The sequence below is a fragment of the Neodiprion fabricii genome, chromosome 1, assembly GCF_021155785.1.
Source record: "Neodiprion fabricii isolate iyNeoFabr1 chromosome 1, iyNeoFabr1.1, whole genome shotgun sequence".
Lineage (NCBI taxonomy): Eukaryota > Metazoa > Arthropoda > Insecta > Hymenoptera > Diprionidae > Neodiprion > Neodiprion fabricii.
Genome location: NC_060239.1, coordinates 16,438,025 through 16,507,715, shown reverse-complemented (window position 1 = coordinate 16,507,715; position 69,691 = coordinate 16,438,025). Strand labels below are relative to the sequence as shown.

At 32.8% G+C, this 69,691-nt stretch overlaps 1 pseudogene; it reads left to right on the top strand.

Annotated features, from left to right (window-relative positions):
* The first annotated feature begins 43,776 nt into the window (after nucleotides 1–43,776).
* On the top strand, nucleotides 43,777–54,942 carry LOC124187804 (annotated as a pseudogene).
* The last annotated feature ends 14,749 nt before the right edge of the window (nucleotides 54,943–69,691 follow it).

Genomic DNA, 69,691 nt, shown 5'->3' with positions numbered 1-69,691 from the left:
CCGGTAACTTTGGCCGAGAGGCACCCTGTGTATGCCTCTGCCAAAGAAGTCCCCGATGATAGGCAGCCTGGACCGTAAACCGAAGCGGCTACAAAATCGTACGAATTGGTGTCAACGACGAAATCGCGGGCAGCACATTACACCACATCTAGCGGTAATTTTGGAAAACGTATGACCACGCAGTAACCAATATTCGCCACAGGGGGATGGCCTATTTGCGGTGGGGGTCAACCCACCAATCAAAGAAGAAGAATCACCTTTCGACAACCGCGAGATCGGCGAGCTGAACTTCGACCTGCTATTCTACGCTTGACCTGCTGAGAGACAGCTTTGCTTTCGCATCCTGCCGATTATTCTCCCGATTTAAGCTACTGATACCTTTTCCTTCTACCGCTATCGTTCTATCGTTTATCCTACCGAAAACTTTATCCTTCTAAACTCTTTTCATTCTTTTTCCCTTCCTTCTCAGTTTTGCTAATGTAACGTATAATTTAAATTAGAGTCAGTTTATGTGCCTGAAGTCAACCGCCAAGGTAAGGCTTCTGCCTTTGAATAGTATCGTTACGAAGTTGCTCATAATCTCTATTCTTTCTTATGGTATTTATCGACTTTGTGTGAATCATGGTCGACGACTTAAAGTTGCAGTGAGCCGCCGTGTGACTGCATCATTTCAGTAATTTATTATTTTCGTATCTGAGCGATCTCGTAACTGCCAAATAATTATTTCTCTGTATTTATGATTTTTCTGCTTATTTGTGAATTTCTATTAGCCTGCTTCTGCACTTTATATCGTATTTTGAGCCCTATTGGCTTCATATTTTATTCCATACTCTTTTTGTAATGGTAGTGTGCTTTATATTGTATTTCTGTTATCGCTTATTATATTTTTATTTATTTTTGTGCCTATTGTATCGTATATCGAGTTCCTTGGAGCACAAGCGAGCGTAGAATCAACCCTAGATTTTACCGTACTTTTTCTTTATTGATATTGGCAATTTCATAATATTTTTGGGTGTTATTTATTCCTCTTTATTTTGTTAAATTAAGTTCTGTGAATCATTCTTCTGTATTGCGGTGTATTTTAGTATATTCCTCTATTTTGTAAACTCTCCGAAATTCTCACTCTCTCATAATTTTGTATTTTGGTATTCTCTCAAAAGTTATGTTTAGGAATTCACTATTCAATTCCTCAAGTATGTAATGATCATAAATTATCGAATCTACCGTTTACGAATAATTCTACCGAAGGCTACCTAGTCAATCGTTTGCCGACTTGGTAAATTGTTACTGAATGTCAATCTCTCACACTGGTTATAATTTATGGTAAATTTGTCGTATCATCTACCGAACTATCGTTACGTTGTTTTCTACCGATCGCAGTAAAGTCCTCTGGTTCTAATTGACAGAATAATAATTTTCGTAGCGTCATTTGCAACTTGGGTAAGATCACGTCGCCCAGTGACGTGTAGTTTTAAGTCAACTCTTGCATTATATCGCATTTTTCTCTGTTAACTACCGTCTCTCGTTCTAAAGCTACCGTTTACTGCTATTCTACCAAACTTTTTGTAAACAACGATTATTTATTTTATCAACTGCCGCTGTCGATACCATCTTATTTGCCTGTCTCACTCATGTAACCTTCTCGACAATATATGATCGATTGACCTGTACATTTTCCCTTTTGACTGGAGTTTATTCTTTATTTTGTTATTTTCTTTAATTCTGGAATTACTGTTAGCTGCCTTGAATTCCGCCACTCTACTGGGATGTACGCGATCGTACCTGTGCCTAGCCAGCCATACAACGGGTTCTCTATTTATCTCTTTTGTACGGTTTTGTGTTAATTTTATTGATTTGCATTATTGTTTGAAAATCGACGCTAACGCGTCTGGCGCCCAACGTAATCATTTTGTTATAGTTTGATATTGCGGATGAGTAGAGAATCGCGCCAAGTGTCAACGGTAAGTCCTCATCCGAGGGTAACAGAATTTAGCGTCACAATATATATACATATATATATATATATAATATACATTAATATAATTGAATATAAATGGAGGTAATTAGGTTGAAAAATTTAATAAGATAACAAAATAATTAATTCAAATAAATTATTTTTCCTCAATAGAAGAATAATCAATTTTTAAAAATTCAAAATATGAAATTAAATGAATAATCATTAATCTATCTGTATGTTTTCTTTAACCCTTATAATAAGTTCTAATCTATTGTATAAATGTTCCAAATTACAATTCATAAAGTGAATTAAATGGCATTTTCTTAATGAATAATATTTTTATTTTAATTAATGTGTGAGCAAATAATTGAAAAATGTATAGGATTTTTTCAATATGTATGTAATATTTATTGTTCCCCTTGGGGTTACAAGGACTTCCCTTTTCCTCTTCCTTTACAATATTTTTTTACATGTTTTCCTAACCTATTCTTAGCTTAATTCTTACTTTCTACCTTATCCTTACTTAATTTCTAATTGCCTGTGTCCTGTGCCATTGCCTTGCCATTCCCTTACTTTCCCTCTTATCCTTTTCTTACTTTTTATCCTTATCTTTACTTAACCTTATCCTATTTTACCTTATTCTATTCCCTAATTCGTCCTTATCCTAATTGACTTCCATTTCCCATTCATCTCTCACTCTTTCATTCTCTTGTACATCCCTAATCCTTTCCAATTCTCTTATCCAGACTTCTCCCCCCCCCCCCCCCTTCCTCACCAAACATCTCCCTCACCACCTCCTGCCAACTTTCCTCCCTTCTATCCCAGCCTACGCACCTTTCCCATACGTGCTCCCAAGTTTCCTCCTCCCCCCGCACACCCTACACCTTCTCTTTTCCTCTTCTTCCCAGTACCTTGCCTCCTTCATCTCGCTTCCTAATCTGAATCTTGCCACCCTTATCCACCTGCTTTCTCCCCATCCCTTGCCCAGATATCCTGGTATGCCTTCTCTTTTCACTAGCCTGTACCATCTGTTGTACCTCGATTCCCTTATTTTCTCCCACCTCTCTTTTCTCTGTTCTTCCCTCTCTCTCTCCTCTATCTCCCTAAACTCCATCTCGCTTCTCTCCCTTCTCGCGACTACCTCTCTACTCTCTGCTCCCCTTTCCGCAAAGAAACTTTCCCTTTCTCTTTTCCACCTCGATCCCTGCCTCCCAGCTTCTGCCTTGTCCCTTATCTCTTCCCAGCATCTCCTAGCTAACTCGCTACCCTCCCCTCTGTCCAGCTTCCTTTCAAAATTCCATGCCCTTCTCCCTGCCCTAATCCTTAGTTTCTCCCTCTGTAGTTCCTCCCTTACTAGATATCCCGGTGTTCTCCCATCCACTCCTAATGTCCATCTCAAAAATCTATCCTGTACCGCCTCGACCGCCCTCCACTCCCTCCACCACCATATCTCCGATGCATACTCTATTACCGTCCATACTAGCCTGTCAAATAACCAAATCCTTTTTTCCCAATCCCTCCCAAACCTTCTTTTTCCTATTCCCCATACCTGCCTCATTACTACCCCTGCCTTCCGTACTCTCTCTTTCACCTGTGCTTCCTGTCCCCCATTGCACTTTACTCTATACCCTAAATAGCTGAACTCTTTCACCTCCTCTATCCTTTTCCCTTTCCATCTCCAATCTATGTTTTTCCTTCTACCGCCTCCTTTCCTAAATCTCATAATCTTTGATTTCCCTATATTTACCGTCAGCCTTTTCCTATCCATATACCTTTCTAACTTCCTAATCATTACCTCCATTTCCTCTTCACTTTCCGCTAGTAACACTATATCATCCTCATAAGCTAACGTGCATACCCTGCCGCCGGCTAACTCCACCCCCCCAACCCTTCTCCCTCTGCCCATTTCCTCTTCTAAGTCCGCCAGCAGCAGGTTGAACACATGCGGACTGAGCGGACATCCCTGCCTTACCCCCCTCGCTGTCCAAAACGCCTCTCCTAGCTTTCCCCCGCTCTTTACTCGACTCTTTGTTTACTTGTAAATTTCCTCTATCCTTACTCTTAGCCCTTCCCTCACCCCTCTCCTTTCCATAGTCTCCCACAGCACCTTCCTGTTCACTGAATCAAAAGCAGCTTTCAGGTCCACAAAAAACGCCACCATCTTTCCCTTATCCTTTCCCACCTGCCTATTGATTAAATAAACAAGTACATATATATTGTCAATGGTGCCCATGCCTTTTCTGAAACCCGTTTGGTTTTGCGGTATCAAGCCCTTTTCTTCTACCTCTCTTTCTAACCTATCCGCTAATGCCATCGCATACACCTTATATAGAGTTGGCATCAAAGTCACCCCCCTATACTCTTCTACCCTTTTCCCCTCTCTCTTCTTAACTATCGGCGCTATCAATCCCTCCCTCCAATCCTTTGGCCAGCCCTCCCCCACCCAAACTCTGTTACATGTTTTCCATATCCTCTGCTCCATTTCTTCCCCCCCATACCTCCATACCTCGCTAACTATTCCATCCCCCCCTGGTGCCTTTCCATCCCTTAGCTTTTCTATCACCTTTTTAATCTCTTCCCTCTGCAGCTCCCCTTCCCCGTCCCCCTTCCTATTTACCGACTCCTCGCCTTCTGTTACCTTGCTTTTTACCCCGCCTAATAATCCCATGAAATACTCCCTCCACTCCTGATCTCCTATTTCTTCATTCACCCTCTTCCACTTCTTCCTTTCCCTATTAACTATCTCCCATACCTTGCTTTCTGTCCTTGCTTCCGCTGCTTCTTTTATGAATTTCTCATTTTCTTTCTTTTTTCTCTCCTCGCATAGCCTATTATATTCCCTTCTTCTCTTTCTATACGCGTCCCCTTCCCCCTTCCCTTTCTGCATTTCCTTAGACTCTGCCTAATTTCCGCTTTTTTTCGCCTACATTCCTCATCGCACCATCCCTTTTTCGCTTCCCTCCCCCTCCCTCCTACATCTAAGGCTCGTCTAAACTCCCTTATTCTTCTCTCTATCTCTTTACGTACATCCACTTCTCCTATCCCCTCCCATTTGACTTCTGTTCTAAACCTCATCCTACCCTCCTCCGTCCAGTCTCCTCTACTAGTTCCCCCTACTCTTTTTCGCTTCCTTGTCCTAGTCACTGCCCCCCTCAACCACACTATTACCGGCTGATGATCCGAGTCAACCCTATCCCCAATCTCTATCCTTTTGACCCTATACCTCACCTCGATGTCTCCTATAGCGTAGTCTATGACTGTCACCCCTGCCCCTCCTACATTCGTAAATTCCTCCTCCTCATCCCCCTCCATGTTCCCGTTCATTATTGCCCATCCTGTCTCCTCTAAAAATTGCACCAGCTGCCTACCTTCCGAGTTTATTTTCCTGTCCTTTGATTTCCTACTCCTACTCTCCTCCTCTCCTTCTCCCCAGCATCCTCCCCCCTCCTGCCCTGTCCTGGCATTAAAATCACCCCCAACTAGCACTTTTACCCCTCCCTCTATCTTTTCTGCGCGCTCCTTCAATTCCCCTATCTTCTCTTTTAGGTCCCCATTTACGTATATTCCTACTACTACCTATTTTCCCCCCCCTACACTTATTTTCCTTGCTATCATGCCCTCTTTTACCTCTTCCCTTCCTCCCTCTCCACTTACTATCTCCCTTCTTACCACTGACAACATTCCGCCTATTGCTCTTCCCTTCCTATTTTTTCGAACCGCATACTGCACTTCCCATTTATACCCTACTGGCAACTTATTTCTAATCCTTTCCCATCCCTTCTTTTCTATTCATGTCTCCATCAGAAATATTACATCCCGCTCCCCTAGCCCCCTCCAGAAATCTTCATCCTTTCTCGCGAGCCCCGCCACATTCCAAAAAGCTACTTTTCACCCCTCCCTTTCTGTCTCGCCTACTCCCCTCTCTCTCCTCCTTATCTCCCTCCCCACCTGCCTCTGCCTCCCCCCCCCCCCCCCCCACTACCCATTCCCCCGACTGCCTTTCCCTACGTACCCTTTCCTGTGCTTCTATACTTCCCTCTTGTCTTTCCTCGCTTGCTGACCTTTCCCTATCGCTTTCCCCTAATTTTCCCCTCCCCTCCCTTTGCCCCTCTTCCCTCGCTCTCCCTGTACCGTCCCTAAGCACCTCTCCTATCTCATCCCACTCTCACATTTTCCCTTCTATCCAGATCTTTTCATACCCTATTCTTACTCTGTTTCCCCTTCGCTCCTCAATTGCTGCTACCTCCCTCAACTTCCATTTCATTCTTCTCTCTGCCCAGGTGAGATCCTCATCTATTCTTTCCTCCCTCCCTTCAAGGAGGCTTTTTCTTCCCATTACCTGCCTCTTGTGCTCCCTATTTCCTAGTCTTGCTATCCATATCCCCTTTTCTCCCCCCTTCTTCGCGCCTACCTCCCACATATCCTTTACCTCGACCTCTACCCCTATCAGCTGCAAAATCTTTTTCAACTCTTCCTTTTCTCTTCCCTTCTCAAGTCTCGCTCCTCTCACTACTATATTTCCCCTTCTTTCTTCCCTTTCTTTCCTCTCTATGGCCCACTCCATCTCTTTTAATCTATCTATTGTTACCTGCGCCACTTCCGCATTCCCCTGTACCTGCCTTTCTCCCCCTCCTTCTGCACTCTTCTTTTCTAATTCTATCAGCCTCTCCTTTACCCTTTCCATCTCCCCCCCTCGCCGCTCTTCTACCTCTTCTAGTCTTTTACCTAGATCCCTTATCATTTCCTTCATCTCCCCCCTCTCTACTTCCCACTGCTCTTCCCTTCTAGTCATTTCGCCTTCAATCTTTTCCATTTCTTCCCTGATCCCCCTTCCCTGCCCTTTGACCTCCTCTAGACCTATCTTTAGCTCTTTCCTAATCAACCTTAGCATATCTTGTATACCCCCTCCCTCCGCCTTCCCTTCCTCACCTGTCTTACCCTCTGGCGACCATTGCACTTTCCTGCTTTTCCCAAATACTCTTTCTCTTTCCTGCAACTCGTCTACCTCCTCCTTCCCTTTTCCCCCTTCCTCCTCCCGCCTTCTCTTCCATAAGCGTAGCACCGTCGCCGTCGATCCCAGGCTATGCCTCCTATCCCTCCCTAACGCTGCTACTGCCCCCGGCCTACCTTTCTTTTTCTCCTCCTCTTCCCTGTTCGCCCCTTCTTTTTGGCCACCCGCGTTACTCATATTCTTTCTCTCCTTCACCGCTCCCTACCTTATCTATCCGCCGCCTACCAGTCTACTCTATCCCCTTTCTTACTCCCTAGGTGTCACTGCCTATTCCTATCTTATCTGAATCGTTGCCGTCCGCCGGCTCTTTCTGCCTAACCTCAAAAACTCTCCCCCTTCTTTCTTTTTTCACCCGCCCTTCCCTTCTATTCCTGCCTCCCTATTCCCTTCACCCGACCTCCCGTCTATATATATATTATACATTAATATGATTAAATATAAATGGAGGTAATTAAGTTGAATGATTTAATAAAGTAAGAACATAATTAATTTAAATAAATTATTTTTCTCAAATTGAAGAATAATTAATGTTTAAAAATTGAAAATATGAAATTAAATGAATAATTATTCATCTATCTGTATGTTTTCTTCAAACCTTATAATAAGTTCTAATCCATTGTATAAATGTTCCAAATTACAATTCATAAAGTAAATCAAATGGCATTTTCCTAATAAGTAATATTTTTGTTTCCATTAATATGTGATTATAAGATATATAGGATTTTTCTAATAATTATATTCATTTTCAATGAATTCAATTAACGTAAAAAAAAATTTTTTTTTCTAAATTTCTCTTTTTTTATTAAGTAAATTAAAAATTATAATATATATATGTCAGAAACACACAAATAACGTGTGTTAAAAATAAAATAGAGACAGCAAGAGTGTGCTCTCAAGACACAATAAATATCTCACTGACGGCCGCAGTGACACAGCGTACAGAATTTATTAAATGATTTGATACAAAGATTAAAAGATGCAGAATAATCGTTATAAAGAGATTTCTCGATGGTGGTGCTAGCGGAGTGTATCGCGCACAGCCTTTTCAAAGTATGTTCTTTCTGACTCGATGACTCGAGCGAGAGTGCCCGGAATGCATTCCCCAAAAGCCTAAGACCTCTTCGTCCTTCTTTATTCTTTATGACCCAGGCCTCTACGCGATACAACACACTCGTGGTACCTGCACCACGCACCCCCAATAGGCTAAGTATTTCTTAAAAATTCTGACGACATCTGGTCACTCGATGTTCGACTTATGACCCTCCATAAACGTCATAAAAAGGTCGAGTGCGTCGTCCGGACTTCGTCCTCGACGGCGATGCGACATATACCGGGACAATCTCTTGAAACTATACGTCCAATGCGCATGCGCTAAATAATTCAATCTCATTGGTCGGTGAAATCGCTCTGTGGCGATGTTTTCGTTTGCTGAGCAGAGCGCCAACGTACACAAAATGAAACTAAAGCTTTAAATCTCTCGCGCGTGAAGCCATGCATTGAGGTTATGCTGTTGTTTATTTTTACGTAACGTGAATTGTTTAAGAAGAACAGTATCGTTCAGCAATACCGCGGTCGATATCGGAAGATATCCAACCTACGCAATAAAGAATTTAACGGAAAAGCAAATATCAAATGATACAGAAATTGGGTGTTATTTATTGAAAGAAGAAATTTGAAATTCAATGTGAAATGTCATTAACAAGTGGGAGTCTGGACAAACAGAGGTAGGTAAGTAAAAACAAAGTTTATTGTGAACAGATTCTTCATTTACATAAAATTAAAAATGCGTCTCATTAACGATTTATGTTTTGTGCATTTTATTGGAAATTAGTTGTATCAAAAAACACCAAAAGATCCTGTCTGATAATAATAGCTTCTAATATTTCCAAGTACGAAATAATTCATTGTCAAAGCGGGACTAAATTTGTCAGGCATGGAAGCATGTAGGTACATTTCTAATTAAGTGATCTTTGACTATTAAAATATTTTAACATGGATTCAATGATAAAATTAGTTTTTTTTTCAGCATGCTCAAAGTTTGAACTTTGATTAACACGAGGAAAATTATGCCTTACCTGATGGTCAAAACGTTTAAGTGGCAAGGATCCTGGTTTCTCGAGCGGTGCAATCATTATGACCATCGAACCTGGTTGTTCCGCCAGACATCAGGTGCCAGAGTGAATTTCATCAGGCCATCGCCACCTTCTTAACATCAGTTGAGGCAAAATTGAAGAGCGGGATATACTACAGATGATAATAGCTGAATATCCCATCATTTTGCTTTGATCGAGCCAATAGCGATAAGTTTGTTACTTAACCGTTGCTGCCAATTCATTCTACCGAGGAATCATTCTGTGCACCATTGCAATTCAAGCATTATTATTGACAAGCATTGTTTTTCAAACTTTATACCATTTAATTTGGTATCTTATTTTGAAGCTTACTTTTACTCTCTTTGGCATTAAATTCAGATAAATAATTTTTCAAGTCCTCAATTAGATTCTAGGGTTGAATTTTTCCAAGCAAACTGAATCAATCTAAATCCAGAATTGTTAAATAACTTCGGTCAAAAATGTCTTTAAATTTAATCTTAGTTGACGGTGTCATCAGGCTAGCTAGTTGCACGATAACTTTAAACCAAATTTAATTTTACACTCTTTATAGGGTCCTACGCTAAGACTGGAAGCTTGTGAATCTCAATTTACCGCAATTATTTCTGCATTTCATGTTAGCATTGTCTGGAGCAAAAAAAATCTCATTTTAAGATTGGAAACGGAACCTGAAACGTAGAAGTTATTCAGTAGCACGAATTGAAAACCAAGAATTTTATAATGGTTTCTGCAACAAAGGGACTCTTTCCAAATATCCTTGTTAGAAGGTGATGTTCGGAGGACTATGAACAAGATATTGTATCGGATTACATTATTTGAAAAAAAATCTTCATGAACTTCGTTAAAAATTAGATATTAATTCATTCTGATGGAATAAGGGACACAATCTTGAATCTGATAAGTGAATATCCTCGTAATAATTTTCTGTCATTACTCTAAAACATGATTGTCCTTGAAGCTAATTGTGACGTCAAGGCGCATTTTGAGAAAGTCGATTTTCAACTTGTGTCATAGGATGTGATCTACGTTCCTGGTTTCTACGCTTCCGATTAGATTTTCTTTGTTGCAAACCGCACCAACATGAAATACAGAAATCATTTCAATAAATCTAATATTACTTGAATTTTCAATTTGAGTATTAGGTTCCCGTCATTAATTTGATCGAACATCATTGAAAATTTGCGAAATGAACTCTGATAATCATTAGAAAATTTTTAATAGTAGTAGCAATAATTTACTGATCGGAAAAAATACATTGACTATCGACTATTTGTAAATTTTGTTGAACTATTTTCAAGAAAAAAAAAGAGTCACCATTCTGTTACAGATAGTGAGATTTTTAAATTTCGTGATCGCTCGGCTTAATGTCTTATTTTCAAAAGTGATAAAATTCAATATTACCACCTGAAATCACAAGAGAGTGAGAAAGTTGCTTAGTTACTGGAAAGTGGCGATGATCTTTGTACGTGTGATAAATTGAATAGGCAGATAACAGTAAATATTAGAGATGTAATCATTTTGGCCGTATCACCTGTTGATAGAAAAAAACTTCATTGTTATTTCTAATGTACGAAATAATAAAAGTGATCAAATAAAATGTTCCCACCTACCTGCTGCGTTTCTTCCAAGCACCCAACATTTGAACAGATTTCTCATTTCAGTCGAATAAAGCCAATTTTCAAAAAGCATTAGCCTCAACTTTCCGAGTCACTACCTCGACTGTTTGAGATTCTAACCTCAAAAATTCGTATGAACTACATCACCGCCAGAAGCAGAGTTTGACAGCTGAAACTCTGAGTCGCCAGCCTGTCCGAGCAGCCGATAAAACTCGCGCATGCGCATTATATGTATAGTTTCAAGAGATTGTCCCGGTATATATATATATATATATGTATTATACATTAATATATTATACATCAATATAATTGAATATGAATGGAGCTAATTAAGTTTAACAATTTAATAAAATGAGAAAATAATTAATTTGAATAAATTATTTTTCTTAAATTGAAGAATAATTAATATTTGAAAATTGAAAATATAAAATCAAATGAATAATTATTTATCTATCTGTATGTCTTCTTTAAACCTTATAAGAAGTTCTAATCCATTGTATAAATGTTCCAAATTACAATTCATGAAGTAAATTAAATGGCATTTTCTGAATGAATATTATTTTTATTTTAATTATTATGTGAGCAAATAATTGAAAAATATATAGGATTTTTTTAATAATTGTATTTGTTTTTAATGAATTTAATAAATGTAAAAAAAATTTTTTCGTCAATAATTTCTCTTTTTTCAAAAGTAGATGAAAAATTATAATATATATGTATATATTATACATTAATATAATCAAATATAAATACATTTATTCATATATATATATATATATATTGTGACGTGGATTTTTCACTCAGTGAAAATGACCGAGAACTTACCGCGTGCACAATAATTTGGCGTCCACGATGTACCCTGGATCTAAAACAATATCGCAAAGTTCTTGTTGGGCGCCTGGCGTGATTAACACGCCTCGAAATCATTAATGCGCTATTCCTCGGGCATATGCTCGATAGCTCAGTACCGCGGAGAGGGGAGGGGTAATTTTTGGAGAGAGAGAGAGAGAGACACTCGAAATACACACGCTACTTAACAGAAGTAAAATAAAATCTCATATTTCCCAATAGCGGTGATACAAACAAAAAAAAATATAATCCAAAAGTCGCTCATCGCGAGTCTAAAATTAAACAGAAAATTACACGTAACCTACTCTATTTCTTACTCTAATGAGCTCGCGGCTCCCTAACTAAAACGACACTCAAAGATCACAAAATCCTCATACGCAATTCTTTATTTGCAAATTCGCTATTTGTTTTCCATGGCGATTATTGCTCGAAACAAAACGAAAACTAATTATTCGACGGTGCGCCGTCGGGCTACCGAACAGACGGCGTCCTCAATCTCACCCGAGATCTCACCCGACTTGGAGCTTCGACGCTACCGCGAGCTGCCCTAAATCTAAACGAATCCGCAAACGTTACTGTATTTTAAACGCAAGCAAAACTCAATGCTCAAACTTCTCGTCTCAACTGCTGCTCAACGCAACGGCAATTTCGACTATACATCACCTCAACTCGACCAAAAACTATCTTAACTAAACGGCAACTTAACTCAGCGCAAGCACCACTACATTTAACTTTAACTAAACTCGAGCTCAAGGTAACGCAACTCAATCTACATTATCTCAACTAACGGGTACGGAACTCAATGCAGGCGCAACTAAACGTAACCTAAACTATACGCAATCGCAACGCATCCGAAATCAAATCTTTTCAAAATCCTCCAAAACGTTACCCGCTAATCCGAGCACTGCAATTCGGCACTTCCCGACCTACTCGAGAGGTGACACTTAAAAAACCCGATAACGCGGCTCGACCCGGTACAGCGAAATTCGGCTATACTTGATTTCACTAACGAGAAAGACTCAACTAAAACCCGTGACTCTACTCAACTTTCTCAGGAACTCGAAATTTACTCTACTCTAACTCGCGTACTCAGGCTACGGTCATCAAGCAAGAGAATCGGCAAAAGAATTTCGAGTACTTTTCTACAACGCAAATCCAAAACGGCTATCCGGTACTCGGCAAGCCTTTTCGTAATTATGCTCGAAATTCAATCGCGGGGATAGAAGCAGCGCTTACCTTTTACATCCTTGCAACTCCTTTTTCATTCCCCTCGCGATTCTTGGGCGACTCCATTACTTCGCGAAACTCCCCAAAACGCGACTACTTGTCACGACCGCCAGAACTGGAGTGGTTTCAAAAACCTACTACCTGCCGCAACACGGATCTCGATACGCCATCCCACACGTGACGTCATACCCACAAGAATACGCAATAATCGATCCGTCATCGATTTCGTCGATCGCGCAACTCGACGCGCACCTTCGATAGCATCGCTGCGCAGAACTTAAAGCTAGATCGCAATCTCGTCCTCCGCGCAGCTCCATGACGTCTTGGCGGTGAGCGTGGTGCTCCCTCATCGCTAGTCGGTCCGTCGCAAGTTCGCCGGTCAATTGTTGGCGGGGTGAAGGGGAGAGGCTGCGGCGCGCCGGCCGCCAGCGGGAATCGCATCCACCTTGGATTCCCGCGATGCGGGGATTTGCGTCGGCTCCCTCTCCGCAGCCTCGACATCATTCCTTCGCAATCGTCACTAGTTCGTCACTTCGCAATTTCCTCGAATTCGGTGTCGACTTCTTGCCTGATGCCGTTGTAGCTCGAAAAAGAAAAAAAAACAAAACAAACCTGAAATATCTTACGCTATTCGCTAAGGTGTCCCCTCTCGCAGTTTCGGATGCGCGACTCTAGTCCTGGCGCTCTTTTGCAAAAACTTCGCGACTCAATTTCCGAAATTCCTAAATTTTGGTTCCGCCCATGGTGCAAAGAGCCCCTTGTAACGGGCATCAAAAATGCCACGTTACAATATATATATTATACATTAATATAATTAAATATAAATACATTTATTTATATACATATATATTATACATTAATATAATTGAATATGAATGGAGGCAATTAAGTTAAACAATTTAATAAAATGCGAAAATGATTATTTGAATAATTATATAAAAATGCGCCGGGACGCCCCGCATTGCGTCCGACAGTCGATCACAGGCCGCGAGGACATGGGTCTATTACGGTCAAAGTCGTGCAAAAGGCAATACGCGTCGTCCCAGAGTCGATCTGTGGCAGTGGGGACTCGACACGAGTAGCGTCAGAGTTGAGCAGACGGCAATGATGGGCGTCCCGCAGTCGATCAGAGGCCGTGGGGACACGTGTCAAGTCCGTTCAAAGTCGAGCAAAAGGCAATGCGCGTCGTCCCTGATACGATCCATGACAGAGGGGAATTGACACGAGCACGGTCGAGGTGGAGCAAAATGCAATGCACGTCGTCCCCGAGTCGATCGGTGGAAGAGGGTACATGACACAAGAACGGACGAGGTCGAGCAAAAGGCAATGCGCGTCATTCCAGAATCGATCGGTGACAGCGTCGACTTGACACGAGCACGAAGAGAGTCGGGCAGGACACAATGCGGGGCGTCCGGCAGTCGATCACAGGCCATCAGGACATGAGGTTATCACGGTCAAAGTCGTGCAAAAGGCAATGCGCGTCGTCTCTAAGTCGATTCGTTGCAAAGGGTATTTGACACGAGCACGGTTGAGATCGAGTAAGAAACAATGCGCGTCGTCCCAGATATGACCAGTGGCAGAGGGGAATTGACACGAGCACGGTCGAGGTCGAGCGAAAGGCAATGCGCGTCGTCCCGGAGGCGATCGGTGAAAGAGGGTACATGACACGAGAACGGTCGAGGTCGAGCAAAAGGCAATGCGCGTCGTACCGGAGGTGATCAGTGACGGCGTCGACTCGACGCAAGCACGATGAGAGTCGAGCAGGATGCAATGAGGGGCGTCCGGCAATCGATCAGCAACCGTGGGGCCACGCGTCAAACACGGTCAAAGTCGAGTAAAAGGCAATGCGCGGCGTCTCTAAGTCGATCCGTTGCATAGGGTACTTGACACGAGCACGGTTGAGATTGAGCAAGAGGCAATGCGCGTCGTCCCCAAATCGATCCGTGGCTGAGGGTAATTGACACAAGCACGGTCGAGTTCAAGCAAAAGGCAATGCGCGTCGTTCCACAATCGATTAGCGATGGCTTCGACTTGACACGAGCACAATGAGAGTCGAGCGGGACCCAATGCGGGGCGTCTGGCAGTCGATCACAGGCCGCGAGGATATGAGTCTATCACGGTCAAAGTCGAGCAAAAGGCAATGCGCGTCGTCCCAGAGTCGATCCGTGGCAGTGGGAACTTGACACGAGCAGCGTCAGAGTGGAGGAGGAGGCAATGCAGGGCGTCCGGCAGTCGATTTCAGGCCGTGAGGACATGTGACAAGCACGGTCAAAGATGCGCACGAGGTAATGCGTGTCGCCCGGAAGTCGATCCCGTTTTTCTAAATTCATGGGTGATTAATTTTCGAGTATTAAAAATATGAAATCAAACGATTAATTTTTTATCGATCTGTGTGTTTCCTTAAAACTTCCTGATAAGTTCCAATCCATAGTATAAATGTTCCGAATTACAATCCATAAAGTACATCGAATGGCATTTTTTGAGGGAATAATATTTCCATTATCATTAATGTGAGCGAAAAATGAAAAAATGTAAAGGATTTTTTTAATAATTACAGTTATTTTTGAGAAATTTGATTATTGTAAAAATTTTATTCAACATTTTTTTTTCAGAAGTAAACCGAAAATTTTGAAATGTTTAAATAGAATATGAATCATAAATTTATTCATCATTTTTTTATTTTAATCAATTATGTATATAAACAGATGTTACATTGATATAATTCATGTTCAAAAATTAAAAATATGAAATCAAATAACTAATCATATATCTATCTGTATGTTTTCTTCAAACTTTTTAATAAGTTACAATCCATTGTATAAATGTTCCAAATTATGATCCATAAAGTACATGAAATGGCATTTTTTGATTGAATTATATTATTATCATAATTAATGTGTGAGCGAATAATGAAAAAATGCGACGGATTTTTTCAAAAATTATAATCATTTTTGAGAAATTTAATCACTGTGAAAATTTTTTTTTCAACATTTTCCTTTTTTTGGAGGTAAATTCAAATATATAATATATATGAATGTGATATACATAATAAATTTATTTGTCATTATATTATTAAATAAATTATATATTTATACGAATGATACATTAATATAATTGAATATGAATGGAGGCAACTGAATTAAATAATTTAATGATATGGAAAATAATTTACCTCAATAATTAATTTTTCTAAATTTAAAGAATAATTAGCTTTGAAAAATCAAAAATATGAAATAAGATATTTAATTATATATCTATCTCTGTGTTTTCTTCAAACATTCCAATAAGTTCTAATCCATTGCATAATTGTTTCAAATTGCAATCCATAAGCGACATTGAATGGCATTTTTTTAATGAATATTACTTTTATTCTGATTAATATGTGAGCAAACAATTGAAAAATATATAGAATTTTTTTGACAATGATATTTATTTTTGAAAATTGAATTAATGGTTATTGTTTTATTTCCGAAATTTTTTTTTCAAAAGTAAATTAAAAATTATAATATACATAATAAATTTATTTTTAATTTTTTTTTCTTTCAATTAATTATATATGTATATATACAAATCATACATTATTGTGATTGAATATAAAAATGAAGGCAATTGAATTGAATAATATGATGGTATAAAAAATAATTAATCGGGGTTTACCATTTTTCTTGTATTCAAGAATAATTGATTCTCAAAAATTGAAAATCTGAAATCAAATAACTAATCATATATCTATTTGTGTGTTTTCTTTAAACTTTATAATAAGTTGTGATCCATCGTATGAATGTTTCAAAGTACAATCCATGAAGTACATCAAATGGCATTTTTTTAATGAATTCTATTTTCATTTTAATTAATATGTGAACAAATAATCAAAAAATATTTAGGATTCTTTTCATAATTATATTTTTCTCGAAAAATTTCAATTATTGTGAAGATATTTTTCGATGAAAATTCTTCTTTCTTCAAAAGTGAATTGAAAATTATAATATATTTAAATGAAATACATATAATATATTTATTCATCATTTTTTCCATTTAAATAATAATATATATCTACAAATTATAAATTATCATAATTGAATATAAATGGGGGCAATAAAATTGAATAATTTGATGATATTGAAAATAATTAATCCGAATTAATCTTTTTTCTTGAATTGAAGAATAATACATTTTCAACAATTAAAAATATGAAATTGAATAACTCATCATTCATCTATCTGTATGTTTTCATCAAACTTTTCACTAACTTATAATCCATTGTGGAAATGTTCCAAATGGTATCCATAAAGTACATTAAATGGCATTTTTCGATTGGATACTATCTTTATTATAATTAATATGTGAGCGAAAATTGAAAAATATGTAGAATTCTTCTAATGATTATATTCGTTTTCAAAAAATTTCATTCATGTGAAAATTTTTTTTTAATTCTTTTTTTTCTAAAAGTTAATTAAAAATTATAATATATACAAATATAGTATAAATGATAAATTTATCTATCATTTCATTCACTCAATCAATCATATATATTCACAAATTATACATGAATATAATTGATTATAAATGTAGGCGGATGAATCAAATAATTTAATGATATAAAAAAAATAATCCAAATGAATCATATTTTTTAAATTAAAAAATGATAGGTTTTCGAAATTGAAAAATATGGAATTGAATAACTAATCATTTATCTGTCTGTATGTTTTCTTCACACTTTTCAACAAGTTCTAATCCATTGTACAAATGTTCCAAATTACAATCCATAAGGGACATTGAATGGCATTTTTTCAATAAATACTATTCTTATTCAAATTCATATGTGAGCGAATAATTAAAAAATACAAAGAATTCTTCTAATTATTATATTCATTTTCAAAAAATTTAATTCATGTGAAAGTTTTTTTCTTCTTTAATTTCCCTCCTTTTAAAAGTGAATTGAAAATCATAATATACATGAATAAAATATGAATAATGAATTTATTTATCATTCAATTTATTTGATCAATTACATATATACAAATTATACAATAATATTATCGATTAGAAATGTATGCGAATAAATTTAATGATTCAATGATATAAAAAGAAATAATTAAAATGAATCATATTTCCTAAATTAAAAAATAATCAGATTTTGAAAATTAAAATTATCGGATAGAATAACTGATTATTCATCTGTCTGTGTGTTTCCTTTAGACGTTTCAATACGTTCTGATCCATTGTATAAATGTTCCGAATTGCAATCCATAAAGGACATTGGATTGCATTTTTTCAATGAATAATATTTTTATCTTAATTAATACGTAAACGAGTCATCAAAAAATATATAGAATTTTATTCATGAATGTGTTTATTTTCAAAAAATTTAATGAATTTGAGAATTTTTTTATTTTATGAAATTTTCCTTTTTTTGAAATTGAATTGAAAATTATAATATATATAAATAAAATATAAAAAACAAATTTGTTTATCATTTTCTTTTATTTAATCAATTATATATATATACAAATGTTGCATTAAGATAATTCAATCTGAATGGTGGCAATTGAATTGAATACTTTGATGATATAAAAAATAATGAATTTTTAACAAATCATATTTCTCAAATTAACAAATGATTTGTTTTTCAAAATTAAAAATATAAACTAGAATAACTGATTATTCATCTGTCTGTGTGTTTTCTTGAGACGTTTCAATAAGTTCCAATCCATTGTATGAATGTTCCAAATTACAATCCATAAAGGACATTGGATAGCATTTTTTCAATGAATAATATTTTCATTTTAAATAATATGTACACAAATAATCAAAAAATATTCAAGATTTTTTTCATGTTTGTATTTATTTTCAAAAAAATTTATTAATTTGAGAATTTTTTTATATTATGAAATTTTCTTTTTTTTTAAATCAAATTGAAAATTAAAATATATATGAATAGAATTTAAATGAAAAATTCATTGATCATTTTCTTTTATATAATCAATTATATATATATATATACAAATTTGACATTAAGACGATTCAATATGAAAGGTGGAAATTAAATTGAATAATTTAACGATATAAAAAATTATAAATTCAAATAAATCATATTTCTCAAATTAAAAAATTATTCGTTTTTCGAAATTAAAAATATGAAATTAAGTGACTAATCATTTATCTATCTGTACGTTTTCTTCAGACTTTTCGATAAGTTCCAATGCATTGTATAAATGTTCCAAACTCCAATCCATGAAGTACATCAAATGGCATTTTTTTAATGAATCATATTCTCATTTCAATTGATATGTGATCAAATAATCAAAAACTACATAGAATTTTTTTGATAACTATATTACCTCTGAAAAATTTATTTGTTGTAAGAATTTTTTTCAGAAAAATTTTTTTTTTTTTCGAAACCGAATTCAAAATTACAATATATATATAAGTAAACTATGAATAATAAATGTATCGGTTATTTGTTTTATTCAATTAATTATATATAGAAACGAATTATAGATTATTAGAATAGAATATAAATGGAGGTAATTAAATTTAATAATTTGATGATACAAAAAACAATAAATTCAAATTAATCATTTTTCTTGAATTGATGAATAATCAATTTCCAATAATTGAAAATATGAAATTAAATGACTAATCATTCACCTATCCGTATGTTTTCGTTGAACATTTCAATAAGTTATAATACGTTGTATGAATGTTACCAATTACAATCACTAAAGTACATTATTTGGCATTTTTTGATTAAATAATATTTTTATCATAATTGATGTGTGAGCGAATGATGAAAAAATATATAGGATTTTTTTAATAATTATAGTTATTTGTGAGAAATTCGAGTAAACTGAAAATTTTTATTTTAACATTTTCCTCATTTTAGAAGTAAACTAAAAATTATTATATATATAGAAAAAATACAAATAATCAATTGATTAATGATTTTTTTTATTAAATTAATTATATATATATATACAAATGATACATTAATACAATTCGATATAAATGGAGGCAACTGAATTAAAAAATTCAATGTTATGGAAAATAATTAACCTACATAATTCATTTTTCTTAAATTAAAAATTAATTACTTTGAAAAATGTAAATTGTAAAATTAAATAACTAATCATTCATCTATCTGTATGTCTCCTTTGAACTTTTTAATAAGTCCATTGTTTGAATGTTCCAAATTACAATCCATAAAGTACATCGAATGGAATTTTTTCAATGAATTATATTTTTATTTCAATTGATATGTGAACGAATAATCGAAAAACACATAGGATTTTTCTAATAATCATATTTTTCTCTAAAAATTTTAATTGTAGTGAGAATTTTTTTCCAGAAAGATTCTTCCTCCTCCAAAAAAGGATTGAAAATTATAATATAAATGAATAAAATATAAATAATAAATTTATTTATCATTTTTTTCATTTAATTAATTATATATATACGGATTATACATTATTATAATTGAATATAAATGGAGGCAAGTAAATTAAATAATTTGATGATATAAAAAATAATCGATTTGAATCAATTATTTTCCTTGAATTGAAGAATAATTAATTTTCGAAAATTAAAAATATAAAATTAAATAACTAATCTTGTATCTATCTGTATGTTTTCTTCAAACTTTTCAATAAGTTACAACCCATTGTATAAATGTTCCAAATTATAATCCATAAAGTACATTAAATGGCATTTTTTGATTGAACGATATTATTATTATAATTAATGTGTGAGCGAATAATGAAAAAATGTGACGGAATTTCTTAACAATTATAGTCATTTGTGAGAAATTTAATTACTGTGAAAATTTTGTTTTCAACATTTTCATTTTTTTGGAGGTAAATTCAAATATATCATATATATGAATGTAATATGAATGATAAATTGATTTGTCATTTTTTTATTGAATTAATTATATATTCATACGTATGATACATTAATATAATTGAATATGAATGGAGGAAACTGAATTAAATAATTTAATGATATGAAAAATAATTTACTTCAATAATTAATTCTCCCGAAATTGAAGAATAATTAGCTTTGAAAAATGAAAAATATGAAATTAAATATTCAATTACATATCCATCACTGAGTTTTCTTTGAACATTTCAATCGGTTCTAATCCATTGCATAATTGTTCCAAATTACAATCTATATGCGACATTGGATGGCATTTTTTTAATGAATGTTACTTTTATTTTGCTTAATATGTGGAGGAAACAATTGAAAAATATATAGAATTTTCTTAACAATGATATTTGTATTTGAAAATTTGATTAATGCTCAATGTTTTTTTTCCAAAATTTATTTTTCGAAAGAAAATTAAAAATTATAATATACATAAATGAAATATACATAATAAATTTATTTATCATTTTTTTTTGTTCCAATTAATTATACATATATATATACAAATTATACATTGTTGTAATTGAATATAAATGAAGGCAATTGAATTGAATAATGTGATGGTATATAAAATAATTAATCTGGATTAATCATTTTTCTTGTATTCATGAATAATTAATTCTCAAAAATTAAAAATCCGAAATCAGATAACTAATCATATATCTATCTGTGTGTTCTCTTTGAACTTTTTAATCAGTTGTGATTCATTGTATGAATGTTTCAAAGTACAATCCATGAATTACATCAAATAGCATTTTTTTCCAGAATTATATTTTCATTTCAATTAATATGTAACAAATAATCAATAAATATATAGGATTCTTTTCATGATTATATTTTTCTCTAAAAAATTCAACTATTGTAAAGATATATTTCGATTAAAATTCTTCTTTTTTTAGAAGTAAATTGAAAATTATAATATATTCAAATAAAATAGATATAATAAATTTATTCATCATTTTTTCCATTTAATTAATAATATATATTTACAAATTATACATTATCATAATTGAATATGAATAGGGGCAATTGAATTGAATAATTTGATGATAATGAAAATGATTAATCCGAAATGATCTTTTTTCTGGAATTGAAGAATAATTCATTTTCAACAATTAAAAATATGAAATTGAATAACTAATCATTCATCTATCCGTATGTTTTCATCAAACTTTTCAATAAGTTGTAATCCAATGTGGAAATGTTCGAAATCACAATCCATAAACTACATTAAATGGCATTTTTCGATTGGATACTATCTTTATTATAATTAATATGTGAGCGAAAAATTGAAAAATATACAGAATTTTTCTAGTGATTATATTCATTTTCAAAAAATTTCATTAATGTGATAATTTTTTTTTCAATTCTTTTTTTTCTAAAAGTTAATTGAAAATTATAATATATACAAATATAGTATAAATGATAAATTTATACATCATTTCATTCACTCAATCAATCATATATATTCACAAATTATACATGAATATAATTGATTATGAATGTATGCGGATGAATTTAATAATTCAATGATACAAAATAAAATAATCCAAATGAATCATATTTCTTAAATCAAAAAATAATAGGTTTTCGAAATTTAAAAATATGAAATTGAATAACTAATCATTTATCTGTCTGTATGTTTTCTTCACACTTTTCAACAAGTTCTAATCCATTGTATGAATGTTCCAAATTGCAATCCATAAAGGACATTAAATGGCATTTTTTTAATGGATAACATTTCTATTTCAATTAAAATGTGAGCGAGTAATCAACAAATATATAGAAATTTTCCAATAATCATATTTATTTCTAATTAATTTGATTAGTGTAAGAAATTTTTTTTTTTTTTAAATTCTTTTTTTTTCAAAAGTGAATTAAAAATTATAATATATATAGATAAAATATAAATGATAAATTAATTTTCTCATTTTTTTTATTCAACAATTTTGTATATATATAAATTACCCACTGATATAATTAAATATAAATGGGGGCAATTAAATCAAATAATTCAACAATATTAAAAATAATTCATTTCAATAGATCATTTTTCTTGAGTTCAAGAATAATTAATTTTAAAAATTGAAAATTTAAAATTAAAAAACTAATCACATATCTATCCGCAAGTTTTCTTCAGACTTTTCAATAAGTTCTAATCCATTGTACTAATGTTCCAAATTACAACCCATAAGGGGCATTGAATAGCATTTTTTCAATTAATACTATTTTTATTCGAATTCATATGCGAGCGAATAATTGAAAAATACAAAGAATTCTTCTAATTATTATATTCAATTTCCCTCCTTTTACAAGTGAATTGAAAATCATAATATATATAAATAAAATGTGAATAATGAATTTATTTATCATTCAATTCACTTAATCAATTATGTATATACAAATTATACAATAATATTATCGATTAGAAATGTAGGCAAACAAATTGAATGATTTAATAATATAAAAAGGAATAATTAAAATAAATCATATTTCCTGAATTAAAAAATAATCAGATTTTGAAAATTCAAAATATCGGATAGAATAACTGATTATTCATCTGTCTGTGTATTTTCTTTAGACGTTTCAATGAGTTCTGATCCATTGTATAAATGTTCCGAATTGCAATCCATAAAGGACATTGTATGGAATTTTTTTAATGAATAATATTTTTATCTTAATCAATACGTAAGCGAGTAATCGAAAAATATGTAGGATTTTATTCATATATGTATTTATTTTCAAAAAATTTGATTAATTCGAGAATTTTTTTATTCTATGAAATTTTCCTTTCTTTGAAATTGAATTGAAAATTATAATACATATAGATAAAATATAAATAATAAATTTATTCATCATTTTCTATTATTTAATCAATTATGTGTATATACAAATTTTACATTAAGATAATTCATTATGAATGGTGGCAATTGAATTGAATACTTTGATGATATAAAAAATGATGAATTTTTGATAAATCATATTTCTCAAATTAACAAATAATTTGTTTTTTAAAGATAAGAATGTGAACAAGAATAACTGATTATTCATCTGTCTGTATGTTTTCTTGAGACGTTTCAATAAGTTCTGATCCATTGTGTGAATGTTGTAAATTACAATTCATATAGGACATTGGATAGCATTTTTTCAATGAATAATATTTTTATTTTAAATAATATGTAAGCAAATTGTTACGGGGTAGATTGCGTAGGCTCCGATGAGCGGTAATCGGAGCTAACTCCACGCCCAGCCAAGGTGTTATTTGGCCATTGTAGGGTCCGTTCACGTCGACTATGCACTCGCGTGCTACTACTCCGAATGCAGGAAGTGAATGGAATAGAAAGGGATCGGTATTAAGGGAAGGTGAACGATTCAAAGTATATGGTTGTTTATTATTGGTCAATGCAACGGAGTCGGTCAAGGGAAAAAAGGTTTGGTCTTGGTTTAGAGGGATAGGTGTCTTGCTTGAGCACTAGGATGGATCTGCCTGGTTTTGCCGGATGTAGCAGGCAAGCTAGCCGCGAGTTACAGGAGAACCTGCTGACTCGCGAACGATAAGGGTAGACTACAGAGCGTAAAGTAACTAAGAGCGTGGGAAGGGAATATGAAGTCTGGAGGACGTAACACGCCCCCCCTTGGGGAAGAACATTCGGTGAGAGTACGAAATAGGATGTTCGGAAGAAAGCGGAATGCCATGAAACGTAGTGACTCACTTACAGAATATTACAAAGAAAGGTCTTAAAATCTAGCGCCTAGATGTTAGTGCGCGTTTAAGTGGGTTAGTGTACATTTGAAAAAAAAAAAAAATTTTCTAAATAACATCTTATCGTACTGAATCACTTACAGAATATTACAAAGAGGGGGCTTAAAATATAGCGCGTAGATGTTAGTGCGCGTTTAAGTGGGTTAGTATACATTTGAATAAAAAAATAATAATTTATAAATGACATCTTATCGTATTGAATCACTTACAGAATATTACAAAGAAGAGTCTTAAAATATAGCGCCTAGATGTTAGTGCACGTTTAAGTGGGTTAGTTTAACTGCCATTCAATGTCGCTTATGGATTGCAATTTGAAACAATTATGCAATGGATTAGAACTTATTGGAATGTTTGAAGAAAACACAGAGATAGATATATAATTAAATATCTTATTTCATATTTTTGATTTTTCAAAGCTAATTATTCTTTAAATTTAGAAAAATTAATTATTGAGGTAAATTATTTTCCATATCATTAAATTATTTAATTCAGTTGCCTCCATTCATATTCAATTATATTAATGTATCATAATGATGAATGATACGATCTATTGATACGATCATTCTATATGAATGATACATTAATATAATTGAATATGAATGGAGGCAACTGAATTAAATAATTTAATGATATGGAAAATAATTTACCTCAATAATTAATTTTTCTAAATTTAAAGAATAATTAGCTTTGAAAAATCAAAAATATGAAATAAGATATTTAATTATATATCTATCTCTGTGTTTTCTTCAAACATTCCAATAAGTTCTAATCCATTGCATAATTGTTTCAAATTGCAATCCATAAGCGACATTGAATGGCATTTTTTTAATGAATATTACTTTTATTCTGATTAATATGTGAGCAAACAATTGAAAAATATATAGAATTTTTTTGACAATGATATTTATTTTTGAAAATTGAATTAATGGTTATTGTTTTATTTCCGAAATTTTTTTTTCAAAAGTAAATTAAAAATTATAATATACATAATAAATTTATTTTTAATTTTTTTTTCTTTCAATTAATTATATATGTATATATACAAATCATACATTATTGTGATTGAATATAAAAATGAAGGCAATTGAATTGAATAATATGATGGTATAAAAAATAATTAATCGGGGTTTACCATTTTTCTTGTATTCAAGAATAATTGATTCTCAAAAATTGAAAATCTGAAATCAAATAACTAATCATATATCTATTTGTGTGTTTTCTTTAAACTTTATAATAAGTTGTGATCCATCGTATGAATGTTTCAAAGTACAATCCATGAAGTACATCAAATGGCATTTTTTTAATGAATTCTATTTTCATTTTAATTAATATGTGAACAAATAATCAAAAAATATTTAGGATTCTTTTCATAATTATATTTTTCTCGAAAAATTTCAATTATTGTGAAGATATTTTTCGATGAAAATTCTTCTTTCTTCAAAAGTGAATTGAAAATTATAATATATTTAAATGAAATACATATAATATATTTATTCATCATTTTTTCCATTTAAATAATAATATATATCTACAAATTATAAATTATCATAATTGAATATAAATGGGGGCAATAAAATTGAATAATTTGATGATATTGAAAATAATTAATCCGAATTAATCTTTTTTCTTGAATTGAAGAATAATACATTTTCAACAATTAAAAATATGAAATTGAATAACTCATCATTCATCTATCTGTATGTTTTCATCAAACTTTTCACTAACTTATAATCCATTGTGGAAATGTTCCAAATGGTATCCATAAAGTACATTAAATGGCATTTTTCGATTGGATACTATCTTTATTATAATTAATATGTGAGCGAAAATTGAAAAATATGTAGAATTCTTCTAATGATTATATTCGTTTTCAAAAAATTTCATTCATGTGAAAATTTTTTTTTAATTCTTTTTTTTCTAAAAGTTAATTAAAAATTATAATATATACAAATATAGTATAAATGATAAATTTATCTATCATTTCATTCACTCAATCAATCATATATATTCACAAATTATACATGAATATAATTGATTATAAATGTAGGCGGATGAATCAAATAATTTAATGATATAAAAAAAATAATCCAAATGAATCATATTTTTTAAATTAAAAAATGATAGGTTTTCGAAATTGAAAAATATGGAATTGAATAACTAATCATTTATCTGTCTGTATGTTTTCTTCACACTTTTCAACAAGTTCTAATCCATTGTACAAATGTTCCAAATTACAATCCATAAGGGACATTGAATGGCATTTTTTCAATAAATACTATTCTTATTCAAATTCATATGTGAGCGAATAATTAAAAAATACAAAGAATTCTTCTAATTATTATATTCATTTTCAAAAAATTTAATTCATGTGAAAGTTTTTTTCTTCTTTAATTTCCCTCCTTTTAAAAGTGAATTGAAAATCATAATATACATGAATAAAATATGAATAATGAATTTATTTATCATTCAATTTATTTGATCAATTACATATATACAAATTATACAATAATATTATCGATTAGAAATGTATGCGAATAAATTTAATGATTCAATGATATAAAAAGAAATAATTAAAATGAATCATATTTCCTAAATTAAAAAATAATCAGATTTTGAAAATTAAAATTATCGGATAGAATAACTGATTATTCATCTGTCTGTGTGTTTCCTTTAGACGTTTCAATACGTTCTGATCCATTGTATAAATGTTCCGAATTGCAATCCATAAAGGACATTGGATTGCATTTTTTCAATGAATAATATTTTTATCTTAATTAATACGTAAACGAGTCATCAAAAAATATATAGAATTTTATTCATGAATGTGTTTATTTTCAAAAAATTTAATGAATTTGAGAATTTTTTTATTTTATGAAATTTTCCTTTTTTTGAAATTGAATTGAAAATTATAATATATATAAATAAAATATAAAAAACAAATTTGTTTATCATTTTCTTTTATTTAATCAATTATATATATATACAAATGTTGCATTAAGATAATTCAATCTGAATGGTGGCAATTGAATTGAATACTTTGATGATATAAAAAATAATGAATTTTTAACAAATCATATTTCTCAAATTAACAAATGATTTGTTTTTCAAAATTAAAAATATAAACTAGAATAACTGATTATTCATCTGTCTGTGTGTTTTCTTGAGACGTTTCAATAAGTTCCAATCCATTGTATGAATGTTCCAAATTACAATCCATAAAGGACATTGGATAGCATTTTTTCAATGAATAATATTTTCATTTTAAATAATATGTACACAAATAATCAAAAAATATTCAAGATTTTTTTCATGTTTGTATTTATTTTCAAAAAAATTTATTAATTTGAGAATTTTTTTATATTATGAAATTTTCTTTTTTTTTAAATCAAATTGAAAATTAAAATATATATGAATAGAATTTAAATGAAAAATTCATTGATCATTTTCTTTTATATAATCAATTATATATATATATATACAAATTTGACATTAAGACGATTCAATATGAAAGGTGGAAATTAAATTGAATAATTTAACGATATAAAAAATTATAAATTCAAATAAATCATATTTCTCAAATTAAAAAATTATTCGTTTTTCGAAATTAAAAATATGAAATTAAGTGACTAATCATTTATCTATCTGTACGTTTTCTTCAGACTTTTCGATAAGTTCCAATGCATTGTATAAATGTTCCAAACTCCAATCCATGAAGTACATCAAATGGCATTTTTTTAATGAATCATATTCTCATTTCAATTGATATGTGATCAAATAATCAAAAACTACATAGAATTTTTTTGATAACTATATTACCTCTGAAAAATTTATTTGTTGTAAGAATTTTTTTCAGAAAAATTTTTTTTTTTTTCGAAACCGAATTCAAAATTACAATATATATATAAGTAAACTATGAATAATAAATGTATCGGTTATTTGTTTTATTCAATTAATTATATATAGAAACGAATTATAGATTATTAGAATAGAATATAAATGGAGGTAATTAAATTTAATAATTTGATGATACAAAAAACAATAAATTCAAATTAATCATTTTTCTTGAATTGATGAATAATCAATTTCCAATAATTGAAAATATGAAATTAAATGACTAATCATTCACCTATCCGTATGTTTTCGTTGAACATTTCAATAAGTTATAATACGTTGTATGAATGTTACCAATTACAATCACTAAAGTACATTATTTGGCATTTTTTGATTAAATAATATTTTTATCATAATTGATGTGTGAGCGAATGATGAAAAAATATATAGGATTTTTTTAATAATTATAGTTATTTGTGAGAAATTCGAGTAAACTGAAAATTTTTATTTTAACATTTTCCTCATTTTAGAAGTAAACTAAAAATTATTATATATATAGAAAAAATACAAATAATCAATTGATTAATGATTTTTTTTATTAAATTAATTATATATATATATACAAATGATACATTAATACAATTCGATATAAATGGAGGCAACTGAATTAAAAAATTCAATGTTATGGAAAATAATTAACCTACATAATTCATTTTTCTTAAATTAAAAATTAATTACTTTGAAAAATGTAAATTGTAAAATTAAATAACTAATCATTCATCTATCTGTATGTCTCCTTTGAACTTTTTAATAAGTCCATTGTTTGAATGTTCCAAATTACAATCCATAAAGTACATCGAATGGAATTTTTTCAATGAATTATATTTTTATTTCAATTGATATGTGAACGAATAATCGAAAAACACATAGGATTTTTCTAATAATCATATTTTTCTCTAAAAATTTTAATTGTAGTGAGAATTTTTTTCCAGAAAGATTCTTCCTCCTCCAAAAAAGGATTGAAAATTATAATATAAATGAATAAAATATAAATAATAAATTTATTTATCATTTTTTTCATTTAATTAATTATATATATACGGATTATACATTATTATAATTGAATATAAATGGAGGCAAGTAAATTAAATAATTTGATGATATAAAAAATAATCGATTTGAATCAATTATTTTCCTTGAATTGAAGAATAAGTAATTTTCGAAAATTAAAAATATAAAATTAAATAACTAATCTTGTATCTATCTGTATGTTTTCTTCAAACTTTTCAATAAGTTACAACCCATTGTATAAATGTTCCAAATTATAATCCATAAAGTACATTAAATGGCATTTTTTGATTGAACGATATTATTATTATAATTAATGTGTGAGCGAATAATGAAAAAATGTGACGGAATTTCTTAACAATTATAGTCATTTGTGAGAAATTTAATTACTGTGAAAATTTTGTTTTCAACATTTTCATTTTTTTGGAGGTAAATTCAAATATATCATATATATGAATGTAATATGAATGATAAATTGATTTGTCATTTTTTTATTGAATTAATTATATATTCATACGTATGATACATTAATATAATTGAATATGAATGGAGGAAACTGAATTAAATAATTTAATGATATGAAAAATAATTTACTTCAATAATTAATTCTCCCGAAATTGAAGAATAATTAGCTTTGAAAAATGAAAAATATGAAATTAAATATTCAATTACATATCCATCACTGAGTTTTCTTTGAACATTTCAATCGGTTCTAATCCATTGCATAATTGTTCCAAATTACAATCTATATGCGACATTGGATGGCATTTTTTTAATGAATGTTACTTTTATTTTGCTTAATATGTGGAGGAAACAATTGAAAAATATATAGAATTTTCTTAACAATGATATTTGTATTTGAAAATTTGATTAATGCTCAATGTTTTTTTTCCAAAATTTATTTTTCGAAAGAAAATTAAAAATTATAATATACATAAATGAAATATACATAATAAATTTATTTATCATTTTTTTTTGTTCCAATTAATTATACATATATATATACAAATTATACATTGTTGTAATTGAATATAAATGAAGGCAATTGAATTGAATAATGTGATGGTATATAAAATAATTAATCTGGATTAATCATTTTTCTTGTATTCATGAATAATTAATTCTCAAAAATTAAAAATCCGAAATCAGATAACTAATCATATATCTATCTGTGTGTTCTCTTTGAACTTTTTAATCAGTTGTGATTCATTGTATGAATGTTTCAAAGTACAATCCATGAATTACATCAAATAGCATTTTTTTCCAGAATTATATTTTCATTTCAATTAATATGTAACAAATAATCAATAAATATATAGGATTCTTTTCATGATTATATTTTTCTCTAAAAAATTCAACTATTGTAAAGATATATTTCGATTAAAATTCTTCTTTTTTTAGAAGTAAATTGAAAATTATAATATATTCAAATAAAATAGATATAATAAATTTATTCATCATTTTTTCCATTTAATTAATAATATATATTTACAAATTATACATTATCATAATTGAATATGAATAGGGGCAATTGAATTGAATAATTTGATGATAATGAAAATGATTAATCCGAAATGATCTTTTTTCTGGAATTGAAGAATAATTCATTTTCAACAATTAAAAATATGAAATTGAATAACTAATCATTCATCTATCCGTATGTTTTCATCAAACTTTTCAATAAGTTGTAATCCAATGTGGAAATGTTCGAAATCACAATCCATAAACTACATTAAATGGCATTTTTCGATTGGATACTATCTTTATTATAATTAATATGTGAGCGAAAAATTGAAAAATATACAGAATTTTTCTAGTGATTATATTCATTTTCAAAAAATTTCATTAATGTGATAATTTTTTTTTCAATTCTTTTTTTTCTAAAAGTTAATTGAAAATTATAATATATACAAATATAGTATAAATGATAAATTTATACATCATTTCATTCACTCAATCAATCATATATATTCACAAATTATACATGAATATAATTGATTATGAATGTATGCGGATGAATTTAATAATTCAATGATACAAAATAAAATAATCCAAATGAATCATATTTCTTAAATCAAAAAATAATAGGTTTTCGAAATTTAAAAATATGAAATTGAATAACTAATCATTTATCTGTCTGTATGTTTTCTTCACACTTTTCAACAAGTTCTAATCCATTGTATGAATGTTCCAAATTGCAATCCATAAAGGACATTAAATGGCATTTTTTTAATGGATAACATTTCTATTTCAATTAAAATGTGAGCGAGTAATCAACAAATATATAGAAATTTTCCAATAATCATATTTATTTCTAATTAATTTGATTAGTGTAAGAAATTTTTTTTTTTTTTAAATTCTTTTTTTTTCAAAAGTGAATTAAAAATTATAATATATATAGATAAAATATAAATGATAAATTAATTTTCTCATTTTTTTTATTCAACAATTTTGTATATATATAAATTACCCACTGATATAATTAAATATAAATGGGGGCAATTAAATCAAATAATTCAACAATATTAAAAATAATTCATTTCAATAGATCATTTTTCTTGAGTTCAAGAATAATTAATTTTAAAAATTGAAAATTTAAAATTAAAAAACTAATCACATATCTATCCGCAAGTTTTCTTCAGACTTTTCAATAAGTTCTAATCCATTGTACTAATGTTCCAAATTACAACCCATAAGGGGCATTGAATAGCATTTTTTCAATTAATACTATTTTTATTCGAATTCATATGCGAGCGAATAATTGAAAAATACAAAGAATTCTTCTAATTATTATATTCAATTTCCCTCCTTTTACAAGTGAATTGAAAATCATAATATATATAAATAAAATGTGAATAATGAATTTATTTATCATTCAATTCACTTAATCAATTATGTATATACAAATTATACAATAATATTATCGATTAGAAATGTAGGCAAACAAATTGAATGATTTAATAATATAAAAAGGAATAATTAAAATAAATCATATTTCCTGAATTAAAAAATAATCAGATTTTGAAAATTCAAAATATCGGATAGAATAACTGATTATTCATCTGTCTGTGTATTTTCTTTAGACGTTTCAATGAGTTCTGATCCATTGTATAAATGTTCCGAATTGCAATCCATAAAGGACATTGTATGGAATTTTTTTAATGAATAATATTTTTATCTTAATCAATACGTAAGCGAGTAATCGAAAAATATGTAGGATTTTATTCATATATGTATTTATTTTCAAAAAATTTGATTAATTCGAGAATTTTTTTATTCTATGAAATTTTCCTTTCTTTGAAATTGAATTGAAAATTATAATACATATAGATAAAATATAAATAATAAATTTATTCATCATTTTCTATTATTTAATCAATTATGTGTATATACAAATTTTACATTAAGATAATTCATTATGAATGGTGGCAATTGAATTGAATACTTTGATGATATAAAAAATGATGAATTTTTGATAAATCATATTTCTCAAATTAACAAATAATTTGTTTTTTAAAGATAAGAATGTGAACAAGAATAACTGATTATTCATCTGTCTGTATGTTTTCTTGAGACGTTTCAATAAGTTCTGATCCATTGTGTGAATGTTGTAAATTACAATTCATATAGGACATTGGATAGCATTTTTTCAATGAATAATATTTTTATTTTAAATAATATGTAAGCAAATTGTTACGGGGTAGATTGCGTAGGCTCCGATGAGCGGTAATCGGAGCTAACTCCACGCCCAGCCAAGGTGTTATTTGGCCATTGTAGGGTCCGTTCACGTCGACTATGCACTCGCGTGCTACTACTCCGAATGCAGGAAGTGAATGGAATAGAAAGGGATCGGTATTAAGGGAAGGTGAACGATTCAAAGTATATGGTTGTTTATTATTGGTCAATGCAACGGAGTCGGTCAAGGGAAAAAAGGTTTGGTCTTGGTTTAGAGGGATAGGTGTCTTGCTTGAGCACTAGGATGGATCTGCCTGGTTTTGCCGGATGTAGCAGGCAAGCTAGCCGCGAGTTACAGGAGAACCTGCTGACTCGCGAACGATAAGGGTAGACTACAGAGCGTAAAGTAACTAAGAGCGTGGGAAGGGAATATGAAGTCTGGAGGACGTAACACGCCCCCCCTTGGGGAAGAACATTCGGTGAGAGTACGAAATAGGATGTTCGGAAGAAAGCGGAATGCCATGAAACGTAGTGACTCACTTACAGAATATTACAAAGAAAGGTCTTAAAATCTAGCGCCTAGATGTTAGTGCGCGTTTAAGTGGGTTAGTGTACATTTGAAAAAAAAAAAAAATTTTCTAAATAACATCTTATCGTACTGAATCACTTACAGAATATTACAAAGAGGGGGCTTAAAATATAGCGCGTAGATGTTAGTGCGCGTTTAAGTGGGTTAGTATACATTTGAATAAAAAAATAATAATTTATAAATGACATCTTATCGTATTGAATCACTTACAGAATATTACAAAGAAGAGTCTTAAAATATAGCGCCTAGATGTTAGTGCACGTTTAAGTGGGTTAGTTTACATTTGAATGAAAAAAATTTCTAAATGACATCTTATAAATGTGGTGGTATATATGATAGATATTGTGTATGTTATAAACGAAACTTATGCAACGTGCTGATGATTCGGATGCATGGGAATTTGGTGGAACCCGGAAGCAAGGTCGAATGTGGAAGAGTATTCAGCTGAGCCAAGCTGGTCAAGGATTTCCGTGATATCGTGTATGGGGTAGGCGTCGCCGGCTGTTTTTTCGTTAAGTTTTCTGTAGTCGATTACCATACGCCATCGTTTATTGCCGTCACTATCCGGTTTTTTTGGAACGATCCACACCGGGGAATTATACGGAGATGAGGAATGTTTAATAAGATTTTGTTTGAGTAGCTTATCAACTTGGGATTCAATTTCGTCTTTGTGAATTTTGGGAAAACGGTATTGTTTGGTATGAATAGGCGTATTGTCCGTCGTGGGGATAGTGTGATGAGATAAATTGGTGGGGCCTAACTTATCACCTGGGAGATAAAACAGATGGTTAAATTCTGTTACGAGGTTAAATATAGATCGTTTTTCGGTCTCATTCAAATGATCAAGATGTACGCTGCTCTTTAGGACGTCCAATCTTTCTGACCTACTGTCAGTCAAGAGCACTGTTGCGGCACCGGGACAGGGTGTACTGTCGTCAGGGATAGGAGGATCGGATTGCAGTTGCGCGAGGTCAGTGGACTGGATGGGGCAAGAGGGGGGATTATTAGTCGGTCGCGATGTACGCTTGGCGGCAGAAAGAATTAATGAGTTGCTGAGGAGAGGGCCTGGGTGCGAAACGAGGGTTTTGGCGCGGGCATCGCTGTGGTGGTTACTCGATGCAGTATGCGTAGCGTTGGGCATGACTGTACTCAGTGGCTCGTCGAACTCGTCTAGGGTTACTGTTGGGGGTCTTATCTCTACGGCAGATTCGTTACAATTGAACGCGTACGAGTAAGCGATGCCGTTCTGGTTTTCAACTAACGCTTCACCACATAGAACATTGTTGCCTAAATCGATGCGTTTAAGGTAACCTACTTTAGTGTCTGGGTTCGCAACTATTAGTGGGATGGCTTTCACGGTACGGGCCTGTATTGTAATTACGCGCGTTTTTTCGGGCGCGGACGAGGGTTCATCGAATTTATCAAAGTGGATTGGCAATGAGGATCCAAGCATCACCGAGTTCGAGTTGAAAGAAATAGTTGTTTTCTCTTTCGTAAGAAGGGCTGGCCTGAGATGCCGTCATGCGGAATCGGAAACGAGTCAGGGACCAAGTGAAAGGTATGGGATTTATTATTAAAACGTATTTCCGTTTTTGCGATAGTTTGCGTCTTTTTGTCCGTTATACCAGTCAGCGTCAAACGTTTGTCGGTTGTTCGTCGTACGAGGGGCCTAACGGAACTTTCTTTGACCAAGTTGACGTCTGCACCGGTGTCAATAATAAATGTAGATATTTTTATTAGCTCGGGGGTGTCGATCGAAATTAGTGGAGGGTCAGCTGAAGCTGTTATAAGCGCTTGGGCGTAGGTTCCGGGTTCGGTACGAGGCGCTGGTTGATAAACGTAACCACGTGTGGGCAATGACATCAGGGGGGGGGGGGGGGGATAGAGGAGGCCACGGTGGGCACCTGAGACGGAGGAGCACTATGGGGGGGTAACGGCAGACACATGGGTGTAGAGGGGGTAAAATAATGTGCAGAGAATTATATCTGACGGTTAATTAGCTCGGCTTCTTCACCTTCGGCGATGCTGACGGCAGTTTCGAAGGTTGGTAATGGTCTGATAGTAGCGATTCTCCACTCCAATTCTGGCCGAAGCCCTCTAATAAACGATCTAGAGGTATCCTTCTTTAAATCGTTCAGTCGAAGCGTTGCTAAGTCTGGTGGGTGTTTGGCTATGATCGCTGTGCTTATTTCTTTTGATATTGCTCTTATTCTGCACGAGTAATCTATAATGCGCTCATATGGTTGTTGTGTAATTCTATCTAATTAAGCAGATAGCTGGCGTATGGGGATATCCGGGCGGTATGCTCGGCTAAGGGCAGTCATTAGGTCCTCGACGTCATTACAGTTAATGCCTATTGAATATTGGGAAGCGGGGCCTGTAACCTTTGATTGCGCAAATTTGGCGAAGGTCATTTTATCCGAAGCTTTTATAAGAGTCTCTACGTGACGTAATTGTTCTACAAATGAGTCAAAGGGCATGTTGTGGCCGTCAAAAGGGGGGATTGTCGGCAAGACATCTTTTACTGACCAAAAGTTTGAACCGGTTTCGTTAATTGGTGCCACGTCAATTTAAGCAGGGTATTGCAAGTATAGGAATAAAAATATCAACTTAGCACTAAGACTTAGAATAGACATACAGGGCGAAGGAGAACGCAAAAACAGAGAACAGCATGGTTGTAGGCAGCTGGACGCAGGTGAAACTTGAAGAGGCGATACACGTCATGCGTCGGCACGAGGAGGGTATAGATGAGGTACTCCGTGGCGTGTTGATAAATAAGTGTGGTAATCCAGGTCTTAGGGCGATGCCACTTTCGGGTCCAGATTCTCTTCTTAACAGGGTTGCAGGAGTCCGAATGAGCGGGAAGGGTCCATTCGATATTTGTCGGTTCGAAAAGTGATGTGTTCAGATGCGGTGTGCGGCTTAACTTGGCTATCGCACTAAATTTTCACCCGCTACACAGTTATTCGATGTCGTATCAATCGATGAATTTCAATAGTACCAAGATGTGACGGAGTTATTGAAATTAGGGACTCTTTGCAGAGCCTGTGTCCGTGGCGAGTTGAATAGGTTCTGTGTGCCTGTCACAGTACTTTGTGGCCCGGAGTTCGTTCGTAACACGGCTATCACTGATTGGTACGGCGTTAGAAATTTTGAGCACTCAACACTTTCGTAGAAAACATGCAGCACTGCACTGACGAGTAGGTCGACGGGCAAAACCACTGCCACCAAAATGTTACGGGGTAGATTGCGTACGCTCCGATGAGCGGTAATCGGAGCATACTCCACGCCCAGCCAAGGTGTTATTTGGCTATTGTAGGGTCCGTTCACGTCGACTATGCACTCGCGTGCTACTACTCCCGATGCAGGAAGGGAACGGAATAGAAAGGGATCGATATTAAGGGAAGGTAAACGATTTGAAGTATATGATTGTTTATTAGTGGTCAATGCAACGGAGTCGGTCAAGGGAAAAGGGTATGGTCTTGGTTTAGAGGATAGGTGTCTTGCTTGAGTGCTGGGATGGATCTGCCTGGTTTCGCCGGATGTAGCAGGCAAGCTAGCCGCGAGTTACAGGACAACCTGCTGACAAGCGAACGATGAGGGTAGACTTCAGAGCGTAAGGTAACTAAGAGCGTGGGAAAGGAATAGGAAGTCTGGAGGACGTAACATTCACATCAATTGAATTCATTAAAAATAAATATAATTATTCAAAAAACCCTATATATTTTTTAATTACTTGCCCACATATTATTGGAATGAAAATGTTATTCATTAAGAGAAAGCCGTTTGATTTACTTTATGAAATGTAATTTGGAACATTCATACAATGGATTAGAAGTTATTATAAGGTTTAAGGGAGCTTTCCAGTGTGACAGCCCGAAAAATCGCTGTTTTTCGCGATTTTTTTTTTCAAGAAAAAATAATCTAATCGGTCTGGTTTTTTTTTGTATATTAATTGGGTATTGAAAAATACAAAACAATTTTTAAAGATCGATTCATTCATTAATTAATATATATAAAAATGATGAAACAATTGTTGCAGAAAATGCACTTGGATGTGGTGTCCACGTTGGGGGTCACAATTTTGATCTGAAACAAAAAACACAAAAAGATTATTGATCGGTATATAATTGGCTTTCGTGCTATGGAGGCTTTTCTCTTCATTTTTTTTTTTTTTGCAAAAATGACGCTGGTTTGAACAAAAAGTATCGATTTAAGCATTTTTCTTGGCAGTTTTTTTTACAAAAAAATAGGAAGATGTCGAAAAAAAAAAGCTTCCATAGCACGATAAACAATGACGTTAAGAATATTGTGTAAAAAATTCAACTCGATAGCTTTAAAACTCTGCCCTCCAAGTTGGACACCGTTTTGAAAAATGCTGTTTCGAGAAAAACGCGTTCAAAGTTTCAAGTGAGGGAATTATAAGTAAATCGTTTACTTACGGTCAATCAGCGATGCCAGGTCCATACAATATCCCTTATGCTTCTTCGAAAAGATCGTGCTCAATGGATTGTTCAGTCTGACGAGCTGTCCTCGCCTCTTTGCTATCCAGGGACGCCCGGCGGTTTGCTTGGGTGATGCGCGCATTCTTGTACGTAGCGGCGAAATCTGCGGCGCTCGGCCCTATCGTGCATCCCATCGTCTCCAAAATTTTCAAAATTGGGTCGTAACCTTCATTGAAGGTGCACACAGCACACTGCGTAGCGATTTCTACTATCTGCTTGCCGCAGAATACGTGCTTTGGGGCTAGTTGCCACACACAGTGATTGATTGATTTTCAAGAATTTAGCACGCCATCCGCTTTTTTTTTGAAAATTGAGTGCGACAAAGAAATAAGTCGAGCGACTAATTTACGGCTAATTAACGGCAAATTATGCAATAGTCCGAATTCACATTTTCGACAATTGGCGAGCCAAGTTCATGTACGTGCAGGTAGGAACGAGACAATAGAAATAACGGTCGCACAGGCAGACGGCCGACGCAGCAGCTGTAGCGCTCCGTTGCCTTCTTCCAAGAAATGCTGTACAGTAACTGAAATAATCTGAATTTCGGCATGAAAATTCCAGGGAATATTCGGAAGAGTGTATACTAATCGATGAAGCAAAAAAAAAAAAATCGATTTTCTGAAAATTCCACACTGGAAAGCTCCCTTAAAGAAGACATACAGATAGATAAATGATTATTTATTCAATTTCATGTTTTTAATTTTTAAAAATTAATTATTCTTCAATTGAGGAAAAATAATTCATTTAAATTAATTATTTTCTTATTTTATTAAATTATTTAACTCAATTACCTAGATTTATATTTAATTATATTAATGTATAATATATATACATATATATATATATTATAATTTTCAATTTACTTTTGAAAAAAGAGAAATTTTGAAAAAAAAATTTTTTTCACATTGATTAAATTCATTAAAAATGAATATAATTATTAAAAAAATCCTATGTATCTTTTAATTATTTGCTCACACATTAATTAAAATAAAAATATTATTCATTAAGAAAATGCCATTTAATTTACTTTATGAATTGTAATTTGGAACATTTACACAATGGATTAGAACTTATTATGAAGTTTAAAGAAAACATACAGATAGATCAATGATTATTTATTTAATTTCATATTTTGAATTTTTGAAAATTGATTATTCTTCTATTGAGGAAAAATAATTTATTTAAATTAATTATTTTGTTATTTCATTAAATTATTTAACCTAATTACCTCCATTTATATTCAATTATTATAATGTATAATATATATAAATAAATTTATTTATATTTAATTATATTGATGTATAACATATATATATATATATATATATATATATATATATATATATATATATATATTATTATATATATTATATGAATAAAAATATCATTCATTAAGAAAATGCAATTCAATTTACTGAATGAATTGTAATTTGGAACAATAATACAATGGATTAGAACTTATTATGAGGTTTAAAGAAAACATACAGATGGATAAATGATTATTTATTTAATTACATATTTTTAATTTTCAAAAATGATTATTCCTCAATTCAAGAAGAATAATTCATTCAAATTAATTATTTTCTCATTTTATTAAATTTTATAACTTAATTACCTCCATTCATATTCAATTATATTTATGTAAAATATATATATATATATATATATATATATATATATACAGGGTGTCCCTAAATTGCCTCCCACGGACTAGCCAGCATAATACCTCGTTAAAATCCAACCGAGAATTTCTTTTCCGGAAGCTCGTCCGACGCATAGTTTTTGAATTATAGGCGATGGCGCTAGGCCAATCAGAGTGCACCATTTCATCTAGATTTGCCGCCACGGAAATTGCTGTTTTGTTCGTCTGGGTGAATTATTATTATTCGTTTACGAATTGAATATCGGCACCTCCCCTCTCTCGCTGCTGTATCCCTTATTCTTGAGGATGCGCTTTTGTTTACACACACAAGTGTGCGCCCATGGATGTGCGGCCGGCAGCGTGTGCCGCGGCAACAATACCGAGGTCAGCGCTCGAGAAGGGGTACAACAGCGAGTGAGGGGAGGTGCCGATATTTACTTTGTAACCGAATAATAATAATTCACCCAGACGAACAAAACAGCAATTTCCGTGGCGGCAAATCTAGATGAAATGGTGCACTCTGATTGGCCTAGCGCTATCGCTTATAATTCAAAAACTATGCGTCGGACGAGCTTCCGGAAAAGAAATTCTCGGTTGGATTTTAACAGGGTATCATGCTGGCTAGTCCGTGGGAGGCAATTTAGGGACACCCTGTATATATATATATATATAAATGAATGTATTTTTATTCAATTATATTAATCTATAATATATTAATGTATAATTTAATAATTTATATTATATAAAAAGATAAGCTAATGAAGCTAATGTGTTCATATCTCATAGATAAAGATTTTAATTTTTTTCTTTTTATATAAAATGCCTGAAAAAAGGGTTATTCTGATAGAATGAATAATGTAATATGATAATTACTTTTATAGTTGATATAAATCATTATAATTTTTAATGATAAATTCAATTTTTTTTTCAAAATTCATGCAATTGGTTAGTTTGAATTAATATTTTTATTTAATATTAATTTTCGGTATTTAAATTACTATCAATTCTTCATTATGAATTGATGCTTGAATAGGAATGGAAGTGAATTTATTGTCATTCATTTGTTTATTAATAAATAGTAGTAATAAATTATCCAAATTTTTCAATTCTTTAATGTTATATTATATTATTTAAGTTGGGGCTTCTTCTCTTTTATTTATAAGAATTTTAATAATGAAAATAAATTTAATTTTCATGAATATGAATTTTTTTATGATTTTATTACAAATTAAATTGATTTTAAAGTTAGGGGCTAGTCCATATCATTGTTGATTGGTAAAGATTATTAATAATATTAGATAAGTCAATTTTTTTTTTATTTCAACTATTCAAAAAATTGCTCCGTTATTCATTTTAATTAATATTAATAATACATCAATTATTTGTATATCAATAATTTTATCTGGATTTATAGGTTCATTGTTAGGATTAAATCAAACATCATTACAATTGATTACAATTTACTTTCCTATTAATCATATATCTTGGATGTTTATGTCAATATTAATTGATTTTTATATTTTAGTAATTTGTTTAATAATTTATTCTTTAAATAATTTAATAATTTGTATTTTTTTTATTTGTTTTATTATAAATTATTTGAATCAAGTTTATAAGTTTAATAATATAAGGTATTTTACATGGTTTTTAGTTATAATAATATTTATATCAATAGCTGGTATTCCACCTATATTTGGGTTTATCCCAAAGTTTTTTGTTTTCATTTCAATAGTGAATGATAAATTTTTTATTGAATGTTTGATATTTATTATTTTTACATCAATTGTTTCATTTTATTATATACTTCTCGCAAAAATTAAGGGAACAACAAAATTTTCGCAATTTTTTGGTGATTTTCAACAGGCTGTATTTCAGTGAAAAATGGTCGTGCAAGAAATAAAAAAACAAAGCTTTCGAAACTTGAAGACTCTAGTTTTTGAATTTTCTGGTTAAAAATTTTTCGAAGCACTATCAGCCATGCAATCCTTGGATAAAGCACGAAGAACAAATTTTCAAAATTTTTACATTTTTTTTTCGCTCTACGAGCATGGAAAAATTTTTCCAAGCTAAACCAATGAATAGGTCGCATAGCCTGTTTATTCAGCCTCAAGATGCTTTTTTTCAAACCTTGATACGACCATTTGTCTTCGAGATATCGAATTTTGAATGCCAAAGGATTCTTTTTCACTCAACTGCCGATATCTCTAGAACTACTGGTCGCCTAGCGAGCCGAAGGGCAGTTTCTTTTTCTGCAGAAAATTTCCTACAAAAATCTGTCATGGTTGATGTCAAAAAAATTTTTTCTTCCACCTGTAGCGTTAACGTGAAAAAAGAGCAAAAAAATGCCATTTTGCCTTTTTTTGGATAATCGACTGTATCTTCGTCAATATTGGGGGAAGAGCTTAGGTTAGAAGAAAATTTTACAGCCTAATGTACCCCAAAGGTCTCCCTGAATCGGTAGATCGATCGGTTTAGCGGTTTTCCTGGACCGATTGATTGAAATTTTGAAAAAATTAAGGGAACAAGGTTTTTGTTTCTTAAGAAATTTTTGGATAATCGACTGTATCTTCGTCAATATTGGGGGGGAAAGCTTAGGTTAGAAGAAAATTTTACAGCCTAATGTACCCCAAAGGTCCCCCTAAATCGGTAGATCGATCGGTTCAGCGGTTTTCCTGGACCGATTGACTGAAATTTTGAAAAAATCAAGGGAACAAGGTTTTTGTTCCTCAAGGAACCTTGTTCTCTTAATTTTGTCAAAATTTCAATCAATCGGTCCAGGAAAACCGCTAAACCGATCGATCTACCGATTTAGGGGGACATTTGGGGTACATTAGGCTGTAAAATTTTCTTCTAACCTAAGCTCTTCCCCCAATATTGACGAAGATACAGTCGATTATCCAAAAAAAGGCAAAATGGCATTTTTTTGCTCTTTTTTCACGTTAACAGTACAGGTGGAAAAAAATTTTCTGCAGAAAAAGAAACTGCCCTTCGGCTCGCTGTGCGACCAGTAGTTCCAGAGATATCGGCAGTTGAGTGAAAAAGGATCCTTTGGCATTCAAAATTCGATATCTCGAAGACAAATGGTCGTATCGAGGTTTAAAAAAAAGCATCTTAAAGCTGAATAAACAGGCTATGCGACCTATTCATTGGTTCAGCTCGGAAAAATTTTTCCATGCCCGTAGAGCGAAAAAAAAAATGTAAAAAATTTTGAAAATTTTTTCTTCGTGGTTTATCCAAGGATTGCATGGCTAATAGTGCTTCGAAAAATTTTTAACCAAAAAATTCAAAGACTAGAGTCTTCAAACTTCAAAAGCTTTGTTTTTTTATTTCTTGCATGACCATTTTTCACTGAAATACAGCCTGTTGAAAATCACCAAAAAATTGCGAAAATTTTGTTGTTCCCTTAATTTTTGCGAGAAGTGTATAAATTTAATTTTACCTACTATATTATATTTAAAATTGATATTTCAATTGAATTTTAGTAATTTCATATTTAATTTTCATTTTTTTATGATTATTTTATTCAATGTTTTTATTATATTAATAATTTATTTTATTTCATTATATTTTAATAATTATTTTGCAATAATTTTAATAATTTTTATAATTTCAAATTTGCCATTTAATGTTACATATATTTCACTATGAAATCAAAAATTTAAGTTAATTGAACCAATAACCTTCAAAGTTTCAAATAAAAATTTGTTTTTAAATCTCATTTTATTAACAATAGAATTAAACTATTTCTAAAGATTTCGAAAATCTTTGTGCTTATGACACTAAATAATATGTATATGTCGGAGAAGAATAAAGAGGATGCATTATCAAGTGAATTGGAAACTTGAACTTTGAATGAGTCCGCCGTATCAAGCGTCAAGCGTTATTCAACATGCTTTGAATATAGAACAAACAAATGAATTGTTAATAACAACGCTTGGATGAAATCGACAGTCACGGAAAAGCAAGCGAATTGACCGGACGTGTTGAGATCATCGCGCTTTCTATAATGAACAATCCACAAATTGGAAATCCTACATCCTCTCCGCCTTTCCGAGGCTTCACCCCGACATCAGAAGTGGGATCAGAATCTGCTTCTCACCGACCAGAATCTGCTTCTTGCCGATCAGAATCTGCTTCTCACCGAGAAGAGAGACGTGACGACGCAAAATGGCAAATGCTTTTGCAACAGCAGCAAAATAATTTCATGCAGATTATTGAGGCAATGAAGAAACCTTCTCAGACGAAAATCGAGGAAGGCCAAAGGAAGGAGAATGTATCGCCGCTTATTCAGCCACTGTGATAACCTCGTTGATGAACCGATGGAAGAATCTCTCTATGGAACAGATTGCTGTGTCCTTCGTCCTCAGTCACATTTCTCAATTTGAACCACGACTTCAACGCCTTGCTTTCACGGAAGAAATTGAGACACGGAATAAATTACAATAAAGAATTGAAGGCGGTATATTACTTAAAGAGGAAAAACTCGGAACTTCACACTGAACAACGTCACAGCGAAGCAAAAAGATTTAAAGAAAAATCGTCTACCAGCCTTCTGAAATGTTTCACCTGTGGAAAGATCGGGCATAAATCGTCTGTGTGCTATCAAAGAAAAGAGAAAAATGCAGCATCAAATGTGTGGCAGAGAGATGCATCTACAAGCAGTGACACGAGGAAGCCTATAACCTGTTTCAAGTGCAAGGAACCTGGGCATTATTCTTCGCAATGTCCTGGAATGAATAAGAAGCCATCGTCAGGACGCTTCAACGGATCCAATATCGAACGACGAGTGGATATTTGTGAAGTGAATTCGCCTTCTGGCATTTTGAGGCATGCAGGTGAGCAGTTTTCATTTAATTTTGATTCTGGAGCCGAATGTTCTTTAATAAAAGAATCAGTGTCGTCAAGGTTCTCTGGGAAAAGACTTGATAATATCGTCACTATGACTGGAATTGGACAAACAAGTGTCCATAGTACTTTGCAAATTCTTACCAAAGTAAACATTGACGACATTGCCCTAGAAATTCTTTTTCATGTTCTGCCAAGTCATTATTTGAGGAGTGATATTTCGATTGGTCGTGAAATTTTGAGTCAGGGTTCGACTGTGCTTGTATCTTCTAACGAATTGAAATTAATGCGTGAAATCCGTGTCGATGCTTGCAAAATTGGAGAATCAATCGAAGTAAATTTTGACAAAATTGAGACTGACATTTCTTTTGAGTCAAAAGAACGGTTGCTCTCAATTTTACAAGAATTTAGAGAGCATTTTATAACCGGTACACCAAAGCAACCTGCTAAAACGGTCCCAATGCAAATTCGCCTGAAAGATCCAAATAAGACGGTATATAGACGTCCATATAGATTGAGCCACGATGAACAAAAAATAGTTCAAAATAAAATCAAAGAGTTACTTGCTGCAAACGTAATTCGCCCAAGCTCATCTCCATTCGCTAGCCCTATCCTTCTCGTGAAGAAAAAGGACGGGTCAGACAGAATGTGTGTAGATTATCGAGAACTAAACGATAATACTGTACCTGACAGATTCCCATTGCCACTAATTTCTGACCAAGTAAATAGGTTACATGGGGCGAAATACTTTTCTAGCTTAGATATGGCATCTGGATTCCATCAGATCCCTATCCATGAAAATTCAATCGAATATACAGCTTTCATTACTCACAATGGACAGTATGAATATCTGTCCATGCCATTCGGGCTTCGAAATGCACCATCTGTTTTCCAGAGGGCCGTTTACAAGGCTTTGGAAGAATTGGCGAATAGTTTTGTCATTATTTACATGGATGATATTCTTATTGTTGCATCCAATGAGGACGAAGCCCTGGAGAGGTTGAAGCTTGTATTAAAAGTTTTGATAGATATCGGTTTTACTTTCAACATCAAAAAATGCTCTTTCTTAAAACAAAAAGTAGAGTATCTCGGTTATGAAGTTTGCAACGGAGAAATTCGACCAAATAAGAAGAAAATTTTAGCTTTAATATCTTTACCCTCTCCTAAACGGTAACACAATTACGGCAATTCATTGGTTTGGCATCTTACTTCCGTCAATTCATTCCAAGGTTCTCTCAAATTGCGGCTCCTTTATACGCGCTAACTTTCGCAACAAAAGGAAACATTGAATGGAAAGAATTACATGAGAATATTAGAACACAAATAATTTCAGTACTTACCAATGAGCCAGTACTGACAATATTTGACCCGAATTGTCTTACTGAATTACATACTGATGCACGTTCGATGGGCTATGAGGCAATTCTAATGCAAAAAAAAGAAAATATATTGCGCGTGATTGCTTATTTTAGTAAACGTACTTCACCAGCTGAATCGAAATATCATTCGTACGAGTTGGAAACACTTGCTGTTGTTAACGCGGTTAAACATTTTCGACACTTTTTATACGGACGCAAATTTCTTGTCGTCACAGATTGCAACTCTCTGCAATCTTCGAGAAAAAAAAAAGATCTTACTCCGAGAGTGCATAGATGGTGGGCTTTTCTTCAAGCTTTCGATTTCGATATAGTATACCGAAATGGAAAGAAAATGAGTCATGCGGACTTCTTTTCGAGAAATCCGTTACCAGATTCAATAAAAGAAAATTATAATAAACCTGAGCACAAAGAGGTCAATTTAACTAATCTCTCAAATACATGGCTTTTTGCTGAACAGCAACGTGATGAAGAAATTTCAAAATTAATAAAAAATTTAACTGAAGAAAAGTTGAATGACGAATTAGCAAAAACTTACGAATTACGCTCTGGAATTCTTTTTCGTAAAATACAAAGACACGGAAAAACGCGATCTCTACCTATTTTGCCACGAGCGTACAGATGGTCAGTTATTAACGCTACCCATGAAGCATTGGTACATTTAGGATGGGAAAAGACCCGTGAGAAAATTTATGATTCATTCTGGTTTGACGGAATGTCAAGATATGTTCGAAAATTCGTTGAAAATTGTTTGACATGTAAAATTTCCAAAACAAATTCGGGAAAAATTCAGGCTGAATTGCATCCCATTCCTAAAGTCGCAATTCCTTGGAATACCATTCACATCGACGCTACTGGCAAATTAAGTGGTAAAAATGATAAGAAAGAGTACGTTTTCGTTTTAATTGATTCTTTCACCAAATTTGTTCTTCTTCGTCATACATTGCATATTGATACTAGCAATAGCATTAAAGCATTGAAATCTGGTATTTCTCTATTTGGCTCTCCCACTCGCGTAATTGCGGACCAGGGTCGTTGTTTCGCGAATAGTGATTTTCGAGAATTTTGTTTGGCTCACAATATTAAGTTGCACTTGATTGCAACTGGAAGCTCGCGCGCAAATGGTCAGGTGGAGCGAGTAATGAGCACTCTGAAGAACATGCTAACTACCGTAGAAATAACCGGCGACCGGTCTTGGCAGGATGCATTGCCTGATGTACAATTAGCACTAAATTGCACGATCAACCGAGTCACAAAATCTAGTCCTCTCGAATTAATGATAGGAAAAGTCGCCAGACCTCTTGAGCTCATGTTTGTTTCTGAGGAGGAGTATGTGGAGGACTTATCTGAAATTAGAACACTTGCAATCGAGAATATTAACAAAAATGCAGAATATGAGAAGGAAAGGTTTGACCGAATAAAGGCAAAAGTAATCAAATTTTCTTTAAACGAATTTGTTCTTTTAAAGAATGAAGAGAGAAATCAAACAAAATTAGATGCAAAATACAAAGGCCCGTATAAAATTATTGAAGTGTTAGAGGGCAACAGATATCTTTTGAAAGCTTTGAATTCCAATCGTACATTTAAATACGCACATGACCGGATGCGAAAAATGCCAGAGGGTAACATTCCGGAAGAATTGGAAATGAGTAAAGAAAATTTTGAATAATGAAATATTTAAGTGTGTAAATATTTGAAGTGTAAACTAAATACATGATTACTTTTGAAAAAAAATTGTTTACATGAAAGTTTGTAGCCGTAGCTCGGTCGAAATCGGAATTTCTTCAATGAAACCGTGAGTGTGCGGTGGGCAGCTTCATGTAACAGTTGTGTCAGAAAAATCACTCAAGGGAAGTGATTAGACATTGACCACTCAAGGGAAGTGGTCAAGAACATTTGTCACTCAAGGGAAGTGATAGAAATGTTGGTCACTCAAGAGAAGTGAACGAAATGTAAAAAAATGTATTTAGTCTTTAAAATTATCCATATGTATCGAAATTAATTGCTTTGTCAATAAATGTGGGATTGGAACTGAAATTTAAGTTTTCTGTTCAATATAAATGATTAAAGTAAGATTGAATTCATTTAAAACGAACTTTTACTGCTGGAGAATTGAATTTCTTGCAGATCACTTCACATGGGGACATGTGATTTGTCAGAATGGCCGTGTCGGAGAAGAATAAAGAGGATGCATCATCAAGTGAATTGGAAACTTGAACTTTGAATGAGTCCGCCGTATCAAGCGTCAAGCGTTATTCAACATGCTTTGAATATAGAACAAACAAATGAATTTTTTATAACAACGCTTGGATGAAATCGACAGTCACGGAAAAGCAAGCGAATTGACCGGACGTGTTGAGATCATCCCGCTTTCTATAATGAACAATCCACAAATTGGAAATCCTACATCCTCTCCGCCTTTCCGAGGCTTCACCCCGACATATATATATATTATAATTTTTATTTATTTTTTATTGAAGTTTGATTTTGGTTTTTATATAAGTTTTATTATTTTTTTTTGCATGAATTTTTTTAATTAATTGAAAATATTTTTTTGCAGCATTTAATTTTAATAATCGAAGAAATTTAGAATTAAGAATAATATAAATAGTTTAGACACAAAAATTGTGCTAGCAGTAGCGGTTAAACGTTTTATACAAATTAATATTTTTAATTGATAAATTGTATTATCTATTTATATTTAATTGAAAACAATTTTATGGTGAAATAAAATTTCTTGATTATACATATAATAATTAAATATTAATATAATAATTAAATTATATATAATAATTAAACATAATAATTAAATATATATATATATTATTTCATGAAATCTAAAATTTGAACTAGGATTAGATACCCTATTATTTTAGATGTTAATATTATATTTCGGAAAGAAGTTCGTTACCAGGAGGTAGATTAAAGATGAAGGTTTGTCGAAATTCCGGTCAGGAAGAAGAAGGTTTAATACTTTGAAAGACGTGAATATAAAAATCGACGTTTCGGCCGGGCCCTGCCGACCATCCTCAGGAATAAATTCTATAATAATTAACAAAAACAGGATGCTTCAACACAACAATTCTGAATTGAGAGCATGGAAATATGTTCAAAACAATATTTGTTGTTGTACAAATTAGGTGAAAAATTAAACAGTTGCAAGAAACTGTCAGAGTGACAGTTTTAGGTGAAGTGTCAAATTTTAAAGAGAGGTTAATCAGAGGAAAAATTGGTTGATGAGAAATGAAATATGTCAGAAAAATGCTTAATAATAATTTGGGAATTGGAATTGGGAAAAGATCAGTTAAATTTGAAAAGATTACTCACAAAAAATGACGACCAGTACATGCTTAGGTAAGTAGTACAGCATTTCGGACGGAAGTGAAGGTTAGCGGGAATCGATCCGTAAATCTATGTTGATCACGTGTGATCTTGATCTATGTTCGAAAGTCATGGAATTCAAAGGCAGTGACCAATCGGAGTAAGGGGCGCCAACGATTTGAAAACACGATTATGTAAACTAGAGAATGTTGGAGTATAAGTGGCTAAGATGTTCAATATCTGTACGTTTGTTAACAGAGTTCCTTTTGTTCTTGAAGATATGAATCATTTCTTTGATGATACGTTTATACCAGTTCGGTTCTGTAGCTAGGGTTATAGAGTTGTTGAAATCGAAATTGTGACCCAGGGTCAAAGAGTGATCTGCTAAAGCGCATCTGTCAGTGACATGGCATTTGATATTAGAACGATGGCCAGAAATTCTATTTTTTAGGTGTTGTGACGTTTGTCCAATATAACTCATGCTACAGTCTCGACATGGTATTTTATATACACAGTTAATTTTCTCTAAATTAGGAGTAACAGATTTAAGATGAGGAAACAGAGACAGTTTGGTAGTATTAGATATTTTAAAAGTAATTTCAATTCCCTCGTCATTCAGAATTTTTTTGATTTGGCTAGATAGATTTTCAATATACGGTATAGAGATAGAGTTTTTAAATTTATCCTTAACATCAGTTGGATTGTTGGAGTCTAAATTCCAATCAATCGAGTTGTACATTTTTTTTTCTACTCTATACTTTTTGATATCATTAATGAATTTTATAGGGTAGCCATCGGAAATAAGAGTTGTTTCTACAAGTTTTGAATTCTTTTTAAGGAATTGAGGGTTTGAGATTCTAAGGCAGCGATCGAATAAGGATATGGCGACAGATTTTTTATGTTTGATGGGATGATGTGAGTTAAAATGAATGTATCTCCCAGACCAGGTTGGTTTATGGTGCCAATCTAAAATTATGGTGTCATAGTGGTTAATCACAATAGTGTCTAGAAAACTGATTTTACCATCTTTTTCCAACTCGAAGGTGAATTGAATACGTGGGTGAAAGTTGTTAAACTTATTAAGAAGGAGTTGTAGGTTTTCGTTCTTGACACACGTTATAATATCGTCGACGTACCGATAGTAAAAAGGTAGGCTGAAGGGAAGATTTGAAATGATTTTTTTTTCAAAATGTTCGAGTACCAGATTCGCTACTACTGGGCTAAATGGTGAGCCCATTGCTACGCCAAAAATTTGTTGGTAGAATTTGTCTTTGTAGGCGAAATAGCATGAATCTAAACAAAGTTTGGTGGCGGCTAGGAATTCTTTTTTATTAATGTTGGTGTGAGATTTCAAATTGGGCCAGTTTTTACTGATGATCGATATTGCTAGATTGGTTGGAATGTTGGTAAACAGTGATTTGACATCTAGGGATACTAACAGGAGATCAGGAGGGATTGTTTTTCCCCTGATTTTGTTTACAAAAGACCAAGTGTCCTTGATGTGATAGTCTGATGTACCTGTTATGTTTGATAAGACACAAGAACAAAATCTCGAAATTTTGTAGGTGGGAGAATTGATGTTAGAAACAATAGGTCTGAGAGGAACATTTTCTATATGAATTTTAGGTAGAAAATATATTTTGGGAGGAAGAGAGTTGTAAGTTTTGAGGTGTTTAGCAGAGTTGGAATCTATAAATTTTTTTTGTTGCCATAGACTTATCATATCGTTGACTTGTTTTTGTACTTTTAAGGTGGGATCACGAGAGATAAGATTATAGGTAGTCGAGTCATTAAGGATATCTTGGCATTTTTGTTCAAACTCCATCTTTTCCATGACGACTGTCTTACTGTCTCACAGTCTTACAGTCGTCATGGAAAAGATGGAGTTTGAACAAAAATGCCAAGATATCCTTAATGACTCGACTACCTATAATCTTATCTCTCGTGATCCCACCTTAAAAGTACAAAAACAAGTCAACGATATGATAAGTCTATGGCAACAAAAAAAATTTATAGATTCCAACTCTGCTAAACACCTCAAAACTTACAACTCTCTTCCTCCCAAAATATATTTTCTACCTAAAATTCATATAGAAAATGTTCCTCTCAGACCTATTGTTTCTAACATCAATTCTCCCACCTACAAAATTTCGAGATTTTGTTCTTGTGTCTTATCAAACATAACAGGTACATCAGACTATCACATCAAGGACACTTGGTCTTTTGTAAACAAAATCAGGGGAAAAACAATCCCTCCTGATCTCCTGTTAGTATCCCTAGATGTCAAATCACTGTTTACCAACATTCCAACCAATCTAGCAATATCGATCATCAGTAAAAACTGGCCCAATTTGAAATCTCACACCAACATTAATAAAAAAGAATTCCTAGCCGCCACCAAACTTTGTTTAGATTCATGCTATTTCGCCTACAAAGACAAATTCTACCAACAAATTTTTGGCGTAGCAATGGGCTCACCATTTAGCCCAGTAGTAGCGAATCTGGTACTCGAACATTTTGAAAAAAAAATCATTTCAAATCTTCCCTTCAGCCTACCTTTTTACTATCGGTACGTCGACGATATTATAACGTGTGTCAAGAACGAAAACCTACAACTCCTTCTTAATAAGTTTAACAACTTTCACCCACGTATTCAATTCACCTTCGAGTTGGAAAAAGATGGTAAAATCAGTTTTCTAGACACTATTGTGATTAACCACTATGACACCATAATTTTAGATTGGCACCATAAACCAACCTGGTCTGGGAGATACATTCATTTTAACTCACATCATCCCATCAAACATAAAAAATCTGTCGCCATATCCTTATTCGATCGCTGCCTTAGAATCTCAAACCCTCAATTCCTTAAAAAGAATTCAAAACTTGTAGAAACAACTCTTATTTCCGATGGCTACCCTATAAAATTCATTAATGATATCAAAAAGTATAGAGTAGAAAAAAAAATGTACAACTCGATTGATTGGAATTTAGACTCCAACAATCCAACTGATGTTAAGGATAAATTTAAAAACTCTATCTCTATACCGTATATTGAAAATCTATCTAGCCAAATCAAAAAAATTCTGAATGACGAGGGAATTGAAATTACTTTTAAAATATCTAATACTACCAAACTGTCTCGGTTTCCTCATCTTAAATCTGTTACTCCTAATTTAGAGAAAATTAACTGTGTATATAAAATACCATGTCGAGACTGTAGCATGAGTTATATTGGACAAACGTCACAACACCTAAAAAATAGAATTTCTGGCCATCGTTCTAATATCAAATGCCATGTCACTGACAGATGCGCTTTAGCAGATCACTCCTTGACCCTGGGTCACAATTTCGATTTCAACAACTCTATAACCCTAGCTACAGAACCGAACTGGTATAAACGTATCATCAAAGAAATGATTCATATCTTCAAGAACAAAAGGAACTCTGTTAACAAACGTACAGATATTGAACATCTTAGCCACTTATACTCCAACATTCTCTAGTTTACATAATCGTGTTTTCAAATCGTTGGCGCCCCTCACTCCGATTGGTCACTGCCTTTGAATTCCATGACTTTCGAACATAGATCAAGATCACACGTGATCAACATAGATTTACGGATCGATTCCCGCTAACCTTCACTTCCGTCCGAAATGCTGTACTACCTACCTAAGCATGTACTGGTCGTCATTTTTTGTGAGTAATCTTTTCAAATTTAACTGATCTTTTCCCAATTCCAATTCCCAAATTATTATTAAGCATTTTTCTGACATATTTCATTTCTCATCAACCAATTTTTCCTCTGATTAACCTCTCTTTAAAATTTGACACTTCACCTAAAACTGTCACTCTGACAGTTTCTTGCAACTGTTTAATTTTTCACCTAATTTGTACAACAACAAATATTGTTTTGAACATATTTCCATGCTCTCAATTCAGAATTGTTGTGTTGAAGCATCCTGTTTTTGTTAATTATTATAGAATTTATTCCTGAGGATGGTCGGCAGGGCCCGGCCGAAACGTCGATTTTTATATTCACGTCTTTCAAAGTATTAAACCTTCTTCTTCCTGACCGGAATTTCGACAAACCTTCATCTTCAATATCATATTTCAATAATTAATAGTTATGTTCTTTAAAATCAAAAAAATTGACTGTATTTAAAACTAATTAGGGGAATTTGTTTATTAAATGATAATCCGCGATAAATCTTACTTTAATTAATTGAGTTTATTTATTTTCGTTTACAGAATATTTTTGAAAATTATTAATTTTCATTAAATTTTATAGAAATTTTATTTCAGATCAAGATGTAGCTTATATTAAAGTTTAAAAGAATCACAATGTAAATTTTATTTTTGGATATTAAATTGAAATATTTATTTAAAATTGGACTTCATAGTCAAATTTAAAATTGTATTTATTTGAATTAAGAATTGAATATGTACAAATCGCCCGTCACTCTCATTATAAAATGGGATAGGTCGTAACAAAGTAAATATACTGGAAAGTGTATTTAGAATTCAAATCATTTGGAAGGATTTTTTTATTCACAATAAATTAAATAGTTGTTCAATTCAACTTAATTTGGAATTAATAAATTATATTTTTTACATTTCAAATTTTTTTAGTAACAAAAATATTTTTATTAAATTTATAATTTTAGTATTGTTAAAAGAAAAAATAATTTAAATCACAGTTCAATTGTATATTGATAGAAATTTGAAATGTTTTGAAAAATAAAATATTTAAAAAAGTATATTTTATTTATTGTACCTTGTGTATCAGGGTTAATTGAAAAAATAATATAAATTAATATTTTTCTCGAATTGAAAAGATCTATTTGATTTTGAATTATTTTGAAGTTTAATAATTATTTTGATATAAAAGTTTTAAGTGATTTGCTTTAATTCTAAATTTCATAATTGATTTTAAATTATATAATTATATTTTAGGCTTAGAATTAGTTTTAATTTGAAAATTGTAATAATTTTATAAAATTATATATATGTATATATATATATATATATATACATATTATTTATGAATTTTAGTTTTAATTTAATTTTTTCTATCAAAATAATTCAATTAATAATTATTTAATTTAAATAATGATTAAATTAGTAAATATTATATGATTTATAAATATAAATTTATATGAGAGTTAATCATAAGGAATTCGGCAAAAATTTAATTCGCCTGTTTAAGAACAACATGTCTTTTTGATAAAATATAAAAGGTCTAATTTGCTCAGTGAAAATTTTAAATAGCCGCAGTATTCTAACTGTGCAAAGGTAGCTTAATAATTTGTTCTTTAACTTAGGACTGGAATGAATGATTTTACGAGATTAAGGCTGTCTTATAATTATTAGTTATTGAATTTAATTTTTGAGTTAAAAAGCTTAAATTTTATTGGAGGACGAGAAGACCCTATAGAGTTTTATAATTATATTTATTGTATTAATTAATTTATTTTCATGAAATAAATATAATTATTTTGTTGGGGTGATAATTAAATTTAATAAACTTTTTATTTTGTGTTACATTAATTAATGAATTTTTGATACTATATTTCAGATTATTAGATTAAATTACCTTAGGGATAACAGCGTTACTTTTTTTAAAGTTCTTATTGACATAAAAAATTGCGACCTCGATGTTGGATTAAAATTTATTTTGGGTGTAGAAGCTTAAAAATTTAGGTCTGTTTGACCTTTAAAATTTTACATGATCTGAGTTCAAACCGGTTTAAACCAGGTTGGTTTCTATCCTTGATTTTATTAAAAATTTTTAGTACGAGAGGACCATAATTTTAAATTATTATAATTTTATTTAAAATGAATTTTATTAAATTTGTTAACTATTTTGGCAGATTAATGTAATAAATTTAGAATTCATTTATACTTTTTTTAAGAAGATTAATTTTACTTATTATGGTATTAGTTAGAGTGGCTTTTTTAACTCTTTTAGAGCGTAAAGTTTTAAGTTTAATTTAGATTCGTAAAGGGCCTAATAAAGTTAGAATTGTAGGTATTTTACAGCCATTTTCTGATGCTATTAAGTTATTTTCTAAAGAGTTTTCTGTTCCTTTAATATCAAATTTTTTTCCTTATTTTTTATCTCCTTTAATTATATTAATATTAATATTGATTTGTTGAATAACAATACCTTATGTTACTAATTTTTATTCATTTGATTCAAGTTTGGTGTTCTTTTTATGTTGTTTAGGTATTGGAATTTATCCTGTTATAATTTCTGCATGATCTTTAAATTCCAAGTATTCTTTTTTAGGCATATTACATACTGTAGCTCAGACAATTTCTTATAAAGTTAGTTTAGTTATAGTAATTTTATCAATTTTATTTTTAATTGAAGGTTATTCAATAAATTTATTTAGTTTATATCAGGAATTTATTCGATTTATTTTTTTAACTTTTCCTTTAAATTTTGTTTGATTCGTTATTTGTTTAGCTGAAACAAATCGAACACCTTTTGATTTTTCTGAGGGGGAATCAGAGTTGGTTTCTGGGTTTAATATTGAGTACAGAGGTGTAGGATTTTCATTAATTTTTTCATCTAAATATTCAAGAATTTTATTTATAAGTATATTATTTGTTTTAATGTTTTTAGGAGGCGATTTATATAGTTTTATTTTTTATTTAATAATGATTTTTATTAGATTTTTATTTATTTTAATTCGAGAAACTTTGCCTCGTTTACGTTATGATAAATTAATGATAATGGCTTGAAAAAAAATTTTACCTGTTTCAATCAATTATTTAATTTTATTTATGGGATCAAAATTTATATTTTATAGTTTTTTATCAAAAATTATATTAAAAATTTAATTATTTGAGTTTAGATCAATAAAAGATTTAAAACTTTTATATTATGTTTTCAAGACATAAACTTATTCAAGTTCATTGATTTGTAGGGTTAATTTAATTTAATAAATAGTCTTATATTTTTGTTAATATAGGATATATTAAAAAATAAAAGAAGTATACTAATGTTAAAATTTGTCCAAAAATAATAAATGGATTTTCTACAGGTCTTATTCCAATTCGTGTTAGTATTGATACAATTCTAATAAATATTCAAAATAGAAATTGTCTGAATGGATAAAAATTTAATCCTTTAAAATTTATCATTTTATAAAAAGGTATAATTAATAAGACTAAAATAGATATTAAAAGAAGAATTACTCCTCCTAATTTATTAGAGATAGATCGTAGGATTGCATATGCAAATAAAAAATATCATTCAGGTTTAATATGAGGTGGGGTAATTATAAGATTAGCAGGGGCAAAATTGTCTGGGTATCCTAATATATTGGGATTTATTAAAATAATGTAAATTAAAATAAAGTATATAAAAATAAATCCTACAATGTCTTTTAATAAAAAGTATGGTTGAAATGGTATTTTGTCAATATCACTATTAGTTCCTAAAGGATTTCTTGATCCTGTATAATGGAGAAATATTAAATGAATAATTGTTATTATAATAATAATAAAGGGAATAATGAAGTGAAGAGTAAAAAATCGTGTTAGTGTAGCGTTATTAATAGAAAATCCTCCTCATAATCATTGTACTAAGAATTCTCCTAAATACGGGATAGCTGAAAAGAGATTTGTGATTACAGTGGCTCCTCAAAAAGATATTTGCTCTCAAGGTAAGACGTATCCTAAAAATGCAGCTGCTATAGTTAATAATAACATTATTGTTCCTGTCATTCAAGTTGGTTTAAAGTTGAATGATCCAAAAAATATTCCTCGTCCGATATGTAAATATATACAGACAGTGGTGTAGCTATCATAAGGCCAGGTGGTCCAGTGCACCAGGGCCCTGGAGCTCAGGGGGCCCTCTAACCTCAGCTTTGAAAAAAAAAATTTCAATCTAGTGACTGTGTTTTTTTCAAATCAACATCACCATATCACCAATTATAGAAGTCCTTATTCAACATTTCCAACACATGCGCCAAGCGTCCTCGATAGGCATGTTCTGTTTGTTATCGTTATTTCGGTTATTTGTTAGTTTGGATGAGTAAACCAGTAGCTCATTGGATCAGCGATAAGCTCACGTGCTTGACGGTCGCGAGATCAATTCGCCAGTTCCACCCATCAACTTTTTAATGAAGTTTTCATTCGATCTTGCCTTGCATCAGTTCTCATTTATGATATTTGTGGCGATGTTTTCAACCTTCTGGGATCTGGGACGTACTACAATAGTTCAAATAGTTGACGCTAGGTGTGTCGCTGACTGTTGTAATTCGTAACTCCCTACTACCAGCCTCATTTCATCAAGGATCACCACTAATGTTATGATTTCTATTCCGCACATCCATCCATCTGGCACCAAATTCTGCTAGAACTCATTTTCGCTAAAAAAATTTCCGATGACAAAATATGTATGATACAGATTGCAGCCCAACGGTAACCGTATAATCTATGAGAGCTCTCAACATGATCGACAACAAAAAATAAACAACGTTATTCTAAACTCAAATTCAAATTGACAAATGAGCTACTATTGAAACTATAATATTTTCTTATGACCTTACGAGTTAATATTGATTTTACCGCATGATTACCAAACAAGCTGTTTCGTGGGTCTTTTTTGTTGAGCTTCCTTTAATCTTTACTGAACATCAAAAGCAATATAGGAAAATCTCAGTAAGTACTCCGAATTTCTAAAATTTCGATAGTTAACAATTAACAATTATGGAAAGAAAAAAAGAACGTAGCGGTGCCGCAAAGCGGAAACGACGTCAAGAAAGGGAAGAAAGTAAAAAAAAATTTGTCAAGCTAGACAGCTTTTTCACGAAACCGCTTTCTGCTACAGTTCCTTCAACAGCTGAAATATCGGTCAAAAGTGACAAGTGTTCATTTATTGATAACGTGGGTACAGCTGTGTTAATTAATAAAGCGACTCGAGTAGATCAGGAATATCAGGATCCAATAACTACCACCAATGCCACTGCTGAAAATGACTACCTCGACGCTTCCGTGCAACCTACATTAGAAGAATCATCCATTTCTACGTCTTCAAAAGTTCTTGAAATTTCAAATGACTTGGGAAAGTACATGAACAAGAAATTGAACGATAACGAAAAACGGCTGATTTTTGACAAAGGACCTTTGAAACCTCCGGGACCTTTTCCGAAGGACCCCCACCAAGATAACAGGAGCTTTTCGGAAACGTATTACGTTCCTACGTCACAATACGGTCCAGTTGATCGTTTTTGGATATGCTGCTCGAAAATGCTGGATGCTGCCTACTGCCAACCGTGTTGGTTGTTTGCTTCGCAAATAAATGCATGGTGCACAGGCATTCGGGACTCGAGGCATTTATCAGATGAAGTTAAGCAACATGGTTCCTAGAAAGCACAAACGGAGGCGTGCGCTGTGTATGAAGCGTGGCAAAAAGTTCTACCATCGACAGAGAACTTGAAGATGAAATTCGCAAAGAAGCATCATTTTGGAGACAAGTTCTTCGGAGATTATTCGATATTATAATTACTCCTGCGAAGAGTTCTTTGGCTTTGAGAGGACATCGAGAGGATCTGAGTGAAGGAGGAAACCACGGAAATTTTCTCTCAATTGTCCAACTCGTTGCTAGATACGACCACATCTTGCGTCAAGTTTTGGATATGCCCAGAGGTAAGAATTTATATCTCGTTTACTGAGTTTATAATTTATGTTATCATAATCTAATGTTTTCTCATATTTCCCATGTTTTTAGGATCAACAAGATACCTCAGTGCAACGATTCAAAATGAGATGATCGAATGTTTTGGCACCAAACTCGAGAATCATTTATTGGATCAAATCAGGGCGTCACCGTTTTTTACCATTGTTACGCCCCGACGTACCGCCTTGGCGTACCTTTTTTTTAAATTCCATTTCATTTCATTTCTTTGATTACTTCAATGCACACATATCATTTCATCAAAATCTCATATTCTAATAACGGCGAGTTCCACCCCTCCTGGCAAAAGTCACGTAGAGACCAACGATGATCCCTAGTATAAGGTTCAACTTTATTCTATTTAACTGGTACCAAGAACTGAGATAGGAGACTGCTGAATTAGCATCAGTAGCGCTCAGCCTGGAAATATCTCTCTTTTTAAGTTAAAACTATAATCAATAACTAGGATAAACCACTACCTTTAGAACCACCAAATTAAAATAGATTACTTATTGGAATGTATGAATGAATGTGTGAACATTGCATGTAAATATCTTTTGTTCATATCTTCAATGTGAATCGTCGGAACACCGTCGAAGAGCGAGAAGTAACGCTGACCATGTGGATTTGGGCACCAGGAGGTCGCCCTCGCACCTCATTGGCTAATTACCGTTGTAACTAATTACAACTGCAGCTCCTTGGACCCTCGGGCCCAAGAAGCCGCGTCTTTCGTCTGTCAAGTCGCAAAGTGCGTGGACGTAAACCCGGATTAGCCCTTCTCGAGCAAGAGTAGCGTTTGGAAAATCTTAGTTGTGACCGACCTAAAATCTCGCGCTAATTCGTTAAATTCGAGCATTCGGTTATTCTGTTAGCTGCAAGAGACTCACTATTTTCTACGTTTCAATCTTTTCTGTTCTTTATTAAATCTCATCATTTCGCGGATAGACATTTTTATGCAGTTCCATTTTCCATAATTAAATTGAGTTCGGCCCTGATTCAAACGAATCAGGTAATTCTAAGTAATAATAATAATAATTACACCATTATTTTCAATAAATAAATCGTTGCAATCAATTTCATCATACATTAAAATCAGAAAATTGACACTTTCAACCTTGCGATAACAAGATATCATTCTAAATTCACAAAGACTAAGTGACCGGCGTTCAACATCATTCGATTCATCAACTCTTCCAAATTTGAGGTGAGGCCCCCTGGTCCAGCATTCTACCGACGCAGACCGACACGATCCGACGGCTCTCAATCTCGTCGACCGATTCACCAAAAGCTAAGTCAATCCGAGTGTTAACCTTCAAAATTAGACGAATTCTTGTTTAACCTTGATAATCAAAACTACTTCAGTAAATTCGCAAAAACCAAGTCTAGAATTGGTGGCTAGCTTCACTACCCCCAATTAAATTGTACTTATTGTTTCCAAGAATTAAAGAATAAGACTAAACGATTATATATATATATACAGGGTGTCCCTAAATTGCCTCCCACGGACTAGCCAGCATAATACCTCGTTAAAATCCAACCGAGAATTTCTTTTCCGGAAGCTCGTCCGACGCATAGTTTTTGAATTATAAGCGATGGCGCTAGGCCAATCAGAGTGCACCATTTCATCTAGATTTGCCGCCACGGAAATTGCTGTTTTTTTCGTCTGGGTGAATTATTATTATTCGCTTACGAATTAAATATCGGCACCTCTCCTCTCTCGCTGCTGTATCCCTTATTCTTGAGGATGCGCTTCTGTTTACACACACAAGTGTGCGCCCATGGATGTGCGGCCGGCAGCGTGTGCCGCGGCAACAATACCGAGGTCAGCGCTCGAGAAGGGGTACAACAGCGAGAGAGGGGAGGTGCCGATATTTACTTTGTAACTGAATAATAATAATTCACCCAGACGAAAAAAACAGCAATTTCCGTGGCGGCAAATCTAGATGAAATGGTGCACTCTGATTGGCCTAGCGCTATCGCTTATAATTTAAAAACTATGCGTCGGACGAGCTTCCGGAAAAGAAATTCTCGGTTGGATTTTAACAAGGTATCATGCTGGCTAGTCCGTGGGAGGTAATTTAGGGACACCCTGTATATAATCGATTTAAGATAATCTAAAAAGAGAGATACAATACAATAATCACGACCAGCTAGTTATAACCATCGTTCAGAGTAGATGTTCCTGGTACCAAATAATAATATCCTCTAGGATAGTATAACACACGATTTTTTATAAACTTGAAAACTTTATAAATTGTTATTTTTGGCTCATATATCATTATCACCATTGATTGTTACCAGATATTTCAATAACTAAATTGAACCAGAATATACTTCATCTTTTACCAGTTAAATCATATTAAACATTTATTCTGAATGACCTTCTTCCCATTTTCTTTATTATAAAATTGCCTCAACTATATAAACAAACCTCACAGACCTGTACAGGTCTATGGCAACACGATCCTACAAATTACCGGCTTATCGGAAGGTAAGTCTTTTCTTAGTTTCAATTATTATTCATTGTCGTTACGTGGGAGCTAGATTATTCAAATAATCATCAACTAACACCGCTCAGTACACACTCACCCCCACGTAACACCATCATCATGGATACCACGCAGGACATATCAAAAGTGGATCAACTAAGCATCGTCGTAAGATATGCAGTGATATCAAGATCGGAAAATGGACAACCAATCGATATTGAAGTAAGAGAAGTATTTCTAGGTTTCCACTCAGTCACTAAACACAGCGCCGCGGATTTGGTAAATCAAGTTACCACGTTGTTCTCCGAAAAGGGTCTTGATTTTAAAAAGTGTGTTGGGCAAGGTTACGATGGGGCCAGTGTAATGAGTGGTGCGTATAATGGAGTACAAAAACAAGTTAAAGATATTCAGCCGAACGCAGAGTACGTACATTGCGCCAGTTATAATTTAAATTTGGTAGTTAATGATGCCGTTCGAGGTTCCGTCGAAATTCAGAAGTTTTATGCAACAATTCAAGACCTGTTTAACTTCTTTGGAAACAGCATTAAGCGCTGGGACCTTTTATCGAAATTCACCGGTGAATCAGAACTTACTTTGAAAAAATTGAATCCGACAAGATGGTCCAGCAGGGTAAACTCAATAACTGCAGTCACACTTCGTTTTATATAACGCTTTAATAACGCTGAAGAGTTCCAATAAAGATGAACGTAGTGAAGCAGAAATTATAAAATCAAAAATGCTGAATTTTGAGTTTGTATTTCTTTGTGAATTCATGCACAGCGTATTGAACAACATCAATTATGTTTACAAAATTTTGCAAAAACGTGATATCGTTTTGGATGAGGCGAGTTAGGCTTTGGACGAAACAACGGATAAATTGAAAAAGTATCGAAATGACTTCGAGTCCTTCAAATCCAAGGCTACCGAAACCGCGAGAAAGTACGATATCGATCCTACCTTTCCAGAAAAGCGACGGAGAAAAACTACAAAGCATTTCGATGAATTGGCTTCTGATCACCGATTTGAAAACCAGGAAGAAGTCTTTAGAGTAACTATTTTCAACAACGTACTCGACATAATAATCAATCAGTTAGATGCGCGTTTTATTGGTATGAGTGCAGTTTGTAAATCGTTCGACTTCCTGATGCCAAAAAATTTGCTTAGCTGGAATGAAACGATTTTACTCCAGAAATGTGATCAGTTTCAGAAGAAATATTGCGATATAATTGAACCAATTTTTCGCTCCAATTTCTCAATGTTTATCATCTGATCCTCCCTCAATTGATGAAGACGTCGTCTATTCGCCAGCTTTGGAAAGAAATTATAACGAAATTTAGAAATATAGAAATATAGTAAATTTTTGATTATTCAACCATTATTAATATCTGGGTAAATATGAATAATTCCATCAAATGCTATTTGAATATTAGGTGTATAATGTATAGCTGAAAAAATACCTGTAATTAGTTGGGTTACTAAACATAATCCTAACAATAAACAAAAATTTCATATTGAATTAATATTCGATGGTGTTGGTAAATCTAGTAAAGATCTATTTATAATTTTTAATAAACTATTTTTTAAACGTAAAGGTAACATTGGAAAGTTTTTCGTAAAGGTCCTAAACTGATATTAGAAATTTTTACAACAATAATTAGTGTAATAAATAAATAGTTTATTATAATAAATAAAATAATGAAATTTGGTTGATTAAATAATTTATTTAATGATATTTTAATTAATATTCTTTTATTTAGTTCAATATGAGGGAATTTTATTGTATCTTCAAATGAAAAATTTATTTTATTATAATTAATTATTAATATAAATATTAAAACAATTATGATAATATTTATTATTATTCATTTGTTAACAAGAAATTTCACATTTGAGATTAATCTTGATACATAAATAAAAATAATTAATAATCTTCCTAAAAAACTTGAAAAAATTATATATGAGTATCAAAATCTTATATTTAACATTCCTGATGTTACAGAAATTAAAGATGTTTGGATTAGTAAGATTAATCCTATTGTAAATGGAGTTTTTGTTAAATATATTATTATAGTGTTGATTAACATAAATAGTATGAAAATTTTTATAATGAATTAATTTAAATGAATTTATATTAATCAGTTTTAAAAAAAAATTTTTTCTCTGATTTGCAAAATCGATATTTTTGATAAACTATTAAAACTTATATTTAATATTAAATTTCAAAAAATAGTTCATTAAAATATTAATTTTGGAGATTAATGATAGAAATTTTTTTTCTTTTTTTTGAAATTGATATATATACTGTGACGTGGATTTTTCCCGCTCCTCGGTCACTCAGAGAAAATGACCGAGAACTTACCGCGTGCACAATAATTTGGCGTCCACGATGTACCCTGGATCTAAAACAATATCGCAAAGTTTTTGTTGGGCGCCTGGCGTGATTAACACGCCTCGAAATCATTGATACGCTATTCCTCGGGCATATGCTCGATAGCTCAGTACCGCGGAGAGGGGAGGGGTAATTTTTGGAGAGAGAGAGAGACACTCGAAATACACACGCTATTTAACAAAAGTAAAATAAAATCTTATATTTCACAATAGCGGTGATACAAAACAAAAAAAATATAATCCAAAAATCGCTCATCGCGAGTCTAAAATTAAACAGAAAATTACACGTAACCTACTCTATTTCTTACTTTAATGAGCTCGCGGCTCCCTAACTAAAACGTCACTCAACGATCGCAAAATCCTGATACGCAATTCTCAATTTGCAAATTCGCCATTTGTTCTCCATGGCGATTATTGCTCGAAACGAAACTAAAACTAATTATTCGACGGTGCGCCGTCGGGCTACCGAACAGACGGCGTCCTCAATCTCACTCGAGATCTCACCCAACTCGGAGCTTCGACGCTACCGCGAGCTGTCGTAAATCTAAACGAATCCGTAAACGCTACTATATTTTAAACGCAACTAAAACTGAATGCTCAAACTTCTCGTCTCAACTGCTGCTCAACGCAACGGCAATTTCGACTATACATCACCTAACCTCGACTAAATACTATCTTAACTAAATGTAAACTTAACTGAGCGCAAACACCACTACATTTAACTTCAACTAAACACAAGCTCAGAGTAACGCAACTCAATCTACATTATCTTAACTAACGGGTACGGAACTCAATGCAGGCGCAACTACACGTAACCTAAACTATACGCAATCGCAACGCATCCGAATTTAATTCTTTTCAAAATCGCCCAAAACGTTACCCGCTAATCCGAGCACTCCAATTCGGTACTTCCCAACCTACTCGAGAGGTGACACAAAAAAAAAAACGATAACGCGGCTCGACCCGGTACGGCGAAATTCAGCTATACTTGGTTTCACTAACGAGAAAGATTCGACTAAAACCCGTGACTCTACTCAACTTTTTCAGAAACTCAAAATTTACTTTACTCTAACCCGCGTACTCAGGCTACGGTCATCAAGCAAAAGAATCGGCAAAAGAATTTCGAGTACTTCTCTACAACGCAAATCCAAAACGGCTATCCGTTACTCGGCAAGCCTTTTCGCAATTATGCTCGAAATTCACTCGCGGGGATAGAAGCAGCGCTTACCTTCTACATCCTTGCAACCCCCTTTCCATTCCCCTCGCGATTTTTGGGCGACTCCATTGCTTCGCGAAACTCCCCCAAAACGTGACTACTAATCACGACCGCCAGAACTAGAGTGGTTTCAAAAACCTACCACCTGCCGCAACACGGATCTCGATACGCCATCCTACACGTGACGTCATACCCCCAAGAATACGCAATAATCGATACGTCATCGATTTCGTCGATCGCGCAACTCGACGCGCACCTTCGATCGCATCGCTGCGCAGAACTTAAAGCTAGCTTGCAATCTCGTCCTCCGCGCAGCTCCATGACGTCTTGGCGGTGAGCGTGGTGCTCCCTCGTCGCTAGTCGGTCCGTCGCAAGTTCGCCGGTCAATTGTTGGCGGGGTGAAGGGGAGAGGCTGCGGCGCGCCGACCGCCAGCGGGAATCGCGTCCACCTTGGATTCCCGCGATGCGGGGATCTGCGTCGGCTCCCCCTCCGCAGCCTCGACATCCTTCCTTCGCAATTGTTGCTAGTCCGCCACTTCGCAATTTCCTCGAATTCGGTGTCGACTTCTTGCCTGATGCCGTTGTAGCTCGAAAAATAAAAAAACAAAAAAAACTGAAATATCTTACGCTGGTCGCTAAGGTGTCCCCTCTCGTAGTTTCGGATGCGTGACTCTAGTCCTGGCGCTCTTTTCCAAAAACTTCGCGACTCAATTTCGGAAATTCCTAAATTTTTGGTTCCGCCCAGGGTTCAAGGAGCCCCTTGTAACGGGCATCAAAAATGCCACGTTACAATACATATATATATATATATATATATGTATATGTATGTATGTATATATATGTATAATATAATATGTATAATATATATATATATATATATAATATATAATATGTATATATATATATATATATAATATATATGTAAACAAATATGACGAGGCCTATATTCACCTCATCATATTTCTTCCTCACTCCCAAATTTGAAATTTCACCGCACAACAATGAGCGCCTTCGGCAGTTTCACGGTCAATAGTAGATACGTGTAAATATGAGCGAATAGAGACAATAGAATGCCGAGGGCATATGACAGATGAGTACATAAGCTATTATCAGCGGAATCGCACGTGGAAACGTCAGAACGAGAGGAAAAAAAGCTGTAAATGTCGTTTCTCCATTTACAGGTAATATTATTTTTATTCAACGTAGAATATAAGTACGTAATGTGAAGAAAAGTAATGTAATGTACTATAGTGTACGAAACAATAAACTCCATTTACAGAGAAACTCATCGCAGCTTCGACAAAGTTAAAAAAGGAACATTATATATATATATTACATATATATATATATATTATACATTGATATATTATACATTAATACAATTAAATATGAATACATTAATTTATATGTATTGTAACGCTAAATTCTGTTACCCTCGGATGAGGACTTACCGTTGACACTTTGGCGCGATTCTCTACTTATCCGCAATATCAAACTATAACAAAATAATTACGTTGGGCGCCAGACGCGTTAGCGTCGATTTTCAAACAATAATGCAAATCAATAAAATTAACACAAAACCGTACGAAAGAAATAAATAGAGAACCCGTTGTATGGCTGGCTAGGCACAGGTACGATCGCGTACATCCCGGTAGAGTGGCGGAATTCAAGGCAGCTTACAGTAATTCCAGAATCAAAGAGAATAACAAAATAAAGAATAAACTCCAGTCAAAAGGGAAAATAAACAGGTCAATCGATCATACATTGTCGAGAAGGTTACATGAGTGAGACAGGCTAATAAGATGGTATCGACAGCGGTAGTTAATAAAATAAATAATCGTTGTTCACAAAAAGTTCGGTAGAATAGCAGTAAACGGTAGCTTTAGAACGAGAGACGGTAGTTAACAGAGAAAAATGCACGTAGGTCGAGAGATGCGATATAATGCAAGAGTTGACTTCAAACTACACGTCACTGGGCGACGTGATCTTACCCAAGTTGCAAATGACGCTACGAAAATTATTATTCTGTCAATTAGAACGAGAGAACTTTACTGCGATCGGTAGAAAACAACGTAACGATAGTTCGGTAGATGATACGACAAATTTACCATTAATTATAACCAGTATGAGAGATTGACATTTAGTAACAATTTACCAAGTCGGCAAACGATCGACTAGGTAGCCTTCGGTAGAATTATTCATAAACGGTAGATTCGATAATTTATAATCATTACATACTTGAGGAATTAAATGGTGAATTCCTAAACATAACTTTTGAAAGAATACCAAAATACAAAATTATGAGAGAGTGAGAATTTCGGAGAGTTTACAAAATAGAGAAATATACTAAAATATACCGCAATACAAAAGAATGATTCACAGAACTTAATTTAACAAAATAAAGAGAAATAAATAAGACGCAAAAATAATATGAAATTGCCAATAGCAATAAAGAAAAAGTACGGTAATATCTAGGGTTGATTCTATGCTCGCTTGTACTCCTAGGAACTCGATACACGATACAATAGGCACAAAAATAAATAAAAATATAATGAGCGATAACAGAAATAAAATATAAAGCACACTACTATTACAAAAAGAATATGGAATAAAATATGAAGCCAATAGGGCTCAAAATACGGTGGAAAGTGCAGAAGCAGGCTAATAGAGATTCACAAATAATCAGAAAATCATAAATACAGAGAAATAATTATTTGGCAGCTACGAGGTCGCTCAGATACGAAAATAATAAATTACTGAAATCATGCAGTCACACGGCGGCTCACTGCAACTTTAAGTCGTGGACCATGATTCACACAAAGTCGATGAATACCATGAGAAAGAATAGAGATTATGAGCAACTTCGTAACGATACTATTCAAAGGCAGAAGCCTTACCTTGGCGGTTGACTTCAGGCACACAAACTGACTCTAATTTAAATTATACTTTATATTAGCAAAACTGAGAAGGAAGGGAAAAAGAATGAAAAGAGTTTATAAGGATGAAGTTTTCGGTAGGATAAACGATAGAACGATAGCGGTAGAAGGATAAGGTATCGGTAGCTTAAATCGGTAGAATGATGCGGAAAGCAAAGCTGTCTCTCAGCAGGTCAAGCGTAGAATAGCAGGTCGTAGTTCAGCTCGCCGATCTCGCGGTTGTCGTGAGGTGATTCTTCTTCTTTGATTGGTGGGTTGACCCCCACCGCAAATAGACCATCCCCCTGTGGCGAATATTGGTTACTGCGTGGTCATACGTTTTCCAAAATTACCGCCAGATGTGGCGTAATGTGCTGCTCGCGATTTCGTCGTTGACACCAACTCGTACGATTTTGTAGCTGCTTCGGTTTACGGTCCAGGCTGCTTATCATCGGGGACTTCTTTGGCAGAGGCATACACAGGGTGCCTCTTGGCCAAAGTTACCGGGTGGAGAGTGACGCCTCATTGTTCACCTCCACCGGCTTTTGTACAGGCAGTAGCTAGCTGCCTGTACCTGAGGTCGTGCAGTCAGACGGTTGGCCAAACCGTGGACCACGACCCACACAATTAGTCCCTGCCGATAGGAAGGCAGCGTCGATCCTCAGAATGATGGCTTTATCAACCTGGACGTAGTAGTTTGGGGTCGGTCCGGCGCCAGGCCGGTAAGTCGGAGGATGGCAGGCTACGGTCTGCCCTTCACGCTATCCTTAGGGCATCCGATAGAGCTGGCAGCTGGTTCCTCCTCCTCGTCGAGAAACGGTGCCCTCGGCCGCCGGGAGGATTTTTATCTCCCTGTTCACCGGTAGTCGAGGCGATACGGAAGGTTCGGGTGGATGCTACCCCAGGTGTATATAAAGGTGCACCAAGGTAGCCAGTGTAGTCTGGTGAGACCGTCAGTAGGCAAAGTCGTCGAGAGCTTCAAACGGTAGCTAGTGGTCCCTTGTTGATCGGGATCGTTGTCGTCCAAGTACCTTGTTAGCTTGCACCGAAGCGCGAAATAAAGAATTTACAAAAAAGAATAAGTTAAAAGTAGTTATTGCCTATTTTGTATCGAGTTCGGTTGGAGTACCCTGCTGAGGACGCGTAAACTAAAAATAATAGCGGTTGTGTGCCCTTGTGACGGGCGACTCTGAAACGCCACGTTACAGTGTACATTACACAATAATATAATTGAATATAAATGGAGGTAATTGAGTCGAATAATTTGATAGAATAAGGAAATAATTGAAATGAAGAAATTATTTTTCTCAAATTGAAGAATAATTAATTTTCACAAATTAAAACCATCAAATTAAACAATTAATCATTTATCTATCTGTATGTTTAACTCAAACCTTATAATAAGTTCTAATCCATTGTATAAATGTTCCCAATTACAATTCATAAAGTAAATTGAATGGCATTTTCTTAATGAATAATAATATTTTTATTTCAATTCATATGTGAGCAAATAATTAATAGATTGATAGGATTTTTTCAACAATTATATTTTTTTTTAATGAATTTAGGTACTATAAAAAAAATTTTTTTTTTTTTTCAAATTTCTCTATTTTTAAAAGTGAACTAAAATTTATAATATACATATATATATATATATATATATGTATATATATATATATT